The sequence below is a fragment of the Solanum dulcamara genome, chromosome 1, assembly GCF_947179165.1.
Source record: "Solanum dulcamara chromosome 1, daSolDulc1.2, whole genome shotgun sequence".
In the NCBI taxonomy this organism is placed as follows: Eukaryota; Viridiplantae; Streptophyta; class Magnoliopsida; order Solanales; family Solanaceae; genus Solanum; species Solanum dulcamara.
The window spans coordinates 66,227,966-66,288,913 of NC_077237.1; the positions used below are offsets into that span (position 1 = coordinate 66,227,966).

The 60,948-nt window shown below is 35.6% G+C and overlaps 1 protein-coding gene and 1 pseudogene across 3 annotated transcripts; both read right to left on the reverse strand.

Moving 5' to 3' along the window:
* Nucleotides 1-18,561: 18,561 nt before the first annotated feature.
* LOC129892638 (guanine nucleotide-binding protein subunit beta-like protein) lies at nt 18,562-21,320 on the reverse strand (annotated as a pseudogene). The gene is made up of 4 exons (XR_008767366.1): nt 20,292-21,320; nt 19,512-19,676; nt 19,191-19,257; nt 18,562-18,819 (listed from the first exon to the last, which is right to left on the reverse strand). The product of XR_008767366.1 is annotated as a guanine nucleotide-binding protein subunit beta-like protein (transcript).
* A 10,515-nt stretch (nt 21,321-31,835) lies between these two features.
* Nucleotides 31,836-41,797, reverse strand: LOC129892712 (beta-glucosidase 44-like). 2 transcript variants are annotated; one of them, XM_055968332.1, is made up of 10 exons: nt 41,752-41,797; nt 39,729-39,804; nt 39,550-39,621; nt 39,269-39,356; nt 38,906-39,158; nt 33,458-33,573; nt 33,146-33,360; nt 32,617-32,648; nt 32,424-32,526; nt 31,836-32,333 (listed from the first exon to the last, which is right to left on the reverse strand). In XM_055968332.1, the coding sequence occupies exons 1-10, from the start codon at nt 41,794-41,796 to the stop codon at nt 32,071-32,073; spliced, it is 1,263 nt and encodes a 420-aa protein (XP_055824307.1). In that variant the 5' UTR covers nt 41,797; the 3' UTR covers nt 31,836-32,070. The 2 variants fall into 2 exon arrangements, with proteins under 2 accessions (XP_055824307.1, XP_055824273.1); XM_055968298.1 differs by having other exon boundaries at nt 31,839-32,348.
* Between the last annotated feature and the right edge of the window lie 19,151 nt (nt 41,798-60,948).

Here is a 60,948-nt window from a genome sequence, read left to right on the forward strand (position 1 = left end):
ATTTCTTGTCGCTCACAAACAACATGTGTCCACAATAAATTGAGAAATCATGATTAAGACTCAAAACTCTCACGTTCAACAAAAGCATATGCAAGTGGAAAAATATTTCCATTTGCATCGATTCCAAACACAATTAATAGTTTCATATCATACAAATCATAAAGATGTGTGTCGTTGATTTAAAATGACAGGGCTACAAGTTTTGAAACCATCAATACGTGGTTTAAAATCCAAAAAAAAAAAGAAATTTAAAATTTTGCTTACCTTGCATTGTTGTAGAATGATGCTCCCACTCAATAATAGTGCCTGTATTGGATAATTGTAGTGTAGTCATGTATCAAGGTAATGTCTTAAATGAACTTTCAAGATCACCATAAATCATTTGAAATGCTTTTCTTCAGCCTTTTTGTGCTTTCCTATAACTAGGAGCGAAATGATGTTTTTCTTTAATAATTTCACGGACTATTTTAATATTTATATATAAATTTTGCATCACATATGATATCAATGAAGTGGTAATCATGTTACTGTACAATCATTTTTTCTGCTTTCCACAAACCATTTAAAATCTCTCTAAAGCGAATCGTCCAATTACACCCCAACTCATAACGCTTGCAAATTACTCTCCAACTCTTACTGTTGGACTTATCACAAAGAAACTTCTTTTTTATTGCAAGACTATATACTCTTACATAAAATTTTATTTGCTTCTTATTCATAAATATCATACCTAGTTGCATATACAAAATTACATTAAGTGATATAAAATTAATAAAAAAAAATACTACAAAAAAATAAGATTGCAACAATCTAACATGACTGAATTAATTTAGGATTGTTTGAATTCAAAAGTGCAGTTCAAATAGAACCATCATCTCTTGTATAGATAAAATTTTCTGCACTTTCTTCAGTTGTGATCTAAGTATAGAATCATAGTAGAATGATGATTAATGTTTTGATCTTCAATGAATGTATTATGCATATTGGCATCATCTTCATCATCATACATTTCATCATTTTCTGTTGATTCATGTTCCAAAGGTTCATCACTATCCAACAAACCAGGTCGATCATCACCCATAACATGATTGTTCACAATTTGTATACAATAATTTACTGCATTTTCAGATTGATCACACCTATAAAATATAACAATATAAATATATTATATATAAAATAATTTTTAATTTAATAAATAAAAAAATATCACTTTATTTACCTAATAATTGAATCAGGCTGAAAAGGATGATGTCTATCACTCGAATTCAAACTATCCAAGTGCATGCAAGCATTGCTAGGCTCTTCCATATTGTAATCAGACAAACTACAATTCAAACCTTTATACTGTGATTGTCTTTCAACTTCTGTCATTATTTTTTTCCGAGACTACATTTCTTGAAGAATCAATATTTAAATTTGAATATGTAGTATCACAAATATCAAACTCACTATCGATGGGTTCTTGAACAATAGGACAACACTCAATTGATACATACATATCAAGCGTCCTTACGTTAATTTGATTATCAAAACATTAAACACCATGAAGAAATAAAGATAAGGAATCACATTTCAAATACATGTCTCATCATACATTGGACGTCCATCAAACGTAAAGTAAGTGGATATCACCCAATAGTAACAACTACATCTTCTAGATTATTTATACCCATTTTATATCTTAATAAACGCTGTAAACGCTCATATTTAAGAGATAAGGGAAACATGTAGACTACTATAAGACGTCAATTGTATCGTTAGAACTCCCTTCATGCACAATATTACCACCCCAATGTAAATCTACTCTCACTTTAGTATCATCCATTAATCAAAAGATTAAACTTTTTTAGGGAGAAATTCATCGGTGGCCCCTTAAAGTTGGCACCAACTTTCACTTAGACACCTAAACCAGGAGATGTTCATTTTAGACACCTCATGTAGGAGTCCGTTGTGTCAAATTGAGACATTTTAAATAATCTATTATTGGACTCAAGCGTGTCTATTACAATTTCTTTCACATGGATTAGTTGGCCAATTAAATCATGCCAACTCATTATTCTTTCCACTTCATAGTGGATCTAAATTTAAAGGGTAAAACTTTGATCTTTCAACTCCCATTTTTTCTTCTTCAGTTCCCCGATCAAAACCTTAGGTAAGAATATGAACTTTCAATCTTTCTTGATTTTCATTCAATTCTTAGTTAGTACTAACTATTATGTTAGTTTATGTTGCCAATTTCCAGGTTTAAAGGTTGAAATCAAATGTTGGAGATTGTTATTTTGTCGAGCTTTTTGACATTGGAGAAATCGAAGGTTTTATCAACTACATCTTGTGTTTGTATATTTCATTCTTGAAGAAGGTGTATGTTCTGGTTATTTCTACTCTCTTTATTAGCATTCTGTAACTAGGATTATTATTTTTTTGGAAATTGCACTGATAAAGTAAGGAGATTTTTGGGTATTTTCTTGTGTTGGGGGTCTTCTTTTTGAGATATGGACGACTATATATTGATATGTTTTCATCATTGAGGTCATGTTATGCAGACCCTAATCCTACTTACAGAGTAGAAATAGATGTATTTGTCGTTGCCATTGATAAAGATCATTTTAGCCTTCTCGAGTTTCTTTCATACACTAAAGACCTTGGGTACACAAATGTGAAGGGATTTTATTGTCAAAATGAAATTAATAATGAATTTGTCCAAGTTACTTCTGATATTCAATTGTTAGACTATGTGAAAGACTTAATAGATGGTGATGACCTTTATGTCTATGTGGTCCATGAAATTGATGAGTTAGAGGAATTGCCAACTCCAGCAAGTCTTTTAGCATAGACAGCCTCTGTTGATGAATCTGTGGATGTAACTACTGATGGAAATATGGAGAATGAGGTTGTTTCAAATGTGAATGAGACTGAGGTTATTTCAAATGTAAATGAGGCTCAGGCTGAGTCAGATCTGCCTAGTAGTGACTCAGATGTAAATGTCATTTTTGATGAAGATGGTTCAGATATTGATGAAGAATTGAGATCCTTTAGAGCTGAAAGGAGGAATAAAAAAAATTCTAATCCTAGGAGAAAAAATAAAGTACCTAATGAAATACCAGTAGATGAAGCTGGTATTGATAGAGAATTTGAAGATATTAGAAGAAATAAGAAGGATAGATATGTTGGTATATTAGGAGGAGATAAAGAGTATATTGATAGCTCAAACTGTGATAGTGATGATAGCACAGATGTGCTAGATGTAGAAGCTGTTAGGGGTGTTAATCAACCAGGAAGAAGGAAGAGTAAAAAGGTCAGGTATGATGATGAATGTAAAGTTGTTATTTTTGAACTTGGAATGATTTTTAAAAATGCTAAACAATTTAGAAAGGCTTTGACAAATTATGCAGTAGAATATAATTATCAGATTAAGTTAAGGCCCAATGAAGCTCATAGAGTGAGGGCTAAATGTAAATTCAAAGAAAAATATAAATGGTTGTGTTATGTTGCAATGGATAAAGATTATGGTAACTTTTTGATCAAGAACTACCATCATGTACATGTGTTCTCCATCAAATAAGAATAAAATATGTACAAATAAATTTCTAGCAAACAAATTCAAGGATGAAATAACTAAACAACCATCCTTAAAGATTTGGGAAATACAAGAATTGTACAGGGAGAAGTTAGGATTGTATGTGGGTAGGACCATCTGTTACAAGGAAAATCTTATGATTCTTAGAGAATCCATGAGTGAATGGAATATGGAATTTGCAAGATTATGTGATTATGCTGAGGTTATAAAACAGACCAATTCTGGTAGTTTGGGTAAGAATGGACAGAGAAACTGCACCAGGAAAGAATTTGTTTGTATACTTCTATGTGTGCTTGGATGCATTGAAAAAGGGGTGGAAGGAAGGATATAGAAGAATAACAAGATTTGATGAATGTTTCTTAAAGGATGCTTCCTTGGACATTTTCTACCTCCAGAAATAAGACGAGCCAGAGTTGATAGATTTTTACAATTGAGGCAGAATGGCAGGAGCGTTAGAGATTATAGCCTTGAGTTTGACTCATTGGCGAGGTATGCGCCCACTATTGTAGTTGATATGGCTAATAGGGTGCATCATTATATAATGGGGTTGGATCATTATTTGGTTGTTAGTTGTATGGTCATGGCTTCTCAGCCAGGTATGGATATTGCTCGGGTACAGGCATATGCCTAAGGGGTAGAGAATCGGCACAGAAGGCGTCGGTCCGATAAAGATAATAATAAGGGCCAGTATAAGAGAGCTAGGTCGGTTGGTTATTCGGGAGAGTTTTGAGGCGGGCAGCCTCAACAGTATAGTAGGCATCCTTCCCAGCCAGCTCGTAGTGCACCCCCATATTTCACAGGTAGGAGAATCCATAGCATAGGGTATTTAGGAGCTGGTCAAAGCTCCAGGATTTCAGGACTCATTTTGGGGAATGTCATGCTGCTATAGATGCTTATTTTACTTGCGGAAGTCAAGGCCATATCATGCGGGAGTGTCCACTCAGGGGCAATCTAAATGGTGCAGCTCAGCCTAATGGGTCAGTTGCTGGTTCATCTTCTTCGGTGACTATGCGTCCTATGGGACAGGGTGCTCATATATCAGCAGGCCATGGTAGAGGCCATGGTGGAACTTTCAGTGCTAGCAGTCCTTCAAATTGCATCTATGCCTTAGCTAGCCGATGATATCAGAAGGTGTCACCAAATGTGGTTATAGGTATATTATCAATCTTCTCCCGGGATGTATATGTATTGATAGATCCAGGCTTCACTTTATCATATATATCTCCCTTTGTTGCTAGTAGAGTCAGAATAAAACTCGAATTAATAGACCCATTTGAGGTAGATACACCGGTAGGAGACTCTATTATAGTAAAGCAAGTATACAGAAATTGCTCGGTGAGTGTATGTGGTTTTCATACCTTGGCTGATTTGCTGGAATTAGATATGACGGAGTTCGACGTTATTATGGGTATGGACTGGTTAGCTTCTTGTTATGCTAATGTTGATTGTAGAAATAAAGTAGTTCGGTTCCAGTTCTGAGACGAGCCAGTTATCGAGTGGCTAGGAAACATAGCATCGCCGAAAGGTAAATTCATTTCATACCTCAAGGCAAGGAAGATGGTTAGAAAAGGGTATATTTATCACTTGGTTTGTGTGCACAACCTGGAAGCAGAGGTACCGACTCTTCAGTCAGTGCCAGTAGTCAATGAATATCCAGATGTATTCCTAGATGAACTCCCAGGTCTTCCCCCTGAATGGGAGATAGATTTCACTATAGATATGTTATCAGATACTCAGCCCATATCCATCCCTCCCTACAGAATGGAATCGCAGAGCTGAAAGAGTTAAGGAGAAGCTGAGAGATCTATTAGAAAAGGGCTTCATTAGGCCTAGTACGTCCCCATGGGGAGCACCGATACTATTTGTAAGAAAGAAAGATGGGTCGCTGTGAATATGTATTGATTATAGGCAGTTGAATAAGGTAACAATAAAGAACAGATATCCCCTTCCCAAGATTGATGATTTATTTGACCAGTTGCAGGGTGCCAAGTGGTTCTCGAAGATAGACCTGCGGTCAGGCTATCATCAGGTACGGGTAAGGGAAGCAAACATTCCCAAGACTGCGTTCAGAACCCGATATGGACATTATGAGTTTAGAGTAATGTCTTTTGGGCTGACTAATGCTCCAGCAATGTTTATGGATCTAATGAATCGGGTGTTCAATCCATTCCTAGACTCGTTTATAATTTTTTTTATTGATGATATTTTAATCTATTTATGATCGAAAGAGGAACATACAGATCATTTACGGATGGTACTTGGGGTGATCCAACACCAAAAATTGTATGCTAAATTTTCTAAATATGAATTTTGGTTGACTTCAGTAGTATTCTTGGGGCATGTTATTAGAACGGATGGCATTCAAGTAGATACACATAAAATTGAGGCCGTAAGGACTTGGCCGAGACCTGCAACACCTACTGAGGTACGTGGTTTCCTGGGGCTAGTAGGATACTACAGGAGATTCATAGAGAAGTTTTCTTCTATTTCAGCGCCTTTAACAAGTCTAACTTAGAAGGCGGCTAAGTTCCAATGGACCGATTCTTGTGAACGAAGCTTTCAGTTGTTAAAAGATAAGTTGACTACGGTCCCTGCTCTGACTCCTTCTGAAGGAATAGATGGCTACGTTATTTACTGTGATGATTCTGGTATTGTCCTAGGTTGTATACTGATGTAACATGGTAGAGTCATAGCCTATGCCTCCCGGCAGCTCAGGAAGCATGAAAGAAATTATCCTACCCATGATTTGGAGTTAGAAGCAGTGATTCATGCTTTGAAAATATAGAGACATTATCTGTATGGCGTGCATGTTGATATTTACACGGACCACAAAAGTCTTCAATACATCTTCAAGAAAAAGGAGCTAAATTTACGAGAAAGAAGGTGGCTGGAGCTGCTGAAAGATTATGATGTTGACATCCTATACCACCTAGGAAAAGCGAATGTTATAGCAGATGCACTCACCCACAAATCGATGAGTATCTTGGCAGATATGCCACCAGAATGAAAATAGATAGTCCGCGAGATTTGTCAATTAGCTAACCTTGGCATCTGTTTGGCTACTTCGGGTGATAGTAGAGTTTCTGTTTGAGAAATTGCTGAGTCCTCTATCATGGAAGAGGTAAAGCAGTGCCAATACAAGGACCCTGTTCTGGCATAGTATAGGGATGCAGCTCTTCAAAAGGAAAATACTTCATTCGAGATCACACCTAGCGGAGTGCTAAGATATAGAGGTAGAATCTGTGTACCTAAGATTGCAGGGCTACGGCAGCAGGTGATGGGAGAAGCACACTATGCCCCTTATTTTGTTCATCCATGATCAACCAATATATATCATGACCTTAGATGTTTATATTGGTGGGATGGAATGAAGAAAGAAATAGAAGAGTTCGTAGCCTAGTGCCTGAATTGTCAACATGTTAAGAGTGAGCATTAGAAGCCTGGCGAACTGTTACAAGAGATGAAAATACTGACTTGGAAATGGGAAGCAATTAATATGGATTTTATTACAGGCTTACCTCTCACTTTACGGAAGTATGATTCCATATGGGTTATTGTAGATAGGCTGATAAAATCAGCCCATTTCATTCCAGTTAGGACTATATATTTGGTTGAGGACTATGCGAAGTTGTATATCAAGGAAAAAATAAGACTTCACGGGGTTCCCACGTCTATTATATCAGACAGAGGAGCTCAATTTACAGCTAACTTCTGGAGATCATTCCAGAAGGGATTGGGAACCTAGGTAAATCTTAGTATAGCATTTCACCCTCAGACTGACGGAGAGGCCAAGCATACTATTCAAAATCTAGAAGATATGTTGCGGGCCTGTACAATTGACTTCAGAGGCAGCTGGGATGATTATTTTCCACTTATTGAGTTTGCCTATAATAATAACTATCATTCTAGCATCCAAATGGCATCGTACGAGGCTTTGTATGGCAGGAAGTGTAGGTCACCTATTGGTTGGTTTTATATTGGTAAAACAAAACTAATAGGACCAGACCAGGTTCAGCAAACTGTGGATAAAGTCAAGATGATTCAGGAAAGGTTATTAGCAGCCTAGAGTCAACAGAAATCATATGCAGATAATTGACGTCGACCTTTAGAGTTTCAGGTTGATAATTGGGTATTCGTGAAGGTGTCACCCATAAAGAGGGTAATGAGGTTCGGCAAGAAAGGGAAGTTTATCCCAAGATACATTGGTCCTTATTAGAGTATTCACAGAATAGGCAAAGTTGCTTATGAGTTGGACCTACCATCGGAGTTGGAAGCAGTATACCTAGTCTTTCATGTGTCGATGCTTCACAAGTGTACTGGTGATCCTTCTAGAGTATTCCCCATGGATGATGTCCATGTGATAGAAGAACTATCATATGAAGAACACCCTATCGCCATATTTGATCAACAAGTTAGAAGGTTGCGTACCAAGGACGTGGCCTTCGTCAAAGTATTATGGCAAAATAAGAATAAAGAAGAGATTACCTGGGAAGCTGAGGAAGAGATGAAGAATAAATATCCGTACTTATTCCCTATGTCTATAGGTAATCTAAACCCCTATTGATTGCATTGATTAATAAGAGGCTTATATGTGACAACTATTGCAGAGATTTCCTAAAATCCTTGAAAAACCTTATAAGACTAGTTAACATTCGAGGACGAATGTTCTAAAGGGGGGGAAGGATGTTATACCCCGCACTTTTGTACATCGGAACTTTTTTTTCTCTGAAAGGTTGTCATGTGATCTATGTTATCTATGAAGTACTATGTGAGTAGTGAGGGTTGAAAATAGGTTTGGAAGAATTTGGAAGGAGTTCGAAGACAAGTAATGAGTTGTGGTAATCGACCTACTTGCATAAGTTACCGACTTGGATGTCTTACATAATTAAGCTACTTGAGTACATGTCGAGCTTAAGTAGCAAGGACTACACAGGTTCTTAAAGTGAGATGAGATTACGAACCCACAAAAGATAAATAAGGGGGCAGTGCACCTAGTCGTAACAAGTAGGTAATTCACCTACTTGGACCAAGTAGGTGATGCACCTACTTGGGTGGACCCCAGCCCGCTACGTGGCAGCCAAGGGGAAGATGCATGGATGAGGTGGCCCAATAAGGGCTGGAAACGTGTCACCCTTAGGAGATGGACATGTGTCACCCTCTAAGAAAGGGTATACATGCATATATTGATGACTAAGGAGTCATTTCTTCATCTTCAACCTTGGAAAAATTTGGAAAAAAAAACTAGAGAGAAAGGAAGAGAGAGCTACAGCATAGCTGCACCAAGGTAAGGTCTCAAACTTTGATCCATAAATTAATTATCTAAGGTACTTTTCGATCACATGAAGGTGTTTAACAACATAAATTACTTGTTGGGGCAGCAAGAAAGTGCAATGAACGGTCCACCAATTTTCAGCCACATTGAGGAGCTCTCGAGGTCGATTTTCAGCAAAGTAATAAGGTTCTTCCTTTCAAATTGGAGTTAATGATGTTGTAATGGAAATATTACTTGTGTTAAATGAAGTTGGAAGTAAGAAAATTGAATAATTATGATTGACGTTGTAAACGAACGGAATTAAAGTCGTTCTAGTTGGATTAAAGTTGAGTATTGTTGTTATTATCATGGTTTTATATTTGAATAGTTTGTGTTTGTTAAAGGGCTGGAAATGTGGTTAAATGGGTATGGGTGCTAGTGGTTGCAGCCACATCATGTCTCATTCCATATGGTTGTAGTTTTACAAAATAAAGATCAAAAACCGTATTTTGATGTTGTGATTCTGGGTGGACTGTGTGGAACTCATTTTAAATAACGTTGGAGTAGTTTTATGGTATATGAATGGTGGTGGTTGTTGTTGGTATGGCTGTGTTAATCAGAGGATAATTGCAAGATCGAATAGGGCAAGTTATAGGGGAGATGCTGCCTAATTTCCGTTAACTTCTTAACTAACTAATAGACTAGTCGAGAAAAGAGAATGAGAAAATGATTCCTATGGATGATTGGTTGTAGATTTAGAAGATGGAAAGTCAAAGGTTATTAATATTAGTATTACTTTCGTGTTAAATAGGTTAAGAGGGAGACGAAGCAACCGTAGTTACGATTAATCCATAAGAGGTATGTAAAGCTATCCTTCTTTTCTCTTGACATGTCTTAGCCATAAGTGGTTTGTATATGAAAGGTGGGAATAATTTCATCCATAAAGCTCCGAGTATGATTCATAACTCTTACCCACTTCTTTATGTTAGAACTCCCTCTATAATTGAGTTATTGCCTCTCAAGTCTTCTATGTGATGAAAAGTAGTTAGTATGTAAAGCTTATCCCTTCTTTCTTCTAGAATGTCTTAGATGTGGGTGGTGAATGATATGAGCTTTGGGTCAATTCCATTCACAAGTTCTGAACATTATTCGTGTCTCTGTTTGATGTTAAAACTCTTAAGTAGTTGAGCTATGGCCCTTGAGCCTTCTATATGTTGAATAGTAATTGGAAGTATAAGCTCCTATTCCTAAGGACTTTACGATGACAAAGGTCTCTGATTTCATAAGCTGTTTGGCATTATCCTGATAAATGTTTATGATTCCTGAGATTCCATTTGATATGGCCCCTAATGACATTTAGAGGGCACTTGGGGTGATCACTATTCTGATCCTCACACGATGGTATTCCACTTTTTCTATTGAGTCTCAGATGATGATTTAAATTGCATATGGTTACTCACTACTCTGCTCGTATATACTATAACACATCTTTCATCGAGTCTCAGGCCGGATATGTATTCGTGCACAGCTCACTGCATTGTCCACCGAGCCCCTCACTAGAGGGCCGAGTATGATATGTATATATATATGGAATGGGCCGTATGTTCCTCGGCATTATTATATGTATATAGATCGGGCTGTATGTTCCTCGGCACTAACAGATATGATACAAGTATATGAAAGATTTACTGAGTTCATAATGGGCCAGATATGATATATGATATAAACATGCATGACTCTATTTCATAAGGTTACAAGTACAATGATTTCTTGAGTATCATGCTTGTCTCCTGAATCTCTACTTCAGATGTGATCCCATTTATGATATGTTATGCTTTATATACTCAGTACATATATCGTACTGACTCCCCCCCCTCTTTTTGGGGGGCTATTTTCATGCTCGCAAGTACAAATTCGCGTTTTGGGAATCCGCCAGCTTAGAATTCCACTCAGCGAGTTTGGAAAAAGCTCTATTATATCGGAGCCTATCTTTTGGTACTGATCCTTTGATGTATATATTTTTTTATTCAGGGGTACGGTGGGGGCCCTGTCCCGCCATATGTTACCGTTAATACTCTTAGAGGTTTGTAGACATGTGTGTGGGTTGTGTATATATGTGTGTTTGGTTGTGTCTATATGACTTATATTTTGGGACATTCCCTTTGTCGTGGCAGCCTTGTCGGCTCGCATATATGCATATAATGGGACGATCCCACATGCTATGACAGCCTCGTCAGCTTATGTGTTATGTTGTCTATTATAAGTTGTGACCCCTCAAGAGGCGGGTTGTGCCAAATTATAGGTTAAGCGTGGTTTACTTATAGTTAACAGGGGTACACGCGAGTGTCCGGCTTGGACGTCCGTCACGGCCTACGGAGCTGGATCGTGACAGTTACATACTAATCTTCACAAGTGTAGCTTACTTACTAATTTTGGTTTCTCTTTTTTTATAAAAACAGCCAGAGACTTCAAGTCAAAGAATTCTACCAACAGGTTCAAATTTTAAGGATGCAAGTTTAATAGGCATAGACCTTGATTTTAAGCCTAGATGCTTGAGATGGAAAAACAGAGATGCTGTCACTACCTCCCAGTTACAGCAAATGGCAAACAAAAAGAAGAAGTAACAGCAGCACCAGCTTTGAATACTTTTTTCTATGTAATGTAATCACCAAATAATTATTATTTTTGCTTTATTTTGGTACTATTAAACACTTTTGATGGTTGTCGCCTTGTTAAACTGATCTACTGATCGTGGTATTTAGCATAATGCTAACTTTGAACTCATTGTGGAGCATGTTTTTGAGTTACATTGTGATATTGTTAAATGTTTTTGGTATTAAATTGTCACAAGTGTTGCTGCGTTTTTAGAATATTTTTGTTTATATTTTGAGTGACAACAAAGTTGTGAATTGTATACAACAATAACATCAAAATACATACAAATGTAGCCTAGCTAGAAATTTACAGCAACAACAACAACATGAAGTTTCATTTCATCCAAAACATGAAGTTTAGTTTCATTTCGTTTCATTTCATTACATAGACAACTTTACAGCAACAACAACATCAAAATAATACTAGACCACCACTTATACATAATGATAGACCACCACATATACCTGAACAACACAACACAACGCATTCTAACAATTAGGCTTCAATGTTCATATTCCAAACAATACCAACCTAGTAGCGATGACACCAACAATAAATAGATTTCTTGCTCAATTTATTTTTTCATTAAAAGCATTGACTTTCTTCAACAAACCCCAGATCACCTTATTTGCTTGAGGAGGGTGTCGGTCTTCATTCCAATAAAAATAATCACAGCCACCCATTTTCTACAAAATCAATCAGAAAAAAAAAATTAGAAGCCCAAAATTAACTATTTAATTAACTTTAAGAAAAATAAAGAATTACTTTACCTTTGAAATTTTACAAGTAAAAAATCTACGACCTGAATTTAGTTGGGTCCAAGAAGTTTTTAATAATGCTTCATTACCACATTTATAATATCGACATTCATCCAAAGAGGCCATGGAAGAGTTGGAGAAGCTCGACATGGAAGTGTTGGAGAAACTCGACATGAAAGTGTTGGAGAAACTCGACATGGAAGTGTTGGAGAAACTCGACATGAAAGAGAGAAAAACAAAGAAGAAGAGAGAAAACTGATTTTTTTTTCAAATCGGAGAAAAAAACTAATTTAGGGCAAAATTGAAGAAGAAAGGGTATAAATACATAGATGGGAGAGATATTACCGTTATAGGCCAAGTGTAATGCCACATCAGATTAAAAAAAGAGCTTTTACGCGCCTCAAATAGGTGCAAAACACGCGAAGTGTCAACTGTGTAAAAAGTGTCAACATGACACAGCGGACCCCTACATGAGGTGTCTAAAATGAACATCTCCTGATTTAGGTGTCTAAGTGAAAGTTGGTGCCAACTTAAGGAGGTCACCGATGGATTTCGCCCTTTTTTAGACAAATGAAAAAACTTGAATTTTTTAATAAAGTGAATGAATTTTCGAGTAAGGAGAATGATTGAATTTTTGAGTTAAACGAATAATGAAACTGATCATGAATATATAGAGCAAATTATTCAATTGCATAAACAAATAAAAATGTTGAGTAAATCGTTTACTGAGGAGTAATCTTTTATCTCTTATTTTTTTTTTCATTGCATGTCAACTTCACTTTATTTTTTGTCATTCCATGTGAACTATATAATTTGCTTCAGGTAAATATTGCACAGCGAATTAAAAATTTAAAAGCATATTAAATTAACAAACTCACTCTACAAACAAGGATTTTAAAAAAATAATATCAATTAAGGATGAAAATCGCTGCAGTTGCATTTTTTTATAAAATAAAATTAAGAGTGAAAATCACTGCTACTGCAGTGACGTGTATTTTTAAAAAAAAAAAAATTAAGGGTGAAATTCGTTGCTACTGCAACGATGTATTTTTTAAAAGGATAATAAAAGAAAAACTTATTATCAGTTGTCATCCTACTCTTCTACCTTCTTATTTGAAAGATTCGTGTTTCTCATGGTTCATAAGCTTATTGATGCTGCACTCTTCTGGAAAATCCTAAGAATATGAAACCATCGTTGAAAAAGCAATTGAGTTATTAGGAGCACTTCAAAACTTAAGAGAAATTTTCAAAAGACTAGCTGGTGTAACGTTTGACATACATCACCCTGAAAGTTTATATCAATGTTCTTATACGAGCCATCAAACTATGTGCTAATTTCAAGGCTTACTAGATGCTAATCATAAATCACATATAGCAGATATTCTTAGTGCATGTCAAACAACGTTTCACTGCTTCGCCTCCAGTTCAAGTTATAGTTTTCTAGTAGTGTTGTGATTACAAATGCAATTGAACTAAGATAAAATTGTCAACTAGTTTATATAGTCATTATCTTGCCAAATCTCTCAACTGCATATTGATCAACCATAAATTTTTTCTAAAAAAACACTTACGTATAACAAGAGAAATAAGTCAAATTACCAGGGTCTCACTAATGCAAATCTGAGATACTATGTGTTAAATATAGTTAATTAGATAGTATAGATATGAGAATATCCCCAAATCTCTGTAATTAGACAATTAGGAGATTGTGTAATATTCTTAATAGTTTCCTTTTTTATTTACTTTCTTTGTGACAACTGCTTAATCCCACTAGCTTGATGGAATAATTAAGACACTAATTTTCAAATTTTCTTCTCCTTCTAACTTCAAACTTCTCACTATGCAAATTAAAATTAGAGAGAAATCCAAGAACAAGAATGAGGTACAAAAGAATATTCCGAACAAGAATTAAGGATGAAAATCGCTGCTACTGGAGCAATGTGTATTTTTTTTTTAAAAAAAAAAAATCACAGCTACTGCGGCGATGTATTAAAAAAATTGGTTGAATATCGCTACTGTCGCAGTGATGTTTAGTAAAAAAAAATTAACGGCAATAAAAATATCAAAGAAATCACTGCTAAGGGAGTGATTTATCCTTTTTGATTATTTTTAAAAAAAAACGAGTGGACCTTTATGCATTTTTGTAGAAAAAAATAGCCGTTTTGACTTCGATATGTGTCAATATCAATGGAAATTCATTACTTCGATTATTCATTTCTTTGGACATAAGAAATTATGTAAACATTTTCACACTTTAACGATCTGTGGATGATCTTACATCAAACTTGTCCAGCATTCTTGGACAGTTGAATCCATTGTGCAACTGTGTTTTAAACCATCAAACATAAAAAGGTGTAAGCAAATTCATCTAGGGTTCATTTAACAGGGTGTATAGAAATAATACTAAAATGTAGTGAACTAGTAATGTTGTGATTATATTTTATCAATTATTTAATTTGTTGTATTAAATGAATGGATATATTAAAATAAAAAGGTTATATCTTCTTTAAAATTGTCCACCTATTTTATTTTGATACCTTATTTAGGACTTGTTCTTAGTGAACATTTTTTTCTTAGCTGACATCATAAAGAAAGTGCAATACACATACATTAAACACGTCAGAAGGGTATTTTTAGTTTTTTTTAATCTCTTTCTTCTTCCTTCTTTCCTTAGCCATAACTTCTTCCAACCCCACCACCATTTCCACCGTAGCTGCCGATGTTGCCACCACCACTATACACCCTTCTCTTTTTTCAGCCACCCCACTCTCTCCCTCACTTTTATCATTTTCAACTGGAAAACATCATTGCTATTTCCTTCTCCATTTTCTTTAAATCTGAAGGATACTAGATCTTATTCATCGGAAAAAATAGAGACTCACAAATGAGTACTCTATTTCTTCCTCCCTTCTTTTTTTTCCTTCTTGAAAAATATAAATCTATACCTATATATATCAGATCTAAAATTAAAAAAACGAATCAATCTCCTTCCTCCTTTCTCCATGTTTTGTTTAGATGATTATGTAGTCATAATTTCATTAGTATCTAAAATTATAGGTGGTTCATATTTTGTAGGTTCATGTATTGATTAATTTTTATGTATCTGAAATTTGCTATTTTCAACTTCAAAAAAAATGAGATCTGATTTTTTTTTTTGTTGGGTTCAGAAGATTGGAAGGTGACAACGGCGATGGTGGGTGGAGGGTGGACGGGGCGGCATTTTGAATAAAGAATTTGCATCATTTTAATCAAAATGATTTTATTAAATTAAATTCTTGAATATATTTGTTCAAATAAATATTATGGATTAATATAATTGGGTTGATTATTTAAGTCCAATAAATATGAATTTAATTAAAATTTTAAATTCATTAATTTAGGATTGGTTGGATACAATCCTAATGAGCCATCAAGATTGGAGAAACTCCCATCGAAAGATACAACCAGGCAAGTACGTGAAGACTTATGTTATGGCCAACCGCCGCCAGTTCCCATCTCCATAAGAAGGGCAAGCAATAACTATATCATTGTAGAAGACGAGTCTGTCACTTCTAACAAAAGGCATTCCGTCTTTGATCGACTTGTAAAATCAACCACAAGAACTTTTGTGTTTGAGAGGTTAGGTCCGTTAAAGAAGAAGAGTAACGAGCATCGAAAAAGTTACCTAAGAGTGACAATGTTTGCTTCACCTAGATTCAAAAGGATTTCAAAATGCATGATATAAGAAGGAAAAAAAATTACTATTACCATAAAATTGTCTAACGTATCAATCAAACTCTAAAGAAAATAAATAAAAAAAAGGGAAGGTAAAGAAAAGTGTAATCTAAGCATAATTTGTAGTTGAACAAATCTTGACGGCTAGCCTCCAAGAACTATCTCCTCTTTTCCAAATGAGTCGAATCATCGGCCATGTTTTCATATGAGGACACCTCGTCCTCTTCAGCTAAAATCTTGGTTTGAATCTCTTCAACCTCCTTTTTAGCAACTTTTATAACAACTTCATGTTCTCCTCGCTTTGTTTGTGAAGTTGCTAGCTTTCGCTTAACCTTCTTTAGCTATTTTCTTTTAGAAAAAACGTTTTTGGCATTCTCACCTTATTCTACTTTGATAATTCAAGACGCTCCTTGGCCTTGGAAAGCAACTCCATCTTCTTATCTTCATGCATTTTGTCAACAAAATTAGAGTGTTCTTGATCATAAGAAGCAGCAAGTTCAAAGAGAGAATCCACCAAGTTCTTCAACGATGAAAGATCTAGTAAATTCATCTCATTGGAAATCTCGCAAACATCCTCTTTATAAGATGATAAAGAGTCTAGAGAAGTTCTAGAAAGTTTGCCACAAATCTCTTTCTAAAGACCCAAGATGTACTTCCTTTTGTGGTGGAAAACAACACATTTTTCTTCAAAAATAGACATAGCTCCATTTGGCTTTGGAAGAATTCGAGAAATCTCATTTGAATTGGGAGTCAACCCATTTAAAGCTTGGTCTTGAGAAGTAGATGATGTCTTTCGTCCTTGCTCAACAATTAAAGTTGATTTTGTCTTATATTTTGGTGTTGTAATAGATTCATCACTGACTTGCGGCTTTCATGTAGCGACCCCATTGGATGCTAAACAGTATTTCCCTAAAAAAAAAAAGAAAAAAAAGGGTGGGGGAGGGGGGGTTAGCAATGTCATTTAATCATGATTTGGAGATGAGGAATTCGTGATTAAAAAGATAACATTTCCACTCTGAACTGTTAACATTTTTGAAGGAATATCAATGCTTTGTACTTCTACAACTTCTAAATCAACAGTTTCAACCCTTCTCCTCTTCCAACATTGATCTCCAGTTTTAGCCGCTTGCCAATTTGTTTACAACAAATATTAAAGTGATGAAAATAAATTATAATCACAAATAAAATATGAAGAAAAAAGAATATTTTATTGATAAATAGTGCAGGTACAAATTTATTTGAGACATCGATTCTTCTCTTTGGATTTTCTCTTTGATTTGAGAACCGTTAGTGGCATGTTTCTTGAATTAGGATGATTTGGATTTGATTTTCATCATGATCAAGGGCCGTTAGTGGTGTATTTCTCGAACTAGTTATGATGATTTGAACTTGATCTCCATGAAAGAATTTGTGGATCTTATTGAAGTATTTGATTATTAAAAAGAATTTGACATATTTTGATTTCTTTATGAATATTCCATGAATTTGTAAAAATTTTGAGATGCCTTTTCAAAGAAATATAATATTCTGTATGTATTAATTGAATTAGGATTTAGAACAGAGTAGCCTCCAAGAAACCCTAACTGAAATAGGACTCGTCTTGTATGGTCCTACAAAATTTCAATATCTACAAATGCCCCCTACTTCATGACTTGTTGGAATGTAGACCTGATGAAGCTCAAAGACGAGGCTTGAAGTATTCATTCTTCCACCTTTGTGATTTTGTGGCTTCAGATTTGCATATTTGATTTATGAGAGAAGAGATGAATGGTATATTTGATCCCACTGCGCGTGCCAATTTGTTTGCAACAAATTTAATATAAATGAAAATAAATCAACCATAAATAAAATTTGAAAAAATATAATTTTATTAATAAAATGTGCGGGTACAAATCTATTTATCCCTTGGTTAGTAGCGTATTTCTCGAACGTAGGATGATTTGAATTTGATCTTCATCGTGATTTGAGAGCAGTCAGTGGCGTTTTTCTCAAACATAGGATGATTTGACTGTGATCTCCTTCATGATTCGAGGATCGTTAGTGACGTATTCCTCGAACTAGCTTGGATGATTTAAACTTGTTCTCCATGAAAGAATTCATAGATCGTTTTGAAGTATTTGATTTATCAAGAAAAATTTGACATATTTTGATCTTTTTATGAATATTTTATTAATTTGTGAAATTTTCAAAATATCTTTTCAAAAAAATATAATATCTTTTATATAAGCATAAATTAAAATTTAAGATATAATAATTTCTAAAAAATCCTAACTGAGACAGGACTCATCTCGCTAGAATTCTACAAAATTTCAATGTGTGCAGACATTTACCAAGTTTCTACAATTCATGAGATGAATTAATTGGTCATTATATTAAAACAAGCAACTAACTCCTGAGCATGCCACATGTACGTCAATTTGCCACATCATCAAAAGTGTATTAAACAAATTTCATACTTTTAGGTCAAAATATATTCAGAAGGTTCGAATTTGAATTGGTAAAAGTGTTCAATAGATAATAGTCCTAGTTAAGACGTGTAAGTGAATTATGCAAACAACAAATAAAAATAATACTAAATGATGTATTAAAACAAAAATAGTAACACATATTGTTAATGTCATGATTTATTATGTATAAAAGTCCTAAATAAGGTGTAGATACATAGATTGAAATGAAAACACTATCAAACAAGGAACTAAATAATACCAAAACTAATACATATATAATTTTTTACGATACTCCAACAAAGGGACTCCGTAGCATCATTGAAAGCGCACATAGCATTTTATAATAGCTGGATTTCATATTGTAGCTCATTCATTCTCAATGGCTAGCATAATAAGAAGTTTTAATATCTTGCCAACCTGCAAATGTTGGGAGACATCAGTCCATCACAATGCCAATCTTTAGATTGTTATGCCAATATAGCATGAATTATCAATTTCATTTTTATGGTGGTGTTGTCTGTACCCTATAACACCATCTCTGAGTATATTTAGTAGTAATTGTTTGCCTTGGTATAACCTGACAACTCAGGATAATCCTCATCTAGAATCTACAATAATCTAAAATGCCACAGTTCCCACATCCAAAAAGATAAACTTTTGACGAATAGAGTCCTCAATATCTTGCTTTTATAGAAAGCTACATTTCAATTTTCAGTAAGCTACAAGAGCTCCCTGTAGAGATATCATATGCCAAAATTCAAGTACAATCAGACACAAAATAAGATTACCAGTTCTTCAACGACACTTCCCTGTAAAGCGAAGGGAACAACAAGCTATTTACCCTGGCAAAATGACCTGACAAAAAATTGCAGTTAAAAAAGTTGCCCGAACACCCAAAAAACTGAGCATACGGAGTATAGAGAGAATCAATGGTGTCTCAAAAATTGATAAACAAACCAAAAATCTGTAAGATAGAAAAACGTAGAAGGAAACACAAAGTTACCCAAGGACTAGGCAACAACAGCTTGTTGGATGGATCATCTACATCCAACATAACAACATGCTCAAACAAAATCCAAAAATGTGAAAACAAAGAAAATCCGACGTACTTCTTCCTGACATTTAGATTTCATCTAAATGGAAGTCAGGCCAAATGGTGCTATATGTTTGTCCTAGTAACGGCCAATACCCCACACTCTAATCAGACCATCGGTGTATCCACTGAAAAGTGTGCTCCCATCAGCACTCCAACTCAAACTGGTGCAGTATATGACCTGCCAAGTGGTGATAAAATGAGTTTAGCTACACTCGAGGTATTTGACCGAGCTCCCTAAATCTGGGCATCACAGCATCCTTACAAAAATCAGTCAACACAACCATAGAAATGTAAAGTTATAAACTTGCAAGTAAGAAGAGAGCAGAAAACATTCCAAATATTAAAGATCCTCATTTGTATACTAACAAATGACTGAATCAGTAAGAAAATAATGTTAGAAACTGCAAAAACAGGGGGGGGGGGGATTCATGAGAGCATAGCTGACAAATTACACAGCTGATAAACAAGTTCTAAGAAATTTTATACTAACTGAATTACTACCCTAGCTTCCAACAGCATTGAGTATATTATACCATAAATTCTAGAGAACAAGGACAAGAAAAGCTGGAGAATTGCGACCTGCAAGGTATAAATAGCTAACCCCTGCCAAGAGTACTAACTTAGTTATTGTACTGATAACATTATGAACTGCTCCTCCGATATCATTATCAATAATACAGGACAAATGAACTAATATCCACAATAAAACCATTCAAACAATCATCTTCATATTATACACAACATAATATGATAAACCAAAAGCAGCATACATGATTAAAAAAATCAAACTTACTTTGTTTATGCCAGAAGTAGTAGTTGCCTTGCCAGCCATTTCACTCTCTTGCTTCAGATCAACACTAAGATCAACGACAATACTCTTACTCTCCAAATCCCAAATCTTAATACTTGACTCAGTTGCAGCACATAACCAGTACCTATTGGGACTAAAACAAAGCGCGTGAATAATGGAACCAGAATCAAGGGAGTACAATTTCTTCCCTTCAGCCAAATCCCACAACAAAATCACTCCATCCTTTCCTCCACTAGCACACAAAGAACCATCTGGAGATACTGCAGCAGTATTCACATACCCAGTGTGCCCAGCAAGAGTTGCGCGAAGCTTACAATTGGAAAGGTTCCAGATTTTCACAGTACGATCCCATGATCCAGAAACAATAGTTGGCTGAAGATTATTCGGACTAAAACGAACACAAGAAACCCAATCAGAATGTGAATCTTGGTCCTGAATCGTATACTTACACTCACCCAAAGTATTCCATAGCTTGATCGATTTATCACGTGATGCTGAAACAATCTGACGGTTATCAACTGAAAATGCGACGGATAAAACATCCTTCGTGTGTGCTACGAAACGCCGGGCGGTGGTTTCAGCTTGAAGATCCCATAAACGGAGTTCACCATCCCAAGATCCGGAAAAAGCAAACATGCCGTCTGATTATAGGACAACATCTTGGACGAAATGCCCGTGACCGGTGAGACGCGACGGGGAACGCCGTATTGTGAGCCCTCTTTTGTAAGTGACCAAACGATAATGGATTTGTCACGAGATGATGTGACAATCATGTCGGAGTTGTCGATTGGAGTGGCAATGGCTGTCACCCAATCTGTGTGGGCCTTCATTGTGCCGCGGAGGACTAGTGATTCTAGCGACATTTTGCCCAACGGTGATTGAGGCGAAATGGAAGTGTGGGAGAAAGGGCGGATTCCTAAAAAAACTCAAGTGGATGTATTTATACGCTGCAAGGTTTCTAGTTTTTTCGGACGATTGTTTATACAATTAAATATGGAAGAGTTGTACCTTTTGGCCATTGAGAAATCAAAATAACATATTTATCCCAACTTCTACAAATTTTATCAGATTTAAGTCCAATATGTCAAGATAGAGATAAAAGTCGTTGGTAGCCAATGTTCTAAACAATCTCGTGACGTTGAACGTTAGGTGTTTGAGTTAGGTATAATCAGGCGCAGCTCGATAGGGTTAGAAAAAAGTCAAATGTCTTATGCTCCCAAATTTGAGGGGGCCTCATTTTTTTTAGCAATAATAAGTTATAGACGGGTATAAGCTTTGGTTCTCGGATAGATCGAAGTATAGGAATGGGGTAGGCATTTTAGTAGACAGTAATTTAAGGGATCAGGTGGTAGAGGCTAGGAGAGTCACTGATAGGATGATGTCGATAAAGGTGGTTGTTGAAGGGATCAAGTTGAACATTATTAGTGCTTATGCACCGCAAGCGGGCGTGGGAGGCATACCGCCTACTGAGAAGCTTTTCGTGGGAGGGGATTTCAATTGGCACATCGGATCTATTTCGGGAGGGTATGATGATGTGCATGGAGGCTTTGGCTTCGGGGACAGAAATGGAGGAGGAGTTTCACTTTTGAATTTCGCAAGAGCTTTTGGGTTGGTGATAGCTAATTCGAGTTTCCCAAAGAAGGAGGACCACTTGGTAACCTTCCGGAGTGCGGTGGCTAAGACTCAAATAGATTTTTTACTCCCTAGGAAGGATGATAAGGGTCTATGCAAAGACTGTAAGGTCATCCCGATTGACAACCTTATGACCCGACATAAGCTCTTGGTGATGGATTTAGGGATCAAGATGACGAGGAAGAAGAGGGTCGAAGATGACCGACCTAGGATCAGATGGGGGGGTTTGACCACGGCTAGCGCCCTAGAGATGGGAGAGAAATTGAAGGATATGGGGGCCTGGGATAGTAGTAGGAATGCGAACACTATGTGGGATAGGACAGCTAGTTGTATTAGGGTTGTAGCAAGGGAAGTGTTAGGAGTCTCGATAGGTAGCCGTGGCCGGCACCGAGGGGACTGGTGGTGGAATGGAAAAGTGCAAGAGAAGGTGGAAGCAAAAAAGATAGCGTATGCAAAGCTGATAGAAAGCAAGGATGAGGTAGAGAAGTGGACAAATAGGGAACTTTATTAGATAGCGAGGAAGGAGGCGAAGTCGGCAGTCTTAACGGCAAAAATAGCAGCTTTTGAACGTCTTTATACTGAACTAGAAGAGAAAAGTGGGGATAGAAAATTATTCAAGCTAGCCAAGGCACGGGAGAGAAGGGCACGTGATGTGGATCAAGTAAAGTGCATTAAGGACGAGCATGAAAAAGTATTGGTAGAGGAGACCCTCATTAAACAGAGATGGCAGTCGTACTTCTATAAACTCTTGAATGAAGAAGGGGACAAAGAGATTGTGTTGGGAGATTTGTAACATATAGGGAGGCTTCATGATTTTGGGTGTTGCAAGAGTATTACGGTTGAAAAGGTTAAGGGTGCTGTGCGTGGGATGCGCTGGAGAAAAGCGACTGGACCTGACGAGATTCTTAGGGGATTTTGGAAGAGCGCGAGCTTGTAGGTTTGGAGTGGCTGACTAGGTTATTTAATGTCATCTTTAAGACGGCAACGATGCCCGAAGAATGGAGGTCGAGCGTAATGATCCCTCTATACAAAAACAAGGGGGATATTCAGAGCTACAACAACTATAAAGGTATCAAGCTTCTAAGTCATACTATAAAAGTCTGGGAAAGAGTGGTAGAGATAAGGGTTAAGCGAGGCGTGTCTATTTCAGAGAACCAGTTCAGATTTATGCCGGGACGCTCAACTACAGAAGCCATCCATCTTATGAGTTGACTGGTGGAGCAGTATAGGGAGAGGAAGAGGGACTTGTATATGGTATTCATCGATCTAGAAAAGGCTTACGATAAAGTTTCATGAGAGATACTATAGAGATGTTTGGAGGCTACATGTGTACTTGTGGCGTACATTAGGGTGATCAAGGACATGTATGAGGGATCCAAAACCAGGGTAAGGACAGTGGGAGGGGACTCAGAGCACTTTTCAGTTATGATGGAGTTGCATCAAGTATCAACCCTTAGTCCATTTTTATTTGCCTTGATGATGAATGGATTGACACGACAAATTCAAGGTGAGGTGTCATGGTGTATGCTTTTCACAGACGACATAGTCCTGATCAATGAGACTCATAGAGAATTTAATACTAGGCTGAAGGATTGGAGACATACCTTAGAGTCTAAAGGGTTTAAGCTGAGTAGAACCAAGACAGAGTACTTAGATTGCAAGTTCAGAGAGACACCTCAGGAGGTTGGCGTGGAAGTTAGGCTTGGTAACCAGGCCATCCAAAAGAAAAGTAGTTTCAAGTACCTTGGGTCTATCATGCAAGGCAGTGGGAAGATTGACGAGGATGTCACACATCGTATTGGGGAAGAGTGAATGAAATGGAGGCTCACTTTTGGTGTACTATGTGACAAGAAGGTGCCACCAAAGCTTAAGGGCAAGTTCTACAAAGTGGTGATTAGACCGGCTATGTTATATGGGGAGGAGTATTGGCCAGCTAAGGTCTCTCACATTCAAAAGATGAAAGTAGCCGAGATGAGAATGTTGAGATGGTGTGTGGGCATACCAGGAGTGACAAGATTAGAAATAAGGCTATTCAGGATAAGGTAGGAGTGGCCTCGGTGGAAGATAAGGTACGGGAAATGCGAATAAGATGGTTTGGGCATGTGAAGAGGAGAGACACAGATGCCCCAGTGCGAATGTGTGAGCGGTTGGCCATGGATGGTTTTAGAAGAGGTAGAGATAGGCCAAAAAAATATTAAGAAGAGGTGATTAGATAAGACATGGCGCAGTTACAGCTTAACAAGAACATGACCTTAGATAGGAGGGTGTGGAGGACTCATATTAGGGTAGAAGGCTAGTACATAGTCTCGTTATTCTTCCGTATTAGTAGGCGCATTAGCGTACTATAATTTCTTATGCTCTGACTTCTGTTATTATCTCTCTATTACTTTTTGTACTTTGATTACTCTATTTTATCTGTGTCGCTTTCGTTATTTGCATTATTCGTTAATTGCTTTCCCATATCGCTTTGAACTTTTTAGCCTTATCTGGCCTCTTTTTATGCTTCTTTTGAGCCGAGGGTCTCTCGGAAACAGTTATCCTACCTTGGTAGGAGTAAGGTTTGCGTATACTTTACCCTCCCCAGACTCCACGTTGTGGAATTTCACTGGATTGTTGTTATTGTAATAAGTTATAGATTTCTTTTTGAAAAAAATATTAAGTACTATTTATAAGAAAGATTAATTTTTTCATATAAAAAGAACAAATTGTTAGAAGAAGTTTGGCACATCTGGATTCGGAGTAAAGATTAAATTGATTGTTTACATTATCAATTGAAAAAAATATTAAAAGAAATAATTATAAGAGATGTAACAACTTTGCATCTCAAAGAGCTGGAAGAATAAACTTCGTAACAAAATATATTAATTTATTTTTTAAAGTTCAATGCCTCTTTTCGATTTTTGTTTTAAGCTACTAATGTGCTTGAGTCGCTCCTAGGTATAATGTTGATTCGAACGAGCAGTTTGTGGTCTTGACTTTTAATACATGTTGTGAAAAATGAATGATCTTTCTTGAGACATCTAAGCTTAACTTCTTAATTCTTCTATAATTGTATTGGCTTGATTTGAATTCTTGTTATTGTTTTCTTAATCAAGAGTCGATATGGGTCAATTATGAGTATAACACGTGTAATGTGTGTGTGATTTTGTTGAAATTTCATGCTTTCATGTTGATGTGTAGAACTTACCCAAAGTGTGTGCAAAGAGAAATGAAGAATTTTGAGTCATGGAGATGATGTAGGTGTTTCATTAATTAGCCACACTATTAGCCTTCTCTTTATCGACCCACATGCGATATCCCTAGTCACTCTCGTTGACCTTTTACCCAACTTTTTTAGGTAGCTACGTCATAAGCTAAATTCTTTCATAATTACCATCCACTTTGAATTTAAGTCCATAACTCCTAAAGCACTTTGATATAAATGGGCGCTTGAAAGAAATTTGAAATTTAAAAATGGGGCTAGTTATGGATAGATACTCAGAAAAAGACTAAGGATGCAAGTTTTGCAATACAGGTTGTTAGCAGAAGCGAAAAAGAAAAAATAGAAAATATATCCTTAAAAAAATCAATCAAGAAATGGGTACTTGTTCATCACTTGTGGTAGATTAAAGAGACAAAGAAAATAAAGAAAAGTAGAGGTAAGAAAAAGTAAGTGAAGAATCTAAACTGTGATCCAATCATCAAAGTCTAATAATATAACCCTCAACTGGCTAGCTAATGAAGATCTCGGGTTAACTCTCGCTTCTCAACTCTTAGATACCATAAGTTGCCCATAGAATTACGACTGAAGGCATCAGTTACTACATTTGCCTTCCCTAAATGGTACTGGAAGCTCCTATGATCTGTATAAATTTCAACATGCACGTCATACAAGTAACGCCTCCAAATTTTCAAGGTGTGAACAACTGCAGTCAACTCTAAATCATGAGTCAAGTAGTTTTTCTCATTCTTCTTTTGTTGTCTAGAAGCATAAGTAATTACCTTACCATGTTGCATCAAAAGACAATCTAACTCAATGCCTAAAGCATCATAATACATTGCCTAGCTTTAGACCTTTGCAAGGTCATAACTGATATTGAAGTCAATCCGTCTTTCAGCTCTTGAAAACTCTATTGTAGTCCACTGAAACTTAGTTGCTTTCTGAGTTAATTTAGTCAAAGGTGCTAAAAGTGAAGAGAATCCCTCTAGGAACCTCCTATAATACCCTGCTAACCCCTTAAAACTATGAACTTTTGTCGGGGTCATGAATCTAGGCCAATTCTTCATGACCTCAATATTCTATAAGTCAATTTGTATAAAAGTATTTGATACAATATGGCCAAGAAGGCCACAGAATGCAACCAAAATACACACTTCAAGAGCTTAACATATAATCGCTGACCTCGGAATACTTGAAGCACTGCTCGAAGATGGTCTTTATGCTCTACTTCTGATTGTCCCAATAAAAATAATCACGAATAAGTCTAAGAGTGGCCTGAGCATGATTTTCATCAGGTCCATAAAAACTGTTGAGGCACTCCTTAATCCGAAAGACATCACAAGAAACTCAAAATGACCATATCTGGTCTTGAAGGTTGTCTTTCAACATCACTCTTCCGAGCTCGCACCTTATGGTACTATGAATGTAAATCAATCTTTGAAAAACATTGGGTTTCCTATAGCTGGTCAAATAATCATCAATCCTTGGCACAAGATATTTGGTCTTTATAGTCATCTTATTGAGTTGTTGGTAGTCTATACACATGCGTAATGAATCGTCTTTCTTCCATACAAACAACATGGTGCGCCCCACATTGACATACTCGACCTGATGAAGCCCTTATCTAATAAATCATTTAGCTACTCCTTAAATGCTTTCAATTCAATGGGTGCCAATCTATACAGGGATATTGATATTGTCTGGACATCTCATAATGTATCGATAGAAAAATTAATGTTTAATTCTAGAGAAAAAACATGTAACTTATCTCGAAAGACATATAGAAATTCATTAACCACCAAAATAGACTATAATGTCAACATTTCTACGTTAATATCCTAAACCTAGTTGTTCTCTAAATGGACAATATCTCTGTATATGACCCTCCTGGACACAAGAATAACATGCTTTAGAGCCCTGATGACATCTTTCAATATGTGATCTATTGCAAGTATCACAATATAGCACAACTGATCTAAACTGCTTGGGGACCCTTTACTGCTACGAGCCTGATGCTCGTGAGCTTTCACCTAGACCTGACCACACTTTGTGATCCAATTTGGTACTTTGGGACCGATGTGGTCGTGAACTAGGTGGTCTTTTTGAATACCAATGTTGGGACCACCCTGAGTCTCTATTTGAAACCTTATTGGCTTATTCTTCTTTTGTGTCTCTCTCAGTCGTATATTGCTGATGTTAGAACCCATCTTTGTTCTATGTAATGAACTGAATCTGTAAGATATCTATGTCATCATTAAGTGCTGCTACAGTGCAAGCCTAATAACAATCTAAATCAAAAAACTCAACCCTTATAACTTAGCTCTAAAGCACAATTTGAGCGAAAGAAGTGTAACTTTTGTGAACAAGGTATATAGCTTTTTGCTTATAAAATAAGGTGCACAATACATTTATAAACAAAGATATACTAGACATGGCTTGCAGGCTTCCTAGGATACGAAGTTGCTGTAATATCAACTTTTTCATGCTCCAAACTTGAGGGACGCAATTGGCATCTTATGTCAAAACTTAGGGTTGAGTCGATCCTGGTGAACCATTTGCTAATTATGCATAGCGACCACACACAGTCAAATAAATAAATAAGTATAGATCGACTTAAAATAAGCCATCGAACGGCAAGGCCCCCTGTCAATAGCTCTACAAAGAAAATAATTATTCCCAACAGTTCATATAAAGTAATAACTAGCTCGCACACAAGTCCTACTTGGATCGTTGAGGCCACCATGATATCTATGACAGAATAAATGTTATATGGGCCATCATAGACACCATGATCGCTATACGAAAGCTAAATAGGTACATATTTAAATAATACGTCAAAGAGTAGTCAAACTTCAGCCAACAAACAAACAAGGCTAACATAGTTAATAATCTGACTATACAACCCAACACACTAGTTTGCAAGCTTGTATGAGTACAATACTTGAATGGACAGGGGGAGGACCTACTTTTATCTATAAATAGAAAAATAGGCAAACCTCTGGGACTCTGACAACCCCTAGAAGAAAGGAGTCAACCAATCAACTGGATATGCAGTTGTGCTACTCGACAAGTTTGTCTAATCATCACCCAGGACCTATAGGAATGAATACAACACCCCGAAAAAAAGGCATTGGTACAAAATAATGTATCGAGTATGTAAGATAAATTAAAAGTCGAAGCTGAAGTATAAGGATTGAAGAAAAAGGGCAGGGGTGAAACACAAGTAGAATACCTTATCCCTCTACAATAAGACAATATACACGCATAAGTAGCAATAACCTGACCTAGCACCTATAAGCACGATATGTCAAATATCACACAATCACTATAAGTCCTAAAGAGCACAAACAGTGACTAAATACCCATATTGGCCCCCTTACCTGGATTCCAATGATAATATGATCTGAACTATATAAATGTGCATGTGCTGCAAGTCAGCATAACTCTTTAAGATTTGTGGTACAATATAAGTGTTGATCGTACGTACAACCTGCTCATCCTGTACGTACAATCTACCTAGCCCATAGGCGTGGTATATCAATCAACTGGTAGGCTCAAGAACCGTGTAGTGTTAGTGTATGTTGAGCCAAAACAAGCTCATAGGCGGCAGCCAGACGATAAAATATCATAACAATAGCAAGTGATCACAGGTGACTAAACACAATCATATCATGCTTTTCTAGGTCGTTAAGTCAGGAATAAAGTCCTACTGATAGACACTATATCATATTGTGGTAACCAACTCAATGGATAAGACTACAAGTCATATAACAACAATATGTAGGCTGTAACATGCTTAGACCATCAGGATCATGCCAGAAGAGAAATTAGCCTTAACATGGTCTCCGCCCGCTTTTTTTTAATAGTAAGCATGACTTCCATCGAGGAGATTCATCCTAGATTATTCCAGCAGCTCTACTTTTAGAAGATTGATTGCTCGAAACATTTATGATCCGTCGATCTGAGAAATGCAACACTGTGAAGACCAAGTACAGAAGGTTTCACGAACTGTTGATCAGTTCATGTCTGTGGATTAATTTACTGCAGAGGTCTAGTAACCCTAGATGGAATTCTATGAAAGAGATAAGGAAGATTCATGGACCATATGTCTGTTTCATGGTCCATGGATTGTTTCGACGAGTAATTTGGCACTTTTAGGATTATGAATGTGTTGGCCGTTGTATAAATACTTTTATAGGGTTTTTGTATAGAAGAGTTACAAATTTTGATAGTTTTGAATTGTGAGCAAATATTCTCTCTAATTATGCAATTTGTGAAATACGAAAAACAACACCGAAATTTTTTCATCTTTAATTCTAAGTAAGCTTTTATGATTTCATCTTCTCTTTTTAATTGTTCTTATTACATTATGAGTAGCTAAATCCTCTGATGAGGTTGTGAAGCCAATGTTGATGTAGTGTTCATATGATTTTCGTGGTTGCATGATTTTCGGATAATAAGAATATCTAACTATTTTTTATTTTCTTTGTTGGTTGGTGGTTGCAAACATTAACCTAAGCCATATGATTCTTGTTTCTCTTGAGAAATAAAATTAGGGTTTGGTAGAAATAATGAGAAAGAACTCGAGGGGTTAACCCTTATTTAATAAATTCTCTAGGTATAAATTGAATTTACTTGGCATAATTTAATCGCTCTAATCTAAATAACTCGTATATATTTGAGAAAATCATATTGAGATAAATTAGCAACCCTTGAGAAAAAAATTAAGTGATAGAGTAGTGAATATCTAGACAACCCGAATATCTGTAATTGCACGAGAACCAAAAATATTGCATTCTATTGAGGGGACACAACCTTAGTTCTTTAATCAATATAATTTATAATCCAGTTAATTACAACAATTATTGTAAAATAGATTCAAAGCCAATATTTTTCTACTTTCACATTATATAAATTAGATTGTTAATCAAATAATCGTTCAAACCGTATTTTTTTTGCGTCTATTCTCTGTTGAATTTAACCCAACCTCATTTTGTTACTATATTTGCATACGACCGTGTTACATCATATTTAAGTGTAATTTTGAGCATATCAACCAACAGCAGATGCTTTGAATTGGCTTTGTGCTTCTTCAGAATCTATATTAATTTTGGGCTAAGATTAAGTGCAAGGAACGTAGAGGAGAGTAGAAGTGTAGTATATATGGTTAGTGCTTGAAGTTACCATTATCATGCCTTGTAGTTGAATTAATTAACAAGTGGTTTCACTTTCTCAATTATTAGCCCCACTTTTATACAAACTGTGATGCAAATCATGCTATGCACTGTGAATTGACTAATAAAAGAACTAATTGAAGATGTAATATGGTTATGACTTAATTTTTAGGGACTGGAGGATAGTTAGCATCTTTGATTGAAGTTATATGTTAATTAACATGCTCATAATCATAACATAGTTTATAGTGACAGAAAGAGGGGGATTCCTAAAATACATAGAATTTATAAATTAGAAGGAATTTGATGATGATACAAATAAGCAAGTTTGTAAATGGATTACTATTATAGTATAAGTGATGGACTTGGATATTAACTACTAGTACTTGTTTTTGTTGTAACTTTCAATAGTGGAGATGAAGAAAGTCTCTGAAGACTAAGGAATTACAAGTTAAGTGCTTACATGGACTGGGAAATGGTGGATTCATACAGATATTCTAAAAGTTGTTCTCTTCATTCTTTAGAAGATGGTCCAATATGTTGTAGAAAAATAGTACAAACAATAACTGAGTCTTGAAACATCAGTGTTCAGATTGCTGTAAGGCTGGGGCGGATCTACATGGAGGTCATGGGTTCGCCCGATTCCCTTTCATTAGAAAATTACACTGTATATATAGGGTTAAATTCTGTTTCTGTTAGTATATATATATTAAAATGAACCCCCTTTGACACAAACAATGAGCTTAGCTTAGTGGTTAAGGGGTTCAACAATTGCCTTAAAGTCGTGGATTTGATTCAATGAAAAGCATTCGGGCTCAATGTGGAGCATTGTTGTTTTTTGTTTCATTATTTTTATTTTTATGCCATTTCTCCTTTCCAATTTTCATTTGTTTAAATTTATTAGGCACATTATTTTTATTTTTGTATTTTATTCTTTTTATTTTTATTGCTCATTTTATTTACGTAATTCTCTATTTAGATATTAATTCAAAGAAACTCTTTAAAAATATATGAATTGTTCTTAACATGAAATTGAGATAGAAAAAATATTTTTTAAGATAAGTTAAATTAAATTTGATTGAACGAAGAAATTTAAAAGGCATGAATATTTATGATATCGCTTTCTTATTTTTTTTTAAAGAGATTAAATTAAACTTATTTGATTTTTTTATTGCTTATCTTTTATTTTTTACTTTTTACAAATGAAAAACCTTATAAATTGAATAAATAAACTAAAAATCGGCGATGCCATTTATTTAGCCTTTTAATATGCATTATAATATTAGCAACTTAATCCCTATACATTTTTAAAGAATCTTGACATTTTTCAAAGTAACATATGATTGTATGAACACTAATTTTAAAAAATAAAAATAAAGTAGAACAATACAAAATAAAAGAAAAAATCATATTATTTTTTTTAAAAAAAAAGACTCAATGGATCAAGGTAAAAATAGGAAGAAACGCAACATGACAAAACAAGTTAAATTTAGTAGATTAAGGTTAATTTTGTTCCCCATTTTGCTTCATTTTTTGACTTACTTCTTTAAATGTTGAACCTTTTCACATAAATTCTGGCTCCGCCACTTATAAGGATATATGACATACCTCCTATAAAACTCTACCCCGGACTAGAAATTTTAGCCTCTAAGCGAGTTTCATCAACTTATGGGTGATAATTACTCTAACCAGGCATATCCTAAACAAGCACACACTTTTAATGAGTAAAATGCAATACAAGGGGGAAAGTAGAAGCTTAATGCTTATGGCGCTTAAGTAACTGCTTGAACCAATAGGCTGACATTTTCGGATATCGCTTTAGTGTTGTGTAATCAACATAGACAATACCAAATCTAGAATTATAACCCATTCTCCATTCAAAGTTGTCTAGCAACGACCACACAAAGTAGCCTATGACATTAGCTCCTTCATCGACAGCCTTCCTTAGTTCAGCCAAGTAACTTCTGTAGTAATCAATCCTTTTGGTGTCATGCAATGCGTCTGAAAGGGAAATATTTCCTGCATAATCCATACCTGAAATTCATCTGCTGTTAAGTCCTCGGAGTGATTTTTAAGTAATTGCAGCTTTGAAAAGTTTTACAAGTATACCATTTTCTGATAGAAGGATGGTAGGATTTCCATAGTGTTCTTTTACGTAGTTTACAGCTTTGTAGAGGCCCCAAGGCACAATGTAGAGCCAATAGGAGTGTGCCTATAAGCATTAAAATTAGAGATGGAATTAGCTAATGGGTGAGATATAGTACTTTTTAGGTTCAAAAAACGTTAACTTCAATGTGCTTACCCTTGGACCGATTGGTACTCCCTTGCGATCATCTGCATCAGCAAAAAGGAATGAATTGGAATCAACAGAACTTCTTACGTACAGAAGCAGAACATTTTTTGGCTTAGCCAGTGTTTTTAAAGGTGCAAAGTGTGAAAAAGTGACAAGGTCTATGGGCTTGAAGTGAAAGCAATAAGTGAAGAACAGCATTTATGTGAAATGAAAAAAGACCAACATACCCAGTGAAATCCCGCTAAGTGGGATCTAAGGATGGTAGGGTATACGCAGATCAAACGCAGACAAGTTTTCAGCATTAAATGTAAAACAACGATAACATTAGTCCAACTTTATAAAGTTGGGATTCAAGGAATCTACTACTTCTTGTAGTGATCACTTTTTGCATCATTGCTTTATGTGCACACTTATGTGAAGCTCATGACTTTGCCCATGAAGCGATAATCCCAGTTCACTTCACTTTACTTCATCGCTTTGAGTAATAACCTGATGACTTTTAAGGGCATATCAGAAAATAAAGAAGTAAAAATCTTACTAGCAAATCCACAGTTCTGATCCTGCCGGTAGGCAAGGGCTTTTAGTTTGGATAGATGATCATATGCATAGAAGGTAGTATAGTGGTTTATGCCCACATAATCAATTGATCCTTTGACCATCTTAATTTCCTCTGTTGTGAATTTGGGTAACCGATTTCCAACAATATTTTGCATTGTTTTGGGGTACTCGCCATATACTAGAGGATGCAAAAACCTGCATAGCAAGTTAAGTACTTAAGGAAACCAAATATCACTGAAAATTGACCACTCTATTAAGTAATGTACATAGTGCCGTGTTAGCAAATTCTTACCATCCCAATTCAAAGTCTCTTGCTCTTTGAGCTGCATAATTGTCCGCTTTAGATCTAGTCAGTGGTTCGTACCAGACAAAATCCAAGATAATTCCAAATTTTCCCTTCTGCTTCTCCTGTCGCATTTAGAAATACTTTGCATTATCATGTCCCTAGAAAATAACTACAAGTAATTGTCCACATAAAGTGAGATTAGTAACCCGGAAAATAAGACAACTATTATACATAACAGGCTAAAATTAATTGATGGCGTAAACTTTTTGACACAATTGCAAGATAGTCAAAACGCGTTTTGAACGCGTAGTCAAAAAAGGAACAAAACGCGTTTTGAACGCATAGTCAAAAAAGGAACAAAACGCGTTTTGAACGCGTAGTCAAAAAAGGAAGGTTCAATACGCGAATTTTACGCGTTTCTAGTTTCCTATAAATAGAAGACCTCTTGCCCTCATTTATCCCATCCCAGAAAGAGAGAGTAAGAATACAAAGAGAGTTATACACCAAGATAAATATTTTAGTCTTGAGTGTCCTCTTTAGTAGTTGTTCCTTTTACAAGAGAGAAGTGTTAATTGTTGTTTTTTCTCCTTGTATTTGAGAGCTGTGTACTCCATATTAAATAGTGAGATCCTTCTACCCCGTGGTTTTTCCCTTCTATCATTTAGAGGGGTTTCCACGTAAAATTCTTGTGTCCAATTTATTTTCATTATTTTCATCATATCAAACTTTAGTTGTGGTGCTTCCTCCCCCCAACAGTGGTATCAGAGCCCTCGGTTATTCTGTATGTTTTATGCAAAGATACTATTCATGAATAGTAAATTTTCGTGAATAGTAAAATTTGGTGAATAGTACTATTCACGTCACGTGAATAGTAAATTTCGGTGACGGTACAGTTTGTCACGATTGTTCGCAAAAATATTCAGAAACGATCTAAAAGGGTGTGAAGCAAATAACAATGTCGAGTACAACAAAGTTTGACGTTGAGAAATTCAATGAAACTAATTTCTCATTGTGGAAAATGAAAATAAAAGTAATACTGAGAAAAGAAAATTGCTTAGCTGCAATTGAAGGCAAGCCCACAGACTTTGTTGATGACAGCAAGTGGAACGACATAGACAGCAATGCAGTTGCTGATCTACACTTGGCACTAGCTGATCAAGTGCTGTCTAGTGTGGCGGAAAAACGGACGGCGAAGGAAATATGGGATACTCTTACAGGGTTGTATGAGGCCAAGTCTTTGCATAATAAAATCTTTTTAAAAAGAAGATTGTATACTCTTCGAATGACAGAGTCCATGTCAGTAATAGTTACTGAACACATCAATACTTTGAATACTCTATTTTCGCAACTTACAACAATGGGTTGTAAAATAGAGGGTACTGAACGTGCGGAGCTTCTACTTCAAAGTCTGCCTGACTCGTATGATCAACTCATCATCAACCTGACGAACAATACAGACAGTCTAGTTTTCGATGAAATTGCAGCCGCTGTCTTGGAAGAAGAAAATAGACGCAAAAATAAGGAAGACAGACAAGCAAGTTCGCAGCAAGCTGAAGCTTTGATGATGGTGAGAGGAAGACCAACGGAACGTGGCCCTAGTGGGAGTCACAATCATGGCAGATCTCAATCAAGAAGTAAGAAGAATATCAAGTGCTACAACTGTGGCAAGAAAGGGCACTTCAAGAAAGATTGTCGGTTCAAGAAGAAGAGTGAAAACCCTGAGCCATCAAATGCTCAAGGGAATGTTGCATGTACCTCGGATGATGGCGATATTTTATGTAGTGAGGCAATATCAAATAATGAAGGCAGAAAACGTTTCGCTGATGTCTGGATCATGGACACAGGAGCAACATGGCACATGACTTCCAGGAGAAAATGGTTCCATCAATATAATCCTATCTCAGGAGGGTCTGTGTTCATGGGAAACGATCATGCTTTGGATGTTATTGGTATTGGGTCCATCAAAATAAAGATGTATGATGGCACGGTTCGCACCATACAGGAGGTACGACATGTAAAAGACTTGAAGAAGAATCTATTGTCTTTAGGACAACTAGATGATAATGGATGTTCATATAAGACTCATGGTGGAGTCATGAGAATATCCAAAGGAGCGCTTGTAGTGATGAAAGCAGAAAAACTTGCTGCAAATCTATATGTGCTTAAAGGTGAAACACACCAAGAAGGAGAAGCATCAACCGCGTAAGTAAATTTATTTGAAGAATCAACGATGATATGGCATCGTAAACTTGGCCATATGTCGGAACGAGGTTTGAAAATTCTTGCTGAGCAAAAACTTCTTCCAGGGCTCAAAAAGGTTTCACTACCCTTTTGTGAGCATTGTGTTACCAGTAAGCAAAATAGATTGAAGTTTAGCAGTTCCTCTGCTAAAAGCAAGGAAATACTAGATCTGGTTCACTCTGATGTCTAGCAAGCACCGGTGGAGTCTCTAGGAGGAGCGAAATATTTTGTGTCATTTATCGACAATTACTCCAGGAGAAGTTGGGTGTATCCAATCAAGAGGAAGGCAGATATTTTTTCAGTTTTCAAAGAATTCAAAGTGCGGGTGGAACTTGAATCTGAGAAAAAGATCAAGTGTTTGAGGACAGATAATGGAGGAGAATACACTGGTGATGAATTTAATAACTTCTGTAAACAAGAAGGTATTAAACGGCAGTTCATGGTGGCATATACTCCACAATAAAATGGAGTAGCAGAGCGGATGAATAGAACCTTGTTGGAACGGACAAGAGCTATGTTGGCAACTGCATGGTTGGAAAAACCATTCTGGGCAGAAGCAGTCAAAACCGCCTGTTATGTGATCAATAGATCACTATCAACCGCAATTGATCTGAAAACGCCAATGGAGATGTGGACAGGAAAACCAGCTGATTATTCTCGCTTACATATATTCGGAAGTCCTGCTTATGTTATGTACAACACCCAAGAAAAATCAAAATTGGATCCAAAATCCAGGAAATGCATTTTCTTAGGGTATGATGATGGAATCAAGGGGTATCGCTTGTGGGATCCCACAGCCCGCAAGGTGGTAATCAGTAGGGATGTTGTATTTGTTGAAAACAAGATACAAGCAAAAGAAGGTAGCACTTCAAAAGAAAAATCAGAGACTACTACAGTTGAAGTTGAAGAAGAAGTTCCAGTTTCTTCTGAAGCAGCACCAGAGCACGAAGAACAAGAGCAAGCTGAGATCGAAACTCCAGAAGTTCGACGGTCAACTAGGGAGAGAAGAGAACCAGCTTGGCACTCAGATTATTCTATGGAGAGTAATATTGCATACTGCCTACTAACAGAAGATAGAGAGCCTTCAACTTTTCACGAGGCTATGAAAGGCCAAGAATCATCTCTGTGGGTGGCAGCAATGCAAGAAGAAATTGAAGCTCTCCATAAAAATAAAACATGGGATCTTGTTCAATTACCACAAGGAAGGAAGGCCATTGGAAACAAATGGATCTACAAGATCAAACGCAATGGTAATGATCAAGTGGAGAAGTATCGTGCAAGATTGGTGGTGAAAGGATTCGCTCAGAAAGAAGGTATAGACTTCAATGAGATATTTTCTCCGGTCGTTCGACTCACAACAATTCGAGTGGTCCTGGCGATGTGTGCTACATTTGACTTGTACTTGGAGCAGTTAGATGTCAAAACTGCATTTCTTCATGGAGAACTTGAAGAAGAAATTTATATGCTCCAACCAGAAGGTTTTGAAGAACAGGGAAAAGAGAACTTGGTTTGCAGGTTGAACAAATCTCTATACGGTCTCAAACAGGCGCCGAGATGTTGGTATAAGAGATTTGATTCCTTCATTATAAGCCTTGGATACAACAGACATAGTTTAGATCCTTGTGTTTATTACAAGAGATTTGGTGATGAAGCTTTTGTTATTTTGCTGTTGTATGTTGACGACATGTTGGTAGCAGGCCCCAACAAAGATCGTCTCACAAATTTAAAAGCACAGTTGGCTAGGGAGTTTGAAATGAAGGACTTGGGACCAGCAAACAAGATTCTAGGGATGCAAATTCACCGAGACAGAGATAATAGGAAGATTTGGCTTTCTCAAAAGAACTACTTGAAGAAAATCTTGAGACGCTTCAAGATGTAAGACTGTAAGTCAATTTCTACCCCACTTCCTATTAATTTCAAGTTATCCTCAAGTATGAGTCCTAGCAATGAAGCAGAGAGGATGGAGATGTCTCGAGTACCGTATGCATCAGCAGTGGGAACTTTAATGTTCGCCATGGTATGTACAAGACCTGACATTGCACAAGCAGTGGGAGTGGTTAGTCGATACATAGCTAATCCTGGTAGAGAGCATTGGAATACTGTTAAGAGGATCCTAAGATACATCAAAGGTACCTCAGATGTTACAATGTGTTATGGAGGATCAGACTTTACTGTTAAAGGTTATGTTGATTCAGATTATGCAGGTGATCTTGATAAAATCAAGTCCACCACAGGTTATGTGTTTACTCTTGCTGGAGGAGCTGTAAGTTGGGTTTTAAAATTGCAATCTATCGTGGCTACATCTACGACGGAAGCAGAATATGTAGCAGCTACACAAGCTAGCAAAGAAGCAATATGGATGCAGATGTTACTGGAGGAGCTCGGGCACAAACAAGAGAAGATTGCTCTGTTTTGTGACAGTCAGAGCGCTTTGCATCTTGCAAAGAATCCGGCATTTCATTCAAGGAAAAAGCACATACGAGTTCAGTATCACTTTGTTCGTGAGAAGGTGGAAGAAGGCAGTGTGGATATTCAGAAAATCCACACTAATGACAACCTGGCAGATATGTTTACGAAGCCGATCAACAGTAATAAGTTCATATGGTGTCGATCTTCTATTGGCCTAGCAGAAACGTAACATTGCAGTAATTGGGTAGAAAGGATGGTGTGAAGACTTAATTGATTCTCAATTAAATCTTCAAGTGGGAGAATGCAAGATAGTCAAAACGCGTTTTGAACGCGTAGTCAAAAAAGGAACAAAACGCGTTTTGAACGCATAGTCAAAAAAGGAAGGTTCAATACGCGGATTTTACGCGTTTCTAGTTTTCTATAAATAGAAGACCTCTTGCCCTCATTTATTCCATCCCAGAAAGAGAGAGTAAGAATACAAAGAGAGTTATACACCAAGATAAATATTTTAGTCTGGAGTGTCCTCTTTAGTAGTTGTTCCTTTTACAAGAGAGAAGTGTTAATTGTTGTTTTCTCCTTGTATTTGAGAGTTGTGTACTCCATATTAAATAGTGAGATCCTTCTACCCCGTGGTTTTTCCCTTCTATCATTTAGAGGGGTTTCCACGTAAAATTCTTGTGTCCAATTTATTTTCATTATTTTCATCATATCAAACTTTAGTTGTGGTGCTTCCTCCCCCAACAACTATTAGTGTATGCAAGTAAAATAAAAAAAAAGAAAAAAGAAAAGGATATATAATCCTACTTGATACTTTTCGCGATATCTATGAGCAGCAGCAGCATGGCTCAAGATCAGATTATGTGCAACAATGTAAGGCTCAGTTGCAGAGTCCCCTGCTGTGCAGTTGCCAAATGCTTTAGAGCACCTTCCAGGTGCAAAGAATCCAGCATCATATCCTAGATCAGCAACAACTCTTGGTTCATTAAATGAGAACCAATTCTTCACTCTGTCTCCATATGTCTTGAAGCAAAATTCTGCATAATCAGCAAAATCTTTCCTGCAAGATTTAAATGGCAAATCACTTTCCGGAACAAAAAAGGTCATAAACCTAATCTTATTTTATTCTTCAAAATTATAATTTGGGGTAAATTTTCTTCATATACTTACACGACTTCACGGCTTAACCATCCCTTGTACCTATTTTGAAGTGCTTGAGGTAAATCGTAGTGATTAAGATTAACATACGGGGTAATGTCTGCAAAAACAGATGTTCAAGCTTTCCATATCGACTGTTGTTAAATAGAGGCAGGTACAGCAATTTAAACCGGTGGATATAGCGTACAACTACATCAAATTTTTTGTTGTGTGTGTGACAATGATACTAATAATATACACACTGCCAAAAATAGACATACCAAAGCATATTTAAGCAAGTTCAGTAAATTTACCTCTTTTGAGCATATAGTCAATCAACCTGTTGTAATAAGTAACACCCTGCCAGTTAATTTTTCCAGTTCCATCTACATTGGAAAAGTAAGTGAAACACAATTTATTTTATTATTTATGCAATGGGCTAGGTATTAAAGTTGAGAAGTGGAAAAAAGAAACTAAATGATCAAATTATTACTTGGGAAAATCCTGGACCATGAAATTGAGAAACGGTAAGCATCAAAGTTCAGCTTCACCATTAGATCAATATCTTCCTGTACCCATAAAATAGGATTCAATCATTTTTCATGTCACAAAATCATAAATCTAACTAAGTGAGGGTCCATCAGAAATAACTTTTCTACCTACAAAAAGTAAGGTTGCATATACTTTATTCTTCTCAGACCTCACTTTGTGAAATTATACTGGATATACTTATCGTAAATCTAATCTGGGTGCAATATTCCGTTATCCATTAATTAATTCGTTAACAAGGTAACTCTACAGTTAAATGATATTTTCGACCTTGATCATCATATTGGATTCTTAATTTTTCTATAATTATTCTTTCACATCCCAAGAAAGAATAAAATAGTTCTAATCATTTTGTCTGTCAATATGGTTGGTGATGGTTAAAAGAGGCTTTCACCCAGAGACAATTCTTTCGTGGGTTTTACATTCGGAATTTAATATACTTCCACACCGTCAGCAACAGTAGCTTATTTGATTTACTTTTTGAATTTCTCCATCTACATGTCACTCTTTCCTTTTCTGAAAAATAATTATTTCAATTATAACCTTATTTTAATCTCAACTTCTTTATTCTTATATTTTTTTAGAAAACATAAAATAATTTTGTTAAAAAATATAATATATGCCAAGAAGTCTATCGAAAACAACTCTCTATGATTTGTGTACACCCCATTCTCCCAAAATTCTACTTGTGGGTAATTACATTGGAAATGTTGTTGTTGTGTGAGAATAATATCTTTTTATCTGATTTAAAAAAAATATTAAACTTCTCATTTTATCCTCAATGACATATTTTTATAATATAGAAATATTATGTAGTATTTAAAACCACAAAGTCCAAGAGTACTTTGATATGTGCCAAAAAAAAAAATCTTCTTCCAAACTTCCTATCTAGTCAAATACGACTATATATATATAAAATAAAACTAAGAGCCCGTTTGGATGGGCTTTAAGTTGGTCAAACCAACTTATAAGTCCATTTTTAACTTTTGGACGTGTTTGCCTAATGCTAACTTTAAGTCATAAAGTTCTTAAAGTCAGTCAAAAATGAAAAAATTGGATTTCTAATTTTTTTTTTCTAAGTGCTTGAAGCCATTTTGTTTGACCATGAAAATTACTTTTATATCCCTTATATTTTAACTAAATTCCCAAACTACCTTTTTTTATTCTTTTAACCCTAAAATTCAAACACTTATTTTCAACATAAGCACTTTTATCCAAACACTCAACTGCTTATTTATAAAAATAACTTGCAACACTTCAAAGTTCTAAAAACACTTCATACATAAAAGTTACTTTTTTAAGCCCATCCAAACGGGCTCTAAGAAAGTAACAACGTAAACTTACTATATATTATCCTTAAAATTACACCATGTAAAGACGTAAAGCATTTGTCTTTGTCTATGTCTCGCAGACAAGGAAGGGGCAATTCACCACGGTGAAATAAATAAGATTACTTTTCGTTCTTAGATGTTTCAATCGGATTTAAAGCTTTAAAAAAATGAAAAAACTCTTTAATTCTTATAGGGTTTCGTTCTTCCTTTAATAAATTATATGATAATGCAAATCTAAATTAATTGAGTGATTTGATTCTGAATATTAAAGCTTTTGTTTTTCAGAAGGTAAAAAAATTAGTTTTTTTGTCAAAAATATTTATTTGAAAATCACTTTTTTGTGAAAATTTAATTATATTATTGCTCAAAAATGTTTTTAAAATATATTGGTCCAACAAAAATTGTTTGTTACCCATTTTTATTTTCTTTAGAACAAGAGACTTCGAAATAAATTGATTTCAAAGTTAAGCCAAACAATTCAGCTTACTTTATAATGGTGGTACTGGTCCGCAGAGACCTCCCCACTTGCATTATTTGGCTCACGTCCTGTTTTAACACGAAGGAAATTAAAGAGCTCATACTTGGATCGAAATGGTCCAAAAAATGATGATAATACATAGAATTATTTATGTGTACCAGGCTGTTTGATGAAAGTGTCCCAAACACTAGGTCCACGACCATCCTTGCTAGCCGCACCTTCTACTTGGTACGCTGAAGTTGATGTGCCAAACACAAAACCCTTTGGAAAGCTCTCTCTGTTCAATCCTCCGGTGTCGAAACCCGCCGTCTCTCCCAACACATTAACGCTCTGAATGACCACCATTAATAGTACAGCAAGAAGCGCTTTGATCATTTTCTCAATTTCTGAAAAGCAGTAGCTAGTGAGTGGAGTGGAGTGGAGTGGAGTGTAGGATATTTATAGTGGGAAGCATTCTATTTATGGAAAAAATTGGGTAATGTGAGTGGTATGGCCAGGGCGGACATATTGCTCGTTACAAACGTGTGCCTACTTATCCATTCTTTTTATTAAAGTTTATCCCGATTATTCATTCCACTTTCTAATCTCTACTGATTTACAAACTCTAATTACTTTTAGCATCATACATAATTTAAGAGAGACTCTAGTCAAAAAAACAAATAATATGTGTGTAGTTTATTGAATTTACAAAATAAGAGAGTATTAATTGGAGATTCTGTATTTAATTAATACTACTCCTAGTATTTAGTTTCTTGTATCCTATAAAAAGAAGATTTTGTTGTAAAATAAATCTAAAAGAGTTAGTACAATATATCAAAAGATGAAAATAATAGAAAAGAAACATAGTTTATCTTATTCTTTCAAGTGTTCAAGTGAGTACAATGTGAAATCTTATGCCTCTATTTATAGGGTTAGATTTAGTACAATATATCAAAAGATGAAAATAATAGAAAAGAAATGAGAGTTTATCTTATTCTTTCAAGTGTTCAAGTGTGTACAATGTGAAATCTTATGCCTCTATTTATAGGGTTACATAGAAGCATACAAAAGATTGACATAAACATGACATTAACTATGAGGTTTATGGGTGACATTCATGGGGAAGGTTATGGAGGTGTGGGGTTTAATATCATAATGATTGAGAGTAGTGGAGGATCTATTTGTGGAGTAGTGGACATCCATAAAATAATTGTTTCATTACACTCTATTTTGATTGTCCATGTCTTAATAGATAATGTGCCTATTCTACTAGAAAAAATCTTGTGGAAAAAAATCAAGGTGAAGAAAAAAAATACACATATTTTCAATACACATTTTGTTGCATCGTTAAAGATTGTGTCAGAAAAATTCAGTGGAACAAAATCTGACTAAGAAGAAAAAAGTGCAGTGCATTGTTGTCGCACAAATTACACTTTTTTAGTTGATATAACGCAGTCGCTATCAAATAATATAGAACCCAACAAAATTGGGGTTGAATCCCAGAGAGAGTGTGACGAGGAATTACAATTTATATAATACTTCAATCTTATGATCAATATTTCGAATGTGGTTTATTGGAAATATTTAGGACTTATTTACAATCTACAAATATAATTAAGTTGTTTTCAATAATTAAAGAAGTACTAGAGTTGTGTTTCCTATATGTTGGAATTCAAACAGATAAAGTACTATTCAACTCATTCAGGTGTGTTCATTGTGCAAAGCCGATGAATCTATATTCCTAATGCAAAAGATTTTAATGCATGCATTAGCATGGTTAACAAACAATTGCCCCTCGACATATTTTTCACAACCTTTCCACTATATTTTTGTAGGGTATTTTTATAAATAAATATTTTTTTTAGTTGTGCAATGCATGATATTTTTAATACATCAAATCAAATACTTCATAATAAATAATTTCAGCAACTAATACAAACATTATACTAATGTCAATGTTACTAATATATCATATTCAACACTATCCCTATACACTTTACCAAATGATCCCTTAAAATTTAAACTGTTGTTAAGATGTTAAATCCCAAGAATTGTAATAACTGAAAAGAATATGTGTGAATCAAAAAATTTGTAATAATTGAAAGGAATATATGTGCAAACACACGTATTCAATAACTTATATATATAAATTGTCATATTTAAAGGATTTCTCTTTACTCATTTATAGAATATACATTATAAATTATATAATTTAGTAGTAGTTATAGATTATGAAATATTTTACTTTACCTTATATATGAGAGGGAGTTTCAAAGTGCCAAAGCAGGTCAACATGTCTGCGTTGATACTTTAAGGGTAGTTCGGTAATTTTTTGTGGTTTTTTGTTTTAATTTTTGTCTTGTTTTTTTAGTCTTATATATATTTAAAAATTGTGTAAAAGAAATATATAAATCATGATAATTAATAATTTAAAATATTTTTAAAACATACAAAAAAAATCAATTGACTCTAATTGTATCGGCGCCACATAAAATAAGACATAGGAGAAAACATGTATTATTTGAAAACAACGTAAAAAGTACTGTAAATCTCATTAATTAATAACTTGAAATATTTAAAAATATATAAAATTTTGGTTGAAATTTGAAATTCTATTTGTGTCACATAAATTGAAACAAAGGGAGTAACATATATAATTTAATAATTACATAAAAAGTACTATCAAGCACAATAATTAACAACTTAAATATCTTAAATCATATTAAATTTGATTGACTCTCTAAATTATATCTGTGTCAAATAAATTGAGACAAAAAAATAACATATATCTAGTATATCAGTTATCACCATACATAAGAGGGAGTTTCAAAGTGCCAAAGTAGGCAGCAGGTCAATATGCCTACTTTGGCACTTAAGGGTAGTTTGATAATTTTCTTGTGGGTTCCCCATTATAATTTGTTTATCTTATTTTTTTTATTTTTATATATTTAAAAATTGCATAAAAAATATAAATAACGATAATTAATAACTTTAAAATATTTTAAAGACATAAAAAACTCGGTTGACTCTTAATTTTATCGATGCCACATAAAATGGGATAGTGAAAGTAACATCTATTATTTGGAAACGACGCAAAAAGTACTCTAAATTTCAATAATTAACAATTTGAGATATTAAAAATATTTGATTGAGTTTTGAAATTCTATTTGTGTAACATAAATTGGGATAAAGTGTGTAATATATATTATTTGAAATTATCTAAATAATTAACAACTTAAAATATTTATTGGACACATAAAAAGTTTGATTGACTCAAAATTCTATTAGTGCCACATAAATAGGGAAAGATGAAGTAACATATATTATTTACCAGTTGTGTAAAAGGTACTATAAATCACAATAATTAACAACTTAAAATATTTAAAAGACGTATAAAACATTTGATTGGCTCTCCAAATTCCTTGAGTGCCGCATAAATTGGGTAGAGGAAGTAACATATATTATTTGAAAATGACGTAAAAGGTAATATAAATCATAATAATTAACAACTTAAAATTTTTAAAGACATTAAATGTTTGGTTGGCTCTCAAAATTCTATTAGTTCCACATAAATTGAGACAAAGAGAGTAACATATATCATTTAAAATTACATAAAAATACTATAAATCAAAATAATTAACAATTTAAAATTTCTAAAAGTCATATTAAAATTAATTGACTCTTCAAATTCTATCTATATAACATAAATTGAGACAGAAAAAAAAAAAACATACAGTATTGAGCCCCTGTCAGCACAAGTCCCAGATTTTCAAGGTGCATGGTTAATAATTTTAGGGGAATTAATAAATAAACTGGGAGGAAAGTAGCTTTGAGACCAAACGTCTTGTGTTTAACAGTTTATGCATTAATTACTCATATTCCTTAAAATGTTTGTTCTCTTTTTATTATTTTAAAGTTGATTGGTAGACCCTTTAAGAACCAAATCGGAAGTTAATCAAATGACAAAGCTCGATATTGAAGTAAAATCTAATATACATAATTAAATTATGGTTTAATTTGGGGTACAAAAAGATGGAGCATGAATTCAGTAACTCACCTAAACATAGGATAAGATTCCAACAGCAGAAGAAAAAAGAGGAGAAACAAGATTGATAGGGTAATGGAGCCGTAGAAACTAAAATTTCCCTCGATGCAAATCCCATTCCAAAAATATTTAAATATGCGATAGGAGTGGGGCCCAACTTGTGGGATCGTCCAAGGACGGGTTATCACCACAACAAATGTGCAACTGCTGCAACGATCTGGGGTGTATTTATGCATTCAAACATCATATTTTACTCATATTTTGACTAAGTTATGAGTATAACCTTGTGATTATTGTTGTGTTTATTGATGATATGTTGTGATGAGCTAATAGACATGATTAGGTTGAGTTCAGACCAAAAACAACAAGAAAAGACTCATAGGTTGGATTGAAATGCAAAGTGAAGTAATCCGCGCTAAAATGGAGCAAAAATAGCTAACGATGCAAGATTTCGGCCATAAATCCGAATCGACCAACTGGCACAGCAGTACGAAAGACCATGAGATGAGCTCGCATTGCACCTGTACTAGAATTGAACTTCAGAAACTCAATAAAAAAGGGGCAGAGTCCGCGACGCGCATCAGAGCGCTGCACGAGGGACATCACGCCGTGACCCCCTATCTACCAGTCTATGTTTGACCCAGTCAAAGTAGAGTCCAATCAAAATTAGGATTTTGTCGAGCTCGAGGAGGGTACCCTAGGCGTGACCGACACTTAGAGATTATTGCTAGTCCCTAAGCGAACTAATTGGCCCGTTCACATATTAATTCAATCAATATTATATCAGCGGAAGACTTAACTCATTAAGAAAACAACTCCAGATAAGGCCAAAGGCCAACAATCTAGCTGAATCAAATCAACAAGACTAGTATGAATGAAACTAGCCAAAAGACAATACAAATCAACAACATCAACAATGTAGTCTATGAAGCCTCTAACAACTGTCTAATTGGTGCCAATGACAGGTTCATGGCTACCTTAAATCAAAATAGAAGGACTAGTCTCAAAGTAAGATTAAAACATATGGATCCTCCAGATGCAGGGGAGGACTCACCAATCAGTTGGAAAGCAAATAAATCTTCAACGATGCGCTTATTGGTGATCTCTAGAACCTTTTTGTGCATCATGAAATGGGGCAGGTCCAAATGGAAGTTAGTACACGGAATGTATGAGCATGAAATATACATTAAGATAGAATCAAATTAGTTCAGAGATCTCAAATAAGAAAGGTGAATAACTCAATTAAGATGTCCTATGTCTAAGCAAAAATAAGATTTAGACAAAGACTAATCATATACAATCCAATCCAATCAGATTACTATCAAGACCTATATGAGAGTTTCTCTTATCTGACAACCATCATTTATGAGCCAGTGATAGTACAATAAGTCAACATTGTTGTCACGTCTGTTCAATACCTTGCCAGGGTAATAACGAATCAACCAATCATGGATCCAAAACCAATCGAGTCTTATCATGTCAGGACAATAATTTGGAAGCATCCGACTTAATGGTTCAACCTCTCCTAAGTTTGGCGATGTAGTTATTTGGTTGGACTCTTATCGTTTCATCAGTTCTATCAAATCAATCCTTCCAACCAATTAATTCCCCAATCATTACCAATTATTTATTTAAGAGAAGTTTGGACAATCATTTATAATAAAGTTCAGTTGAGACCATTCACTTGGGTTCAATTATGGAAATATAAAGGACTATCAAGTTCATCAAGACTATCATCATGTTCACATCCCAATCACAGTCATGCATTCACAAATTCAAGGCTCTAGACTCAATCCTTAAGCATACACATTCAATATCCATCAATATGCTATTAGGATTTATGAAACAAGTAGTTCAAATTATATTTTCAAGAAACTAGTTCTTAGAAAAGCATCAATTTCTCAATAATCAGTAAAACATGTTAAATTTAAGAAAGGAATTCTCAAGAAACACAATCATGGGGACTCAATTCATTCACAATCAATCTATCATAATCATAGGCACATGGAGGAACAAAATCCATGTTTTAGCTCAGCCTTACATACTTGGACTTGAAGAACAATCGAAAATTTGATGGCCTCACTTGAAGAACTTGAACCCTAGCCCTCCTTCTCTTCTCCAATTCTTGCTCTCAAAAATTTTAAGTGTTAATGAGAGCTCTCTTGGCATAAAGGGTACTGCTAAGGGACTCAAAATAGTCCCAAAATGTCAAAGTTTTAGTTTGGAATGGGTGGAAAAAGACCAAGATACCCCTATTAAAAAACAAAGTCTGGCCGTCTACGGGTCGTTCTACGACTCATAGAAACTTTTACGGGTCGTAGAAGATCAATTGTAGAACTGGACTAGAAAAGGCTTGGGGTCTATGACTCAGGTCTACGAGTCGTAAACTTCCTGACGAGTTGTAAAAAGTCCAGCAGGTCATTAAAACCCTGAGATTTTGGGGTTTTTGAAGTTTCTCTATGAGTCGTGTTAATGAGTCATCATTAGGTATACGAATCTCTTGTCGAGTATTAGTGTGGGTTCTGAGACTTGTGATCTGTAGGATCTCAAACCTTATAATGACGACTCATAGAAATGAGTCGTCAAAACTTCTATGAGTCGTCAACCTACCCTTCAGCTCACTCTTAGACTTAGTAAAATTTCTAACCCTATTCACTGGTCCTACAACCCGTTTCTACGAGTCATAGACTATTCTATGAATTTTAGGAATATGAGCAGTCAAGATTTCTCTGAATTCTCTTTCATTTCGACCTCCAACTTCGGGAGTCTTACATTTCAACCCTAACAAGATTTTCTTGCAAGAGTTGCATTATTAAAGGCTATTATTACTTTTATTTTACATTCATGTTTTCTAATAGTTTAATTTATTATAATTATTGTTTTCTCTAGGTATGAGTAGGTTAACTCATAATTAGGCTTATGGAACTTAGAATAGGGATGATGCTAATGAGTACTTTACAATAAATATCTTTTTCTGAAGGTGTGATCATTCTATATTAAGTCCCTTTTGTGCTTAACTTTTTCTTTGAATGATTGAAAACATACTAAAGAACTTGCTTGTATTCTGACTTGCTAGACCATAGAAGTACAAATTAGGAAAAAGAATCATTAACAAGGATTCAGTGCTACCAACCACCATCTAATAACTTGAGCTCGAGAGAGGATAGTTTACTTGAGACTTTTAATGAATGAACAAATTAATTTGACACTCATGTGCCTAAAAAAGACTTAGGGAGATATTTTCCTAATTGGGCTGAGAGGCTTTAGAGATTTATAGATTCGTTAATTTTGCACGACGAACACATTCAATAATGAATTAATAGTAAAATATTTATTTGAGTTATGATATCTAAGAAATGTTATCCTAATTCACATTTATTATTGATAAAATCTCAGTAGTTAGTAGATTTTCATAAAAAAAATTCCAATTTTTCAATAATAGTTACTATTGTGAATCTCAACATCAAATTTTAAAAAAACTATAATACGATCTTTGTGGCATTCGACCTAAACATCATGATGTTGCATTTGCTGGGGATGAAGAGTTTATTCGGTGGTCGATCTCTTGAAGACCCAAATAAACATCTTAAAGACTTTACCGGGTGTGGTAGCTTACAATCTTTCATGTATCTATCAAGAAGGTTTATTCAGTTCCCCATGGATCTCAGATATCTACACTATGGAGATGGGTATATACAGGTTTTCTAGCTAGGTATGAGGCATATGCTTACATAATCTCATTTCTCTCGTATAGTATTGTTTTGGTGTGGAAATGATTGGATGTTTGTGAAAGTGACTTTTTTATTATTATCTCGCCTTGACTGTGATTTCGAATTATCTATACTTAGTTTATATAAACTATTGTTGGCATTAACTACTAGTCCAAGTATGTCTTTCTTAAAAATGAGTAGTATTTGTAATGACTATCGAAAGGGAGTTTAGGACCGATCTTCACCATCGCTTCGTAATTGGGTCAATCAATGATGATGCTTAGTACACATGGATTTTGTATTCACCCTTCTTCTTTTTGCACTTTCATTGAGCAGGTTCAGAGCTGAGTACAAGTGGCCATGTTCTGGTAGCGATTGTGCATTTTTCCAAGATTCAAAGTAGCCGTTTTGCTAATCCAAAGTTCTTGGATCTTCTATATCTTCCTTTCTTTTCTTTTATTTTTATTTCAAATATTATAGATATTGAGGTTGTACTTGAAAATTCGTAGAGGCTTGTACTAGTGACACTAGATTTTGCAATAATTGTATTATTTTGACTTCTCTTTATGAGCCTTATGAAAAAGGTTCTTTAAAAGACTTATTCTATTTTAAATTTTACTTTCGTGCATGTTATTCTATGTCGTGTGTTTTAATATTGAATTGACTTAGCTATCACTGGAGTTGAGATAGGAAAGCACGTTCCCAATTTTTAAATCGTGACAACTTGAAAATAATCATGGTGGGCTATATGTCTATGTACTAGAGCACTCAACTGCATCTAAGTCCTTTTGGTACCCTATGATATCACAACTAGTTGAGACAATATGATCAACTTTTATTTTCCTTCCGTCATTCCCATCCAAGACTGCTGGTTAAGAGACTAAGCGTGACAATTTCCAATATGAATTTTATTTCTTGTGTTATAGAGCAAGACTCAGATGGTTTATTAAGTGTTTTGTGATGATCTGCCATGTCATCACGCCACAAAGGCACCACTTCACATAAAGATATTCATATGGAAGCCTTATATAGGAAGAAGTCTAGTCCATAATAAAATATTCTAGAGACTATGGAGAATTCCCTTGAAAAACCTTAGAATTCCATGGATTTGCATGGAAGGTCGTGGACTCATCTAGTCATGTAGAGTATTCTAGAAAGAGAACTTATTTGTAAATATGTGTGGACTTGTTTAACAATTATTATTTACTTATTAGCCTCTAAGTAAGTAGTATAAATAGAAGGGGATCCATTTGTAAAATTATCAAGCAAAAATCAATCAAAGTTCTCTACAACATATTCTTTTAATCAATTTTTATGTATTCTCTCCACCATTCTCTTATCAATTCCTAGAGTCTTAGGCTGAATTAGCATAGAAAGATCATAAGCAAGTAGTGCAAGAACGTGAGCAAGTAGTGCAATAATGCGAGTAAGGTGTGAAGTGTCGCACGTGTGCTTAGTAAAAGACTAAGGACATGAAAATATAATATTAGAGTAAGGTTGTAACTAAAGAAATGAACAATGGAGAAATCAACGCTGCTAATACCCTAGCCAACGTCATCTGGGATGCTGCCGGCAAAAAGGGTTATAGCAAAGAGAGGAATGTCGTTAACAAAAACCAGGAAGTGCCGCTTGAGGTTGAGCCAAATGAAGGGCTTATATTCTATGAACATTCTATCACTAAAGAGAGAGAGGATAATCTAAAGGTACTATTTGAGGACATCTCACTTGGTAGAGAGTGGGTCAAAAAGGTTAATGTAGGGATGGATACAACCGATATTTGGCCAATGCTTAGGGAAGGTAGAGGGCACTCTAAGCGTTCTTGAGGAGAATACTCTTGAAGATATAGAAATCATCCAAAATGACTTGACTGGGCATATGCAAACTAAGATAGAGATGAGACAGACCATCGCTACCTTAGAGTGCAGATTTATGGAGACATTGAGCACTATTAATGCTATGAAGGCAAAGATGGAGTCACTCGAAGAGCAAGTCAAAACTGGCATGACTGAGATTTCCAGAAATGTTTTCATGATGAAGGCGACTAAGATTTAGGCTCTCAAGCCACGAGTATTCAAAGGGGTTCATGATGCACAGGAAGTAGAGAACTTTTTTTGGCACCAGGAGAACTATTTCTGACACAAAAATGTAAGGGAAGACTATGCCAAGTTCAACACCACAATGTTGTACTTATCAGAGACTTTCATGCCATGGTTGAGACAAAAATCGACTGATTTAAGAGAGGTATGTGTACAATTAGCACATGGGATCAGTTCAAGGCCGAGTTTAAGTGGTAGTTCTTACCAACTAATGTCTTGTATGATACAAGATGCAAACTTTGAGAGTTGAAGCAATCACGGAGAATACACAACTATATCAAGGAGTTCACCACTCTTATGCTCTAAATCCCCAACCTCAAGAACGATGACTTTTTATTCTAATTTATGGACAGATTGCAAAATTGGGCTAAGTAAGAGCTGCAACACCCACAAGTCATGGTTATAGACCAGGCCATAGTGAAGGTTGAGTCTTTGATGGATTTCCAACCTAACAGGCCTGACAAAGGTAAAGTCAAGGAGTCGAAAGGTATCAATGTCAAATATGGGGGAGATCATGGGAAAAGAAAAAAACCTACCAACAACACCCAGGACTCAAGATGCCAATAACTATGATTTTAAAAAGGTGAATGGTCGCCAGAGCTATATCAAGAAGAAAAGATGCTACATATGCAGAGGACTGCACAACTTCATAAATTGTCCCAACTTAAAGAATCTTAGTGACATGGTGCCTGAGTAGAAGGAACAAAAGCAAGGATAGGGTTTAGGCACAACACAGTTGGGCATGATAAGACTATGTGGAGCTGTCAAGAAGTAATCTATACAACTCTATGACAATGTAAATTAGTACGTGGACCTCAAAATCAACAACAAGCTCTCTCGTGAACTAGTGGACACTAGAGAAACTCATAATTTTGTGTCCAAAGCTATAACAAAGAGACTAGAGTTGAAGCTCGCTTCAACTAACTCTCATGTTAAGACCGTGAATACTGAGGGTTAAAATGCTCATGATGTAGCCAATGGTGTTGGTGTCAAATAGGTAGTTAAAAAGGTACGATAAACTTTACCGCTACAACAACGGATATCTTTGATATTATTCTAGGATAAGAATTCTTTAGACATTGTCATACTATCATCGACCCCTACCTCCAACATCTGTTGATCATGGAATAAGAAGGAGCTTGCATGGTGTCTACCATGACTATGCCACACGAACAGAGATAAGCATAACTTTCAACTATGTAGTTAGTCAAAGGTCTCAAGAAGAGGGAGCCGACATTCATGACAACTATTGAAAGCTTGGAGGAAGACATGAGTTACAAGAAGACACTACCTCCTTGCATACAGAAGCTATTGGAAGAGAATAAAGATGTGATTCCTGATGAGCTACCTAAGCACTTGCCTCCTAGGCATGAGGTAGATCACAAGATTGAGTTGGAGCCAGGAGCTAGGCCACCTGCATTCGCTCTTTATCACATAGCACCACCTGAATTGGAAGAGCTCAAAAAAATTGAACGTGCTACTAGATGTCGGTCATATCCGTCCATCGAGGGCACCATTTAGAACACTAGTATTTTTCTAAAAGAATAAGAACGGATCATTGCATTTTTCATAGACTACTGGGCGCTAAACAAAGTCACAGTGAAGAACAAGTATCTGATCTAGGTAATAGCCAATGTATTTGACAAACTTGGACAAGCCAAGTACTTTAGGAAGGTAGATCTTCATAAAGGCTATTACCTGGTTTGCATTACGGAATGGAATGAGCCAAAAACAACATGTGTGACAAGATACAGAGCTTTTAAGTAGTTGGTAATGCCCCTCTTCTTAACCAAAGCACCAGTTACATTTTGCACCCTTATGAATAAGATCTTTCATCCCTACATTGATCAGTTTGTGGTAGTATACTTAGATGATATAGTCATATGCAACAATACCTTGGAAGAACATAGAGCATTTAAAAAAGTGCCATACCTCGGGAGGGTACCCTATGCGTGGCCGGCACTCGAAGACCATTGTTGGTTTCCAAGTGAACCACTTGATCCGATCACATATCCAATCACTCAGTGGAAGACTCAACATCAATTTAAAAGATATTCAAGTGGGATAACAAATTTGATATTTTGAGAAGAATAATGTATTTGAAACATACCTCAAATCAACCTAACAATAAACTCAAAGGACTCAACTCAATAGGTATGCAAATTAGAATTTTACAATATTTTTCAAAACGACTCAATCATCTACAACTCAATCAATCCAATCATATCATGTATGATCATATCCTATTTGGGAGTTTCTCTAACTGTCAACCATCACCTATGAGCCGGTGATGTACAACAAAGCAGTGTCATTGCCACACCCATTCAATACCTTGTCAGGGTAAAGGATGAATCACTATTATTGGATCCACAATCAATCAAAGTTCATCATTTTGGAACTTAAGAGGTTTAACCCTCCATCCTACGCTAGCGACGTAGTTTATGGGAATTGAATTATAACTATACTCTTGCCCAATTCGATACTCAATACTCCTCCCAAGACTCAATATGCTCATAAGACTCAAATCAATCAGTTTATATAAATCAATCGTCTAGTCGCATTGGACTCTAATAAACTCAATCATCATCTCAATCATCACTTATTTCAATTATGCATTCTTTTCAAGATCATTCATGACTCATCATAACTCCAATCAACAATTATTTAGACTTCTACTATCCAACTCAAGTTTGACTCATGCTCATTCAACATTCACCAATCAAACTTTTAGACTTAATCATTGTGTAATACATTAAAATTTATTACTCAAATAGGCTTCATGTAGGGAGAAACAAAATTATTTATTTTAAGTGTTATTTCATGAAAACTATCAATCATGCAAGGTTATGCAAAAATATACTAGGATTTATAAAGATCTTTCAAAGATTCATTCGTAGAAGGCCTATATCACTTACTACTCAACCAATCATATACTTAGGGGCACATGGAAGAACTTAAACCATGCTTTAGTTACCCTTACATACCTAGACTCGAAGAACAATCAAGAGTTCGAGTTGTTGAAGAAGAAAAAGGCATAGGTTTGGACAGAACATTGTCAAGAGGCATTTGAAGGCCTTAAGATAGTTGTGACTGATAAGCCAATCTTGGCATTGCCCGACTTTACCAAGACATTTGAGGTACATATGGATGCCTTTAATTTCATCATAGGAGGTGTCTTGATACAAGATAAACATCATATAGCACTCAAGAGACACAAGTTGAATGAGAAAGAATGACGTTACACAGTACAAGAAAAATAGATGACTGTCATTGTTCATTGCCTTCGCATATGGCGATATTACTTGCTCAAGTCAAAGGTTGTGTTCAATACTGACAGTGTGACCACTAGTTACTTCCAGACGCAAAAGAAGCTTACTTTGAAGCAGGCTAGGTGGCAGTACTTCTTTGCTGAGTTTGATTATGTGCTAGAGTATAAGTCATGCAGGGGTAACATTGTGGTTGATGCCTTGAGCCGAAAGCCTGGACTTGTGATAATGGCATGGATAGTATAGATCAAATGAAATTTTTATATGAGCTTGATGGACACCAAATAAATACATACAATGTGTGGAAAGTCCATCAAAGTTAAAATAAAGAAGAAAGAGGCTATGTGTGCAAATGACCATCTCATAAATTCAAGAATTCACAAAAGAAGGCAACCAAACAAGGCCCTTATATCATTAAGGGTAAAATTATAAAAGAAAGTGTCTTCTTTATTTCTTAGTATAAATAGTAGTCTTTTTTAATTCAGAAAAGGGTCAAATATACCCATGTACTATTGAAAATAATTTAAATATATCCCTCATTATACTTTTGGGCTAAATATACCTCTCTTGTTGTACTTTCGGTTCAAATATACCCCTCTCATTATACTTTTATACAAGTTCGCCCTTAATTTTAACGGAATAACACTTGAAAAGCTCAAAATTAAATAATTCATTCTCAGTTTTAAATATCTGATTTTTTTAAAAATAAATTAATTTTTTAAGTACTAATTTGAGTTTTTTTTTTTTTTTTAAAAATGACAATACAAAATGCATTGCATAATTTTAAGTACTAATACATGAAATTTCTAAATACTAATTTGAGTCTTTTTTTCTTACAAAAAGATAAGACAGAAAATGCTGCAAAATTATAGTATTGTATTGTCATTTCTAAGAAAAAAAACTCAAATTAGTACTTGAAAATTTTATTTATTTCTAAAAAATTAGATATTTAAAATTGAGAATGAGTTATTTAATTTTGAATTTTTCAAGTGTTTTTCCTTTAAAATTAATGGTGAATTTGTACCAAAGTATAATGTGACGGGTATATTTGTACCGAAAAGTATAACAGGATGGGTACATTTAGCCCGAAAATATAATAAGGGGTATATTTAAACTATTTTCAATAGTACAGGGGTATATTTGACCCTTTTCCGTTTTGAATTTGGAAGGGAGATTTTTGATGTTGAATGAAGAAACTCTTAATAGAGTGTAGTTCAAGGGTGGAATCCCTTTAGGTTAGTCTAGATTAGTGTAGCTTAATTGATGGGTTGATTCATATTGTTGATTGAAGACTCCTTGTTTTTGATTTCACATTGAATAACTTATTTGTGGATTTCAAGTAGTTTCTCTTTTCTATTGAATTTAAGTCTCTTCTCCCTTGGTTAATTGTGTTTTCAATTAGCCCTTCTTTCTTCCTTTATCATTCCTTATTTCTCATTTATCGTACTTTTGTGTTGTTTAATTCCACATTTGATTTGAATTGGCTTCATCCCCAGTTGGAACATTATCAACTTGATGCCATCACTACAATAAGTTGGGACATTCAAGATGCTATAAAGTAGGGTATGCAGTATGATCCAGTAGCCAAACAACTCATGGCGTTAGCCAATCTAAAGGAAGACGAGACACTTTTAGGTGGAGGATGGTCTATTGAGCACCATTGGACGGAGGTTCTACATGACCAAGTTTGGAAATATTAGACGGTGTATTATGAAGGAGATTTATGACACATTATGGGTTGTTCATACAGGACAACATCGCACTAGGGCCTTAGTTGATTCAGTTTACTACCCGACGCAAATGCGAGAGTATATATAGTGCTATGTGTAGACTTGTCTTGTGTGCCAACAACACAAGGTTCAGAAGAGACAGTATAGAGGAAGTTTTGAGCTTGTAATGACCTCCAAGGTCATTTTTATACTTTTGCATGTTTTTACCATTTTACTTATTCTTGTAGCTTCTTTACAGCTCATATGTGATGTTAGGATGGGTGATACACTTTCCAAGGTGTTCGATTGAGTTTTGAGGTGCTTTGGCCATTTTTGAGGCTTAAAGTTTGAAAGAATTGACTTTAATCAACGTTCGAAGATTTTTGTGTCGTATGAAAATTCTGATGGTTTTATCAACTCTGGAAGGCCCATTTTGGTCTAGAAGAAACGTTGGTTTGGGTTTTGGAGTCTTCGTTTTGAGTTTAGGTGGTTTTGCCGTTTTAACTTTAAATTTTGTCCAAGTTTGACATCAGTCAACATTTTGAATTAACGCACTTAGATAAAAATTTCATCAGTGTGGTTAGCTCCGAAATGCCAAGGTTGGTCTAGAACGACTTTTGGTTCGGTTCCCTAGGTGATCGAAATGAGTTTTTAGCCGTTTGTACATTTTAAGTGTTTTCTTTGAAATCCTTTGACTCGGGTCAACATTCCATCGAAACAAATTCCAATGGAAAATCCATCGATTCCATTGAGACTAGAATGCCATTTTCTGTTGGATAACATATTTCATTCACGCGTATGGGGTTCTAAACGAATTTGGAATGTTTTTTCCAGTTGGCAAACTCAAATTGCACCAGCAGGCATCTGGCGTCGGCCCTAAAGTGACTCCTTGTCGCTAAAGCAACAAGGAGGTCGCTAAAGTGACCAAGTGTAGGGGTCGGTTGTCACTAAAGCTACCGGTCATCACTAAAGTGAACTATTGCTTAAGAAACATGGTGTCGCTAAAGCGTCGCCCGCCTCTCTGAGGTGGTCTCTCAAGTGAACACTAGGGGTTCGCTTAAGCGACATTAGACACCTATTTTTGGTCTCTTTTTCAGATTTGAGCCCCAAACTTCCAACCTCGATTTTTCTCTCTATATGTAGACGATTTGAGTGATTCAAAAGGCTAAATTGCATGGATTTTCGAGGGGAATCCATTGGTATGTACATAATTAGGAGCAAAGACTTTCTTTGGGGTACATTTCCCTTTTCCTTGCATTTTTTACTATTCTAGGGCTTGAATTTTGTGGGATTATTTGAGTTCTTTTGGTGCTCGAAATATGCCCATTTTTGAGGCATAATTACCTTGAGCTAGTTAGGACCTTTTGATGGAATTAGTTTTTCAATTTCGTGTGCAAGTCCCAATCTCAATTTTGCCCCAATTTTAGTTTTATTTTAATTATAGCAATATGGGTATCGTTAGCCCTGTTTGGATGTGTCCTTCGATAATTTGATAGAGTGGCATCACTTAGAAGCATCCCATAAAGGAATGATTCAAATTTATCGGGTTTGGGTGCGGTTTTGGCTTTGAGGTAGATTATGACTTACTCTTGTTTGACTTGGCTTAGTTAGAATAGGTATATTTTGAGTAGTAATGCATGAATAGGTTGGTGATATAAGTTTTGATATCCATTGGACATTTAGGAGTCGATGATCATTGATAGAGATTAGTTTGAGGTTTTTGTCGTTGGATCCTTAGTCTAGGTGATCTCTTGATTTGTTACATTGATCGGAATCCTTAGATCTTGCTCCTAAGTGATTTCAAATTAGAATGCCGTTTGCTTGACTTGCTTGGTTTTGGTTGTCATTTGATGTTATTTCTGTGAAAGCCTTTATCTTGCTTGTTTTTTATATTGAAATATTGAGCCCAAGGCTCTATTTTTGGTACATCGAAGTCTTAGGTTAGTGATTTAGCACTTTTGAAGGAATTTTTACTCAACTCGAGTGATATATGATTTTGACATACTACTTGTATTGATTTGCCTCACTGGTGTTAAAAACTCTTTTTATAAAAAGAATAAAATGGAAATTTCAAGACTTTTGATTGATGGATAAGTGTAATAATTTAAGAAAATACTGGTGATATTTTAATTATGGCATTTCTTATTGAGAAGCTCGAGGTGAATTACGGGTGATCCATTGATATATAATTCGGGTTATTATTATTATTATTACTATTGAGAAGCTTGAGGTGTGAATTTCGGGCTGCCCATAATACATATTTAGGTTACTATTATTACTACTATTGTTGGGAAGCTCGAGGCATGAATTCTGGGCGCTTCATGATACTTTTAGAGGATATTGATCCTTAGCTACGAGTTTATATTTGTGTATTCGTTTGGTGTTTTATTAGTTGGGATTATTGATATGCTTACGTGATTGGTCGGGCTTACTTGACTTTTGTATGGTTATTCTCGTACCCTCTTTCCCCCGTATTTTTAGTTTGTGTATATTTTATTCCTTCTGAGCTCGGTCGGCCTATTATGCCTATTGGATACCCCATATTTTGGTACTCATACTGCATTTTTTCATATTTTTAATGCAGCTCTCAATTCAAGCCGCCCCTAGCTCACGCCTAATCATCCGTAGCAGTGCCATATCCAGATTGTGGTGAACTTCCGGCATTTAGAGACTTGCTACACTCCCTCTTTTGCTTTGACTTCTATTTTGTATTTTGGACAGTCAGATTAGTATTGTATATTTATACATATTGTCAGCTTTTGTAGTTAGTAGCTCCTGTATATGTGATACCAGGTCCAAAGTTTAGTCTAGTGTCAGTTTATCATTCTTTTGGGTCACTATCGGGACCTTTGTATATTTTATATCATATTTACATATCTATACATTGGACTGACTTTTCTTCTGTTATATTCTTTTGCTTCAACCTTCTTATGTTATTAATTATTTAATTAGATTGAGATTTGTTTTCTGCTTTTCTTAAATTTGGCTTGCCTACTTAGGGGTTATAGTAAGTATCATCATGGCCCGGATTTAGGTTGTGACAGAGTGGTATCAAAGCTTAGGCTCATCGGTCTTACTATTTTAGGGGCAAGTGTCTAGTAGAGTCCCGTGGATTAGTTTGATGACGTTCGTATATAATATTCGGGAGGCTATAGGACATTGTTTGGAATTAATTCACTATTCTTGTTTTTGATCGTGCACTAATATTGATGAACACTTCTAAATTCTAATTGTTTTACTCTTTCTCAGATGATGAGGAAGAGATCTACTCAGGGTGGACGAGAGCCCCCTGCGCTTACAGATAGAGCCCTAACTTAGGGTAGAGGTCGATATCGACACAGAGGTTGGGGTAGAGCTCAAGCCATAACACTAGTGCCGGAGCCAGACATTGAAGTTCAAATGTTCGAGCATCAACCAATGGAGGAGGATCCAACCCTGCCCCCACTCGGATTCATAGCCATACCACCATTACAAGATACCCTGGGTCAGATCCTCAGCTTCATGGAGGGTATGTCCCAAATAGGGACTTTGCCTAGCACATCAGCTGGACCTCAGGTCTGAGAGAAGGCAAAAACTTCAGGCCAGACCAGGGCACTATATGATCAGACCCAGTTCTACAGCCCGCCCAATAATTCAGCCTATTCCTACAGTTGTTCAGCATATGGCTGCTAGGCCGATTATGACTGTAGAGGAGCAGAATATGTTAATGAGGTTTATCAGATTAGCCCCTCCCAGGTTCTCATGTGCTGCGGGTGAGGATGCCTATGAGTTTCTGGTTAGTTGCCAGGAGAGGCTGCATAACCTTGGATTGGTGGAGTCCCACAGGGTTGATTACACTGATTTTCATCTAGATGGACTAGTGAAGCAGTGGTGGAGGTCTTATCTCAACTACAGACTCAGTTCTTTGAGGCTTTTTTTTAAGTATGTACCCGCAGTTTGAGGGAGAGGTTGAGAGATGAGTTCACAGGGTTGGTACAGGGATCGATGACAGTCATAGAGTATGAGTCTTGATTCCATGAGCTCTCCAGACATGCTACCATGATCATGCCGACAGAGGAGGAGAGGGTATGCCGATTTGTTAGAGGGTTATCTGTTTCTTTAAGGTTGTCTATAGAGCAGATGGTTGCATCTGGCTGTTCGTTTTTGCAGATAGTAGATCATGCCCGTACTATTGAGGCTATACATTGTGAGGCCTATAAAGGCAGCGACAAAAAGCCTTGTCGCCAGGGCAATTTTAGTGGACGCTAGTCATATGGTATTGGTTCTTTTGTTATAGGTCATCCCCAGTAGTATCCACCTAGTAGACTGATTTAGGCAGCCTTATAGCTTACCAACAATGGATCAGCATGCACAAATGGTCAGAGAGGCCAGACTTCGAGTCAGTCTTCTCGGGGTCAGACTTTTGGGGTATTTAGGCCTTGGTGGCCATTCAGGTTCATTTGGGACATCATAAGGGGATTCATTTAGAGGGTCATGCTAAGAGTATAGTGTGATAGGACACTTTGCCAGGGAGTGTCCTATTATTAGCCATCGCAGACGCCAGATGCAGC

Bases quoted from the DNA above. Each gene is read 5' to 3' on its own strand.
- LOC129892712 (XM_055968298.1), bottom strand. From the start codon at position 41,796: ATGGTCGTGGACCTAGTGTTTGGGACACTTTCATCAAACAGCCTG. The intron at 39,805-41,751 runs GTACACATAAAT...TTATGGGTACAG, and splicing joins CACTTTCATCAAACAGCCTG to GAAGATATTGATCTAATGGT. The intron at 32,527-32,616 runs GTAAGCACATTG...TAATGCTTATAG, and splicing joins GAGTACCAATCGGTCCAAGG to GCACACTCCTATTGGCTCTA.